We start from the raw sequence: 72,089 nt of genomic DNA, 5'->3' as shown, positions 1-72,089 counted from the left end.
TTTTTCCCTTGACTCCTGTCAGCTTTGTTTAATGTTTTTTCTTTGGTGCAACAGAGCCAGCTACACATTAGGAAAGACAGAGGTAGGTACAAAGGAAATCCACATACAGGTGCTTAGTTGCTTGATATTGCCATATAGCTACTAGGCAATAAGAAAGTCATCATCCCTTCTAAAGTAATTGCTGTACAACAAACATTAGTTCCATTAATATTAAGGATTACGCTGAGCCAAAACTACAGAAAATGCAGAACCATGTATTCATAATTATAGTATATCAGAGTCATTGAATATCATAGTATTCTAAATGATATGCTGTCTGATACTTTACTGAAAAAACACTAACGCTTATATAACAGCATATATTAAATTACAAGTCAGAATGTAAGTACAGCACCACAGATATTTGAGCTGTGTGATGGTTTGACCTTGGCTGGGTGCTAGGTACCCAGGAAAGCCACTCTATCATTCCCATCCTCACTTGGACACAGGAGAAAAGATATTGTGAAAGGCTTATGGGTTGGCATAAGGACAGGGAGAGCTCAATCACTGATTACTCTGATGGGCTAAACAGAACCAGTTTGGGGAAATCAATTGAATTTATTATCAAACAAATCAGAACAGAAGTAAAATTGTTGCATCCTGGGACTGGGTTTTAGGGGTTCTTATTTGTGTTAGCTAGTCAAGTCCTGTGTACCCCCGCGCTTCCCCTGTGTCGTTCCTCCCCCACAGTGTCTGGCCCCAGGCTGCCTGCCGCTGGGCTGTCCCCTGTGCCGCTCCTGTAACCACCCTGCCGTCCGGCCCCGGGAAACCCCATGCTGGCCACCCCAAGCCACACGATCCCGCTCAGCCCAAGGCTCAGTGCCCGCCCCTGCGGGGTTCTCTGGTTGGTCGCTGTTGCTGGCGTCACCGCCACGGCAGCCGCCCCTATTGGCCGGCAGGCCGTGGATCCTCTCGCCCCACCCCTCCATAAAATCCTACCCCGTCGGCACCCAGGCGCCATTTTCTCCCATGCAAGTGCCGGGAGCGGTCGCGTCTTTCCATCGATCCGCGCCATGTGACCAATAAACCGTTCCTGCCAAGCACGGAGTAAATGGACAAATTCCTTACCTCTTTACTGGATCCCTAGCACACGGTAACAGAGGCTGGCCAGCCCACGCGCCCGAGACACGGAGCCGTGTCTGGAAACCTGCGGCAGAAAACCCCGGCAGCATGTGGAAGCTACGCCACAGCCGGGCTCCCAAGAGCCACGTGCAGCTGGGGAGAGCGAAAACCCACGCCACATAAAATAATACTTAAAACATTTTTCCCCCATCCCTCCTTTCTTTCTGAGCTTAACCTTAATCCTGATTCTCTATGTTCTTCCCTTCAGTGGTGCAGAGAGATGGAGAATGGGGTCAGTTCATCACACATTGTTTCTGCCACTCCTTCATGCTCAGGGAAACCCCTACTTCAGAGTGGGATCTCTCCCACAGGAGAACTTTCCTCCTTATGCAATGCAAGTCCTTTCTACAGTTTGCAGTTTCTTATGAACTATTCCAATGTTGATCCCTTTCGCAAAGTGCAGTTCTACAGCAGCAGGTTCCTCTAGCGCGGGTCGCCTGGAGCAACCTGTTCCTGCAGAACTGCCCAGGGCAAGCCCTGTCAGCAGATCTACACTGGAATGGGCTCCTTTTTGTCCAGGGTCACAGCTCCTGCCAGGGGCCTATTCCAGCATATATTTCTCATGGTATCACAGCCTCTTTTGGGCACATTCACTTGCTTCCCCCTGATCCTCCAGGGGGACAGCCTAACTCATCATGGTCTTTGCATTGGGCTGCTTTGGCACCTGTAGCATCTCCTCCCCCTCCTTCTACTTGGTGTCTGCAGAGCTGTTTCTGTCATATATTCTCACTCATGTCATCTCTGACCTCAATTACTTTCTCATAACATTTTTTTCTCTCGTATAAATTATGCCAGAAATGCTACTACCACTGCTCGTCAGAGATGGGTCCCTTTTGGAGATGGCTAGCGTTGGCTTTTATGAGCATATGGAAAGTTTCTGGCAACTTTTTAACAGAAGCCATCTCTGTCATCCTTCCCCTCCACTATCAAAACCTTGCCATGCAAACCCAACACAGTTGTTATTATCTTCAGCAATTTATTAATAAAAATACAACTCCAGTTCTCTGACACTAAATTCATATATGACATTAACGTGTGTTATGTCATATAACACGTTATATATTGACATATATATATGTCAATAAAAATGTGTCATTTTATTTTCATATTCTGAAGTTAATATTGGTGTGACATGACAGTTAATGACAATTATAATCTTCCACACTTTTTTTAGTGTAGAGCCTTTAAATTCAGAAGATGGTATGATAACAGCAAATGGTGGGCATGGCTAGGAAAGGAAAAAAACCGATCACCTTGCTAACACAAGAAAATAATGCAGCAGGGAATAAAACAAAGTCTGTTTATAATAGTCAGCTCACATACTCAAGGTTTCTTCCTTGGTCTGCTGATAAACAAGTTTAAAGTCTAAAACCTGTCCCATAATTTATTACTAAATATCTACAAGCTTCCAAAAAAAAAAAGGCCATTTGTCCTAGACGTAAATGGAAAGGCAGGGTCAATTATATATCAGCATTTTATTTCCACATAAGCTGGAAACCTCCAGCAGTTGCTGCTGAAAGCTACTGCAATTTTTTACATGAAACCCAGCCTCTTGCCATAAAGGTTTTGTGAATATTTTACGGCCCATTTATGACTGATGCAAAAAATGCATAAGACCTAAAGGGTTATAATCCATTGTAATCTCTCTCCAAGCACCTCTCAAGCCCCTGAACCTCAAGACTGGGAGAAAGATGTCCCTTTTTTTAAAGAGAAAATCAGGTTTGAGACCATCTGAGGAAACTGAACATATATGAGTTCATGGGACCTGATAAGATACGTCCCAGAGTTCTGAGTGAACTCTGTGACGTAGTTATCAAGCCACTCTCCACAATGTTTGAAAAGTCATGCCACTACCCATGGTGACTAAAAAAGGGAAATGTTGCTCCCATTTTTAAAAAGGGTAAAAACAAAGACGATGGGGATTACTAACCGGTCACCCTCTCCTCTCTGACCAGTAAGATCATGATAAAGATCTTTCTGGAAGATATGTCAAGGCATATGGCTGGACAGGGAGATGATTAGAAACATCCAACATGATGCCCTTCAAATAATGGCAAATTATTCCTGACTAGGCTGGAGGCCTCCTGCAGTGGAGTGGCTGTATTGGTAGATAAGAAAAAAACAATTTATGCCATGTGTGTTGACTTCTGCAAGGCCTTTGACACAGTCCCACACAACATGCTTGTCATTAAATTATTGAGATAAGTGCTCAGTGGACAAACTATTTCATGCATAAGGAATAATGGCCATATGCAAAGAGCTGTAGTCAATGGCTGAATATCCAAATGAAGATCAGTGACATATGGTATTCCTCAGGGGTCAGGATAGGGTTATTCAATGTCTTTGTTGATGACACAGACAAAGGGATTGACTCAGCAATTTTTCAGGTGATACCAAGCTGACCAGTGCTGTTGATAGACATGAGGGAAGAGATGACATACAAAAGGATCTTGATAGTCTTGAGGACTGGTCCCATAAAACTTCATCCAGTGCAATAAGACAAAGGACTGGAACATTTCTCCTTATGAGGAAAATGGGAAAGATTTCAGGTTGCCCCACCTGAGCAAAAGAAGGCTCCAAGGAATCCTGATTATTGCCTTTCAATGTTATAAAAGAGACTTATAATAAGAAAGACAGAGAAAGATTTTTTAAGATGGCCTGTAGTGACACAAGGGCAAATGGTTTTAAACTGAAAGAGACTATATTTATATTGGTTATAGGGAAGAATTTTTTTACAGGTTTGTTAGACACTGGGTTGCCCAGTGAATCTGTGGATAAAATTCACTTTTAACTTTATTATGTTTTATAAAATGAAATCTTCACTTTAGCAATATTTCAAGGACAATTACCTATATAATAATGGCAGGGTTAGATTTTACTTACTTACTTGCTTCTTTTGGCCAAGATTTTCTGTGCTGATCCTCTTTAGCAGTAGATGTGAGCAGAGATACTGGAGCATTGTACAGGAAAACTGTACAACATCTACATTAGAATAAAAGCGAATAATGTAATCTAAAAATCAAACATTTCCTACCACGAGCTGTATTGAAATATTGGCTGAAATTCAAGACTAGTAAGTCTTCACCACTAGTCTATGAACTTTTATATGACACACTACCATTTCTGAGGCATCTGAAAGAAGATAGTTAAGTCTGTCAATGTTTTAAATGTTGTAACTAATACTTCATATGGCTTTAACGTAAACCTGGACTTCATTAGAGATGCTTTTGTTTACACCTAACTGCAGGCCACTTGTTTCACATGGGTTATAAAATAATCAACATCCATCTTGTTTTCTCAACCTCTAGATCTCCACAGGACATGTTGTCTAATGCAAGCCATGTTTTGCAGAATACTTTGATAAATCTTATTTAATGTGAAATATATTGTGTTCGTATTTTCCTGATCCTGCAGCATATTTTCCCCTGTATAATAATGGCTATATATTGTTGCTATGGAGTATGGCCATTTATTAAGGAGCATTTTTGTTGGCTGATCTCACTCTCTGTGTATATTACCTAGCCAGTACAATATAGCATTCACAGTACAAGTATCTAACTGTCAACTATTGTTCATGGAGGACATCTTTTTTTGGGCATGTTAAAGATAAATTGCCTAATCAAAAGACAGCCTGCCAAAGAGACACCTTAAACAGCCAGATTTATCACTGTAGGCTGATTTAGAGGAAAAATAACAAGAGAGACACAGCATGAGGAAAATTTTATATTCCAAATAGGCAACCCTACTTCTGTCCCTAGTGAGCTTCTGCATAATAGGTTATCACACAGGAGTATATGAAGTCATGGCTTTTGCATATATTTCTACTAGATTTTGGGAATTTTTTGGTGTAGGGATACAGAATATCTTGGTGACATCAAAGTTTTAAGTGTAAAACAAAGTTGACCTCATGATCCTTTAGTAAGATATGTCCTCAATCACCGGGGCATTTTTGAATGCTTTTGTCATCTTTATGAAGCAGACAGGTGTATTTTATTTTGTGTTTTGCTCTGCTGTAGTAAATTGCTGATGATTGATTGGAAAAAACAGCCATGGAAAACTTGAGCCACTAAAACTACTGATTGACAAGGAACAGAGCCTCCTTGACCATTGTTCCTACATGTCACCTTCCTTCCTTTTAAATAGCTGTATACTTAAATATTCTTTTCACCAGGCAAGGGTTATCTTATTTGGAAAAGGATACCTTGCCAGATACGGTAATTGTGATTTTGGAAGTCCTTAAAAAATATGGTACTTATTGATGACACTGCATTTTCTGTAAAATTCTGTACTATTGCAAGTTTAGATTTCTTCTTTCACAGTGTTCAAAAGCAATTTTTAAAATAGCTTTAGTACTCAGTACATCAAAGTTTGATAGACATGGGGGAAGAGATGACATGTAGAGGGACCTTGACAGTCTTGAGGAATGGTCCCATAAAAATTCATCAAGTGTAACAAGGCCAAGTGCAAGGTCCTGCACTTGATGAGTCAGAGCAAACCCCAATATCAATACAGGCTGGGGAATGAAGGAATTGAGAGCAGAGAAGGACTTGAGTGTACTGAGGAATGAAAAACAACTTCAGTGAAGAATTCAAGATCAGGCTCGAGCATCCTGATATGGTGAATGATGTCCATGTCTATAGCAACAGGGAGATGACTAGACAATCTTGTAAGGTCTCTTTTAATCCAACCTATTCTATGATTCTACAATCCCCTCAGTCTGTGATTATACCTACAAGTACAAAACAAGGTGTGTATAGCTGCGCAATGTCTTTTGAATACCCATGAGTTATGAGAATAGTGGAATTGCTTTTTCCTTGTTAGAAGATCAGAGGACAAGTGCAAACCTATCATTTGACTAGAAGTGGGGAAACAACATATTTCTTTCAATATTCAGAAATAACTCTATTTTTTGATGGAAAAGGTAGTTACACCTAAGTAAAAGCATTACCCACAAGAGAATTCCCAGTTCCTTTCATCTCCTGATTCAGATAGTTCCAAACTGATTTAACAGAATATACCAAAAACCAGTGCCAACAATATATGTTTTTTGTTCAGGAAAAAAACCATCTGAGTTCAAAGAAAGTAATCATGCAAAGTTAATATGCTGCAAGTGGTGATGGCAAAAGAATATGGATGCAATCCGACAAAAATTTAATACTGACCTGTGAAAATTATATTATCCTAAAATTGCCAGGACATTTAATGCAATATAAGCTATATATATATATATATATATATATATATATATACATATATAATATATATATATTTTTTTTTGTTTGTTTGTTTTTGTTTTTGTTTTTTTGTTTTTGTTTTTTTGTTTTCCAGCTGAGATTATTTGGAAGATTAGTTTTTGAGGATTCACTTTACATTCTTTAATAATCAGCCTATAATATACATACATAAAAGAATAAAATATTAATAAATTAATTTTGCAATACAGTCAGTCCAATGTTAATCTATGTCTTTGTAGGTCCTTGTTCTCTCATAGCCTGGGATATGCATATTGTCTGATGATGTTTTTCAGTTTTAATTTAGGAAATGTCCTGAAGTTTTCAGGTACAATTTGTCCTGATCAACATTTCCAAAAACAGGAGGGAAGTCAGGGCTTCCAGAAAGAAGCACAAATCAATATTTTGCAGAAATTCACATATGTCTTAACTGCACACAAAATTATTTTAACCAAACCATAGCTGTTCCTATTTCTTTATCTGCTCTCTATATTTTATATACTTCCATTCATTAAGATAAATGAATGCAGGAACACAAACCCAAGTGTTTATTTGGTTTCCTTTTCATGGAAGGGATTAATTAAAAAAAAAAAAAAACAACAGTAATTCTGTGGTTCAAGAAGGGGTGCTTTGTGTGCTTTGATCAACTCTGTGTCCTCTTCTATCACAACCAAAGACTATATAAATATTTTTCCAGCTATGCTTCTGAAGGTAGCCTGAACATCACACAGCACTTCTGCTAAGATTAAAAAAAAAAAAAAAAAAAAAATTGCAACCAGATAGATAATTCAATTTCCAGTTAAAGGGGAGTAAGCCTTTTGAAGATTTTATCACCAGAATAATAAAAACCAAGAGTGAGAAAAGAATATACCAAAGAAAAAAAAATCCATGACTTTGGAGCTTTGGATTTAGAACAGGACAGAGGTGGAGTCAGTCATGAAGGTGTTCAAGAAATGAACAGACATGACACTTAATGCCAAGGTCTAATTGACATGATGATGATTCATCAAAGGTTGAACTCCATGATCTCAGAACCTTTTTCTAACTCAAAAAATTTTATGATTCTGTGGTTCTATGTTTCTCTGATTCTAAATAGTAAAATGGGACAAGCTTCTCTGTGAAACTTATGAAGGACTGCAATCTAGTGACTTCTTGCTAGAATGAAAGAATTCATATTTCTGGCCAATTGAGCAAAATCACAGCAGCTAAATACTAATTTTATGTAAGCATAAATAAGTTAATGTGAATCTAATCCTAAAAGCTGTTGTATACACAGGAATCCTCTTTCATTAATACTTTCGTTGCTAGTGTCCTTCTCAAAATTCCAAGGAACACGTCTTATGCCTTTTTATGCTTATTTTCTAAAAGAACAAAATAAATTTCCAACCCTAATGATTCTGTGATTCTGATTCTGGTGATTTTGTCTTCTCCTTTGGTAGAATTTAGCAATATAAGAAATTCATGTGTTTTTTAGGAGGGAGAATAAGGTTTGAACTACATTATTGAGAATAGATCAAAATTAAAGTGGTCTACCAATGCCAAGAAAACATAAAGACAGCTTGAGCTAAGAATTTTTTTTTAAATTATAGCTTTCTTGGAAAATATTTTAGCCTTTTAAATCTCCTAAATTCAATTTTCTTTTGAAACTTCTGACCCTTTCCAACTATAAATTCAATATAACTGTATGTTCAAATTATTTTCTTCCCTTTTCAGCTACTTTTTCCACTTTCCAGCTCATAATTTGCATATTTTCAAGCTTCATATATATCAGAAATATTGAAAATTGCAAAAGGAAAAGAATTAAACACAAGTCAATACACTCTATTTTCTATTATAAGCAAAAAAACAGAATAGTACATATGAAATGAAATATGAAATTAAAAATTTATTTTATAATGCTTACAATAAAAATTATAATAATTGCTTATTATAATGAACATTATATATAATATTTATTTTATAAAGTAGTATCCATTCTCTATGAAAAATTATAGTTAAAAAGTTGCCTTGTCTAGAAATAGAAAATTATTAGGAGTTGCTGCTCCCAAGGTTTATGAAGATCCTCACTGCAGGTTTTTGAAAAATTCCAGATCTGAACATGACCATGAACAAAGGCTGCCAAGCTCATTTTCAGACAGCTGCCTACAGCTAATCCATATTCTTTGCAACATCCTTACTTCTTTTTTTTCTTTCCTTCTTTTTTTTTTTTTTTTTCCTTTTCCATTTTTCATTTTCTATAACTTAGAATAAGGCTGGTAGCATAGATCCTGGCAAAGAGCTTTGATGGGGTGGGGTTTTTGGTTTGCCTTTCTCTGTTACAGAAGTATTACAATTGACTGCTTACCCCACTGCAAGGTGTCTTTTATTTCAGAAGGCCAAAATGGTTTTGTGAACCCACAAACAAGAATTACCTTACACAACACAGAAGTGACTTTACCTTGACCTCTACATCACTGTTCTCAGCAGAAACATATCATGTTGTACTTAGAAAAAACAAGCAGCTTTGTAATCTACCAACATTTTTTTTGTTCACATTAATTGATCCTTCACATATACAAAATACAAGCAAAAGAAATAAACAAAAGCCCAAATAGGATAATTTTTCTTTGATTTTGGGCACTAGTTAATATTTAATCCTTACTGTTAATGAACAAATTAGATAGATATTCAATATTACAAAAACTAAGCCAATAGTTTATCATCACTAGTTAACTTTAAAAGTACAAAAAGGGATACCATTTTTCAATGTTGTTCATCAGCATTATTTTACTTTAGTCTCCAACTCTGTTTTCTGAAGATATTTTTAGTATAGTAACTGCTAATACACGTTCATGACTATTAGAGCTTGAGGAGACAAGATGCTTTCCCATCAGATGGAAATGGACAGAAGGTGCACAGAAATCTATGGCAGTTTCTTCCTTATAGATAACTTCTATTCCTCCTGGAGGGAAGTGTCTTGGAGAAATGATAGTGAGAAGTAAGGTGATGGCCCTGATGGGGAGAATGTTAACAGCAATTTCATTTCCACTCTGCTCTTCTATCACTGCCAATAGCAGAGCTCCTTGTCCCACCCAGGTTTCGTTCAGAAAAGTAGTTAAAATTGTCTATGTTGCCTATTGCACCTTTACTGGTGAGTACGCCTTGAATACAGAAGACCCTTCTTCTCCAAAATTCTGTTCCCAAATAAAGAGCACAAAGAGACAAACTGACAGGATTTCAAAGAGCTCAGATTACACTGCTTCTTAACTCCACTGGCTGGCATTCAGAGACCCTGACATAACACATATAGGTAAGAATAAGAGGATAATCTTCTCTGTTTCTATTTTATATTACTCAGCTTTGTACTTGTTGATAACACTCTGCCTTTATAGAAAATACAGCTTTTAGAGGAATATTGCTGGAAGTAAACCCTAATTTTTTAATATCGCCCAGATACTAAAGAAACAGACAATGCTGTTTAAAAGAACACTTGCTCCTTACCCTTAAACTTAAAGAATTTGGTTTAATACTGTAATTTGGATGTGTAGGAAATAAAACAAGTCATTTCATCCTATTTCACCATAACATAAAATTGGCAGACATGTTATGTGACTTCTCGGGAATTATACTTCCTGTAACTCTTTGGAAACCACAAAATACCTTACTACACGCATGAATAAGAATGGTATCTACATACTTTGAAACTTTGCCACTGATTTGTTATTTTCATATCATAATCAAACATATCTTCATGCAGAATCTAACACTGATAATTTTAATCTACACTTCTAATAATATTCTTTATGCAAATTTAATTGCTAAAAATCTAGTAAATAAAAATTATGATCTGTTATCTTGTTTTTTCCAGCCTGGAAATTCCTCTAGTTACCTGGAAATTTCTTCTTTTTTTTCTACCACCCAGGAAACAGATTTTGGAGCTGTTTTTCTGGGTTGTCTTACAAATGAATCTAAAATGTAACATGAGAAAAGTAATTATTGGACTATTTTCCACCTAAACAAAGGAGGTTTTTTTCATATTAGGATTCAAAGCAGAACTGGATATCAATAGTTCTATTCAGCATCATTATATGTTATGTAAAGGGCTTTCTTCATCAAGTATATGCACATATATATAACTATTAATACATATGTATGAGCAAAAAACAATTTACAATTCTATAGAAAAGTTTTGTAAACACTACTTAATACATCTGCTTTTCTTTATTTAAATGCTCCTCAAAAAAAACGGGTAATATTTTTCTAATCAATGACTGCTTGGACTGAAAATATAGCTCAAGATTACTAACGGATTTGCCCTGATTTGGGAAAGCAACTGAGGGAGAATTGTACTTCCATCTGATGGTTAAATGTCAGCTACTTAACTGAGCTGGTCATCAAATCTGTACCAGACATGCAGGTAATCCTATACCCACAAAAAATCTGATTTCTCGGCTCTTTTTTTTTTCCTAGGCATGCTTATTAAATTTAGGATATTGACAGTGTGGAAATACTATGTTGCAAATTTCAATTTTGTTAAACTCATTGAAATATTAACTTGCTGAAAATAAGTTAGATTGTTCACTGCAATTTAATTTCAAGGGCTGTGTCTTAAGGCAGGATAACAAAAACAAGGGCAAAAACTTAAAAGGAAACAAAGATACGGTACAAAATTGCAGAAGAAAACAGAGCTACAGCACATCATTCCAAAATCTGACAACACACAAATTGGCAAGTTTGTTCAGAAGAAGCGGCAGTGCATTATTCTTTTCAGCCCCGGTCAGCTCTCGATTAAAAGGTTGATCAAATTTCTCAAAAGCCCTCATGACAGCATCCAACTCAGCTACCTGTGGGGAACCTTCCACTACCTTAATGTCAGATTCCCACAATTGAGTCTCTGGGTCCTTCCAAGTCACCACTGACTTGTGGGACTTCCCTGACCCGTCTGTGAACACTGTCAGTGCTTTTAGTGGCTTTTTACTTTGGAATTCTTTTGGCAACAATTTGAACTCTGTGTTGAACAGATGATGGCCAGGATGTCCGATCTGAATTTGGCCTGAGAAGCTGTCTAGAGCAAACTGCAAATTTTCATTTTGTCTTAAAAGGTGTTCAAAAGTCTTCTTGGTCATTTTCCCTGTGGATGTTTTGATGGGGAGGTAGATACATGTGAAGTCACATCTTGCTAGTACCTGCAGATGAGCCCTGGCCCATATTATGAGCTGTGCCATCAGCTCTTGTGGCCTGGTGATACTCTTGGACTGTTTGTGGCCAAAGAATACCCACTCTATTATCAAGAGGGGGTCCCGTTGGCCCTTGTCCCACTGGAATATCACACCATATAAATGGGGTAACTCACACAGGAAGATGAAGCGGAAAGGCAGCCCTGGTTGGCAACAATGGGCTTGCCTGCTCGCGATGGTGGTCTGGACCTTCTCAAGTGCAGTTCTGGCCTCTCGGGTCAGGACTCATGGGGAACTTAAACCCTCATCCCCCTCCCTTTCTGCTAATAAGTCAAAAAAAGGGGATAGTTCCCCCGTGGGTGAGTCCCAGCCATGGTCTGATCCAATTGAACCATCCGCACAGGCACTGGAGGTAATTCAGCGTCTTGGGGTTGTTATTTATTTGAATTTGTTGAGGCCTAATTGTTCGGTTGTTAATTTCTATGCCCAAGTACTTCCAGGGTGGTAGCAACTGTACCTTCTCCTTTTGTAACCTAAATCCGGCCACCGACAAGGCCCTAACAGTGTCCTCCAGAGCTGCTTGTAGAACCTCGCTGTCAGGGGCACAAATCAGCACGTCATCCATGTAGTGATAGAAAATACAGGATGTCCACTTGGCACTTGTCACTGGGGACAGAACCCTGGCGACATACCACTGGCATATAGTAGGGAAACATTTGAAACCCTGTGGTAGTACCATCCAGTGGTAGCACTTCACTGGGGCTTCTCTCTTGATGGAGGGTACAGAGAAAGCAAAACGGGGAGCATCATCCGGATGGAGTGGGATTTGAAAGAAGCAATCCTTAATATCAATCACGGCCAAATTATAATTTTGGGGTAGCATAGATTGAGATGGCATACCTGGTTGGAGAGATCCCATATCTTCCACGGCTTCGTTAATTTTTCTTGAATTGTGGAAGAGTCGCCACCTGTCCTTTCCTGGTTTTTTAATTACAAACACCGGAGAGTTCCAGGGACTGTTAGTTTCTACTATGTGACCCTTTGCCAATTCTTCTTTCACTAAGTTTGTGAGCGCCTGCAGTTTCTGGTTACTTAGTGGCCACTGCTCCACCCAGACGGGCTTATCTGTAAGCCATGTTAATTTCTGTGTGGGGCGCTCCTCAGTGGCCACACCTAAAAATGCCAGCAGGCTGGAAATTCCAATTTGGCCCCCACTGGGACATGGTGTCTCTCCCCCATAATGTAAATTTACAATCGATCACTAATGGATGTACTGAGGCCAGCAGCCCATTTGGACCCTTAATTTGGATAATATTCTTGGATTGTCTTGTTGGCTGTGGCCTGCCTAGTCCTAAGACTGGCGTGGCCACGCTTTGCAGCTCTCAGTATGACAGCCACTTGTGTGGTGGGATGATCGTCACGTCTGCCCCTGTGTCCAACATCCCCTGAAGATATGCAGAACGCCCCTTGCACTTGAGTTTACAACATACGAGGGGTTTTTCCTCTCCCAACTTCCCAGCATAAAAGACTGAGAGTTCCAGGTCATTGCACAGAGCACAAGGAAAGGGAATTGCCTGTGCAATAACTTGCCCCTTAGGTAGGAAGAGGCAGGGGCGGACACAGTGTGCCGCGAAATAGAAGAGCCTCGGATTAAGGGTGGAAATTACCGGAGGAACCTCTATCTCTAGTGGGGTGCTTTTTGTGTCTCCAACAACGAGGTACCTGCAGTTCAGAAGGCCTTCCTCCTGGTTTCACAGCGGCAGATGTGTGATAGAAGTTCTGCATCTGCTATGAAGAACTGCCAGTCCTGGGAACAAAAGTGTACAGAATTAGTAAGTCGGAGCTGATAAGGCTCCCTGATGTCAGTAGTTGAGAGGCAGCTGCTTGCAGATGGAACTAGATGGTGAATCGCGGCTCCTCTTGCGGCACCGCAACTTGCCTCATTTTTATCAGCACACGAGGCAAGTGCGCGTTCTTTCCCTAGTTTTTTGAAATTGTGGGGTTCCCGTCCCCCCTCCCTCCTCCCACAGCCCCAGGCGGTGCAGTCTTTAGAAGTGGGCAGCAATCCTGAAAATGTCCCTCCTGATGGCAGTAGAAGCACTGGCGCATGGATGGAAATCGCCTCAGAGCTGAGTTCCTTGGAGGAGCAGCAGCCAATGCGACCAGCTTGTCTTTGGGTCTCCTTGGGGCCTCCTCCTCTATCAGGTGTGCTTTTAGGGTGCATTCCTCAATGATCTGGTCAAGGGTCAGTGGTGGTAAGGCCAGCAATGATAGGATGATTCTTTTGCACATTGAATTAAGTGCACCACTTCTAAGACCAGTCTGTCTTGGTGTTCGGGTCTCTCCACCCATCTCTCGACCACTGCCTGGACTCTGTCTAGGAAATCTACAAAAGGCTCTGCAACACCTTGTTTAATTGCAGTATAGGGTACCACCGGATCCTTGGTGGGCATGCCCAGGAATGCACCCCTGGACATGTCCAGCATGGCCGTTGGAATTCCCTGAGCCTGTAGTTGCCCCTCACTCCATTCTCCCTCACCCACTAGATGGTCTAAGGTGATTGGTTCTTCTGCAAAATCCAGGCTGTAAGGCCCCTCTCGGATTTCAGGAAGCAGATCTGCTGCCAGTTTTTTCCACCTCCTCTCCCACAGGCTGTATTCTGATGGGACAAGCAGGCAGCTAAACAGACGCTTAAGGTCTGCTGGCACTATGGTTCTAGATATTAAAGTTGCTTTTAGAACGCCCTTAAAGAATGGGCTTGCTCTGCTGATTTTGCGCAATGTTTTGCAGACCTCTTTCACTGATTCATAGGGAAGGGGTATCCATGTAGGGTTCTCCCCTCCCCTGGCATAGGAGGCTGGAGTGCGGAGCGACTGCTCAACTTTGTAGACTGGGCCCCAACCCCTCCCTCCTCCCTCCTCTCTCCTCCCCCCCGCCCCATCCCCAGGTATCCGAGGAGCAGGAGGACGTGGGGGCGGGGTGCGAGGGACAGGGAGGACAGGGCGGGGAGAATCTTCTCCCTGGGACAATTGGGCAGAGGTGACAGAGCCCTCCCTGTCGGGGGAGGGTGGGGCTGATGTTGGGCAGGCAGGACATGGAAGGAAAGAATGCCCACCCGAGGGGGAACAGTGGGAGGGGTGGCAACCTGATGCCTTATGTGGGCGATACCCACACCCACAGGGAAGCAGGAGGCGGTGGGGTCAAAGGCAGGGACAAAGGGAACAAAGGAAAGAAAGGCATTGTGGGAAGGAAGAGCCCCTCCACATGGCTGTCCTCCATCTTGAGAAGACAAAGACCCTGACCATGTGGCCGCGGCCTCCTCAGGGGAACAAAGAAAAGGGTTCAAGGAAACAGAACTGCGCGGGGTAGTGCCAGAACTGGGATTTCTGACTGGGAAAAATGGATTGGAAAAGGGGTTTGGGGTTCGGTTCCTCAGCGAAGTAGCTAATTTTGACAAGGCAGGGACGCCAGGGGGGCTCAGGGGAGCCAGGAGCATGGTCCACGTTTGTGGAGCTGTCCTGCACCTTAGAGCAGCGGAGTACTCCCCCCCTGCCTACCCTGGTTAGGGGAAGAAGGGGTAGGAAAGGAGGATGGGGAAACAGGTTCAGAGGAAGCAACAGTTTTTCTCGATGGCTCTTTCCCTTCCCGGCTCATGTTCCGTGCGGACTCTGTTTTTACCACTTCTGATATTAACAGATGGAGCTTGGGGAAGCAGTCTTTCATGGAGGGATCCCTGTCAATTCCCTCTGCTAACCTGGCTCCTACCCACTCCCAGAACTCTGCCTTGTGAGCATCCTCCGTGGTTAAGCGTGGGAAGGAAAAGCACGGCCACTGTACAAACTGTTTAACCAAACTCTTTTTGGGGTAGGGGCCCTTCACCAATAAAATTTCTTAATTTGGGCACAGAATTCCCTTTGTTGGGTAGATAGCATGGTCCCCATACTATTTCTACCCACAACCTCACCCCTGGTGCAGAAAAAGCAGAAAAAATCCAAAAAACGCGAAAGATCCCGGCGGCCGCCGCTCACACTGCACACTGTGTGTTCCGTACGCTCGGAAATGCGGCAAAGCCCACTCACATGAAGGAGACTATTAGCCGAGTAACCCCTGTGTCGTGGTTTGACACGGAAGTGAATTTTTCCCAGGAAGTTGGGTCAAACCAATCAGTGGTCAGGTTTGGATATTGGCACCTGGAGTGACCACTGAAAGTATGGACACGCCTCTGAGAACACAGGGGGTTAAAAGCAAGAACTCCCAGCAGAACTGTCTCTTTGGTTCCCATCGTCAGAGAGTGCAGACTCTCCCCTGCCCAGCCATGGGCTGGGTGGGGAGGGGAAGCCACGTGGCCTTGTCCAGGTAGGCCGAGGGGCTGAGGGTCTGGAACCGAGCCAGCTCCTGCTGACGGAAGGGTGGAGAGAAGTGGAGATGCCTTTGCCCCCCCCCCCAAGAGGGAAAGAGACAGAGAGCCTGGTGGCACCTGGAAATTTGCCGGCAGAGGAGAAGGAGAAGGGGGGGAATGTCCAGCATGGGAGACGGAACACCGGACTGAGATATCAGCCGTCCAGAGAGTCTGAACGTTTAACCCTTTCCAGGAAATGAGGGCTTTTTAAAAGTATTACTCCTCCTTGATTTGTAGTGGAAGAGAGATAGTCCGGGACCTGAGATGTTAGAAGAAGAAATATTTAGGTGGGAGGAGATGATGAAGTAGCTTTTGGCTGGACTTTTCTTGTTAGCCATAGACTGAACCAAAATCTCCTGCAATAGAGACTGCATTCTAGGGGGATGCAGTGGTGACCCAGGGAGACCTGTTGCAGCTTCGAACAGCACAAGAATGGCGAGAAACAAAGAAAGCTGAAGAGGGAATGGTGATGCCCTCTGTCTTCGGGAAGAAGATGAGTCCTGTTTTTGGACCCCTCGGCCCCAGGGGAAAATGGGGGGGACTGTAGTCCCAGGATGAGAAGCTGAACTGTTGTATCTTTGGGTCCGTGGCAAAGCATCCTTAAAGGAGCCCTATGAGCAGTCTGTCCATGCACGGTGGTGAGAGCACTGTGACATGGAATGGAGAGTGTCACACTGGCAGATTTTTTTTTCCGGGCAGTTGCCATGTGTGACAGGGAAACACAGGGTGGCAGCTGTGTTTCCTGGGGGGTCTGTGGTGCAAGAGAGACTTCTCTCTCCCTTGATAGTTTGAGTATGGATTACCTGAAGGGTGGTAATTTGATCAGGAATCCCAGGTGATGTTTCATGGCTGAGTGTTTTTGGAAATTGGGAGGAGGAGGGGTGTTTTAAAATGTCTTCATCCTAGATTTAGTTTATGTGTTTTCTGTATTAGTAGTAGTTTAATGAAGTTTTTTTTTCCTTTGTTATTAAGCTTGGGCCTGCTCTGCTCTGTTCCTGATAACATCTCACAGCATTTATTTAGGGAAGGTGCATTTTCATGCTGGCATTGCGCCAGTGTCCAACCATGACACCCTGTCACTAAATACTCACCAAACTGGAGTCTTCACAAATAAAAGCTGCTACCAGGGTTTTCTTTCCTGGGAAGCGTCTGTTCTTCGTCTTTCCATGGCCATGAATGCTTGTGCTTCCAGTCCCACGTGGGAAAACACATGTGTGTTTTCCTGTGGGTGGTGGAGACGTCACTGACTTACTTTGGGGGGACTCTGCTCCCATTTTCAGTCCGGCATGGAGCACTTTTCCCGTGGACCGCGACCCTGCAGTGGCAGCAGGTTTCTGCACGAACTGCAGCAGCATTTGCTGGTCCCTGGCGCAGCTTCACAGCGGCGGCGGCTCTCTCCGCGCGGCTCCCAGGTGCTCTGTGGTGACTCTCTGTTTGCTTCGCGGCTTTGCGCTGGCCGTGGCCCCTACGTTGGTCACTACTAGTGGCAGTGCGTTACTTTTCTCGGCCCCGGTCAGCTCTTGAATGCCCGGCTTGGGCGTCTTGGCTTCTCGTCGGGGCTGGGGCTTGCTGTGATTCCCGGGCACTTCTGTTGCCACGCTCTGGGGCAGGCTGCTGGCCGTGCTTTGCCGTCAGCATGAGGGAGGAAACAAAGAGGCATGAAATTCGTCCAAATCCATCCATGTGGCATCTGGATGCTTTATTGGCAGCGAGAGCTGCAATGTAGAAGCTGCAACCCACTCCCAACCTCGCGTGGATGAATGTGGCACCGGGGCTGGGGGGGGGAGTGGGATGATATAGGGGTGGGACAGGGAGGATGGTAGCCCTCCCGCCCAATAATACAGATGCTGTGGCGATGACGTGTACTACAGTAACCAATGGGAACATGGCAGGGGTGGACACGGGGTGAGTGGGACCGCGGGAATGGGGTGACAGGCATGGGATCCTCTGGAGTTGGCAGGGAGTGGTTACAAGAGTGACAGGGGGAAACTCCAATGGCAGGCAGCCTGGAGCTGGCCACAGTGCCGGGCGGGGGGGGGAAACACGGGGGATGCACGAGAGTACACAGAATCGGCAAACTAACAAAGATCAGAACCCCTAATCTGAACCCAAACCCAGGATGCAACAAGAAGAATTGCTATAGATAGATTTTCTAAAGAAATGAAAAAAATTATGTTCTTCTCAATGGCATGGCATAACAAGTCTAGCAGGGCTTCTTGTGTAAATAAGTGATGCATATAAGCAAGCTTTACTTTCCTAAAGCTAGATTTGCTAATTTTTTAATGCTCCACTTGAGCTGGTCCTTTAAGCACAACCTGCCATAACGTGATGATTTGAACTGTGTACAGCAGTTAATAACAGGAAGGAAATAGGTTTGAAGGGATATACAGTGAGCTACTGACCTCCATTAAATTTATTCAAAGTATATGTGAGAGACAGAATTCTCTAAAGGATATGGTTTCCTGCTGATGTGATCACAAGAACAGAAAGCTCAAATTTATTGGTTCAGATACCTACTTTCACAAAACATAGATATAAGCTCTTTACTACTGTATATCACCAATATTTCTGATGTGTATTAGCTTTCAGTACAATTAAAATAGTCTCTATGTTGCTTTATATATGAAACAAATCCTGAAAGTCAAATTGAAGTATAGAGCTTGAATCTTCATGAACTGATAAGGTTCCTTGTGCTTCCTCATGTTGAGTTTCAGATTGCACCCAGATGTAACAACTGCATAGTGAAGAACATATACAATAGATTACAATTCTCATTCATTGACCCCATCAGAAACCAGATTCTGTCCTCAGATCACCAGATCAGGACCATAAAGAAACTTCACCCTCCTCAACTAGTTGATATCCAGAATGACTTCATTCTGGGGATTTAAATAACAGAAAAAAGAATGGTATTGATTTTTGGGAGACAGGTTCTGGTGCTCTAGATTATGATAACTTGTTTCATTAAAAGAAATCACTCATTGGGCACTGCTATAATCCTATAATGTATGGGGTTATATCTATCACTGATAGGTTACGCTTAACAATTCTGAATTCCTTAGGGCCTGGAATAGGAAGATTACAGAAAGGATACAGAAGTATGTACCCAGGCCCCACCAAGGTAAAATTAAAAATGTAAAATTGATGGAATGGGATAGTCAAAAGAAAAAAGCAACACCTCTCCCTCCTCCAAAACAACACTTCTCCCTCTTCAAAATACTTTCCATTTGATAGTTAGCATGGAAATAAATGACTGCAAAAATTTTTCATCTGAAGTCTGATCAAATTTAAAAGGTGAACTTTTCACAGGATATGCTAAAACAGCAAAGGTAAACAAACTGTATGAAAAAAGTCAAAATAGACAAAATATGTAAAGAATGTAGATGGAAGAAGTGGCATTTGGTACACTGAAACCTTAAAGCTGGCCATGAGTACATCAATTTTTAAGTACAGAGCTGGTTAAAACTCTACATGAATCTGAAAAATAGAAATGGTTTGTGAAAAAAGATGGTATATTAGAAGGTATTGGATTTGAGAATAAAATTACTACATACATCTCCATCCTATGATTTAAAGAAGAATTTTCCCATACAGGGCTTTCTTTTTTAATTCAGAATAGAATGTGTTTAAAGAAATTGTCTTCTGTTTTATCTTCTGATAAAATAACTGTTATATTGAATAAGTCTTTCACATTGTTCTTTTCCTTTTGTTTAAACCCTTCTTTTTGAGAGTTCCTTTTTCTAGAAACTGTCAATTTTTTTTTACATACTTGCCCTATACATTTGTATACAGACATAATTATGCATTGAAATGACAATTTTCTTGAATTTTCTTTTTTAAATTTTATGCAATCAATTATTTAATGTAGTGCTAATGAAGGCTTCTTGTTTTCTTTCCTTTATTCTACAATACATATGTACACATGGGTCTTTCTACAGTATTTGACTACTGTTGTAGGTTGGGTTGATTTAGTCAGGGATTTTATTAATGTTAGTTAGGTTTGTTCCTTGTACCCCTATTGTCCCTCACAATGGTTTGCTCCAGGTTGTTTACCACGGGAGCTCCTGCCAGTCTTACCTGTCAATCTTCTCACTTCTCACAGTTTCCTCCTTACAAGGTTCTGTCAGTCATGGGTTGTCACTCCTTGTTGGGGTGTCATTCTTGTAACCACTCCCTGCTTCTTCATGAAAGTTCTGCATCAATCAGCCCACCTTAGCATTGCTATTTGTCCCAGAACACTGTACCCACCTCTGCTATGTCCCGTTCGTTGTTATAATCCATGTCACTCCCCTGTTGTTTGTCCCTATAGGGTGAGGTAGGTTTCCACCCCTGTCCGCCCACCCCCCACTCAATCTGTTGCAAGTTCTTTGTCCTTTGGCATTTGTGCTGCATTCAGTCCAGAGAGCATCCCTCCACGCATGGGGGAATAAAAGTTCTTTGGACCAGCAAACAAGTGTCCTTCACTTCCTCTGAGTGTGAAGCTACCAAAGCTGCGTTACCCACGCTGGGGCATTCCGCACCATCAGGGAGGCAGACGCATAACCCTGGAGTGCCTACTCACATGGTGGCTATGGCCTCTCAAAGGCAGCACTTTTCGACCGCTTGAGGTCGTAGCAGGTAACCGCCATGGACTACTAAGTACTTTTTTTAAACATTTAACTGGTAACAAATACATTATTGTTGTTGACTAGATTTACTTAATTTTTTTCTCATATGATTCCTAATTCCAAAAATTTCTAAAATATAAATAAGCAGAATAATGGCTTACCTGACAGAATTGCTAGTACATAATATTGTTGCCCAATAATGGCAAATATGTTTAAAAACCATCATAATTTTCTCTAGATTAGAAAGAATATTGCAAATCCATAGTGTGTCATACCAGACATTTTGTGTAGTTTAATGTCTTATAAGCAAATCAGTTAATACTTTGATCCTCAGTCATTAGGACTAACAAAATCATTAGTAAAGCAATTCAAAATCTGCATTCATGCATCTTCCACCTGTTATGAAACATTTTTTTTTTTTTGTCCAATTTCTTCAATTATTCAATTAGCAGCATGAATTTGAAAAAAATATCTGTCCATTACTTACAGGTCCCTCATGTCAGGCTGGAGGTCTTTTGTTGAGGTACTTGGTTAAGACAGTTTGTCTGCTGCACCCTCTGCAGAAGCAGAGGGTTTCCAGAAGCAGATGGGAGTAGATGGAAGTGTGACTCTCAAACTGTTCCAGTGGTAGCAACATCAGCTAGAGTTTGCTTAGATTCCTGCAAGAGCTGAGAGTGCTGAATCATGAGAAGTGCTTTAGCAATGTTCTTTACACAAGACTTGGTTTCTGCTTCTGTAGCTTACTGTAGTCTCTACATGGAAAACAAGAATAAAGCATGTCATTCTACTTCTCCTAGCTTTTTCTTTGCTCACCTATTGCAGAAAAGTCTGATCAAGTGCAGAGTAACTGTTAGGAGGTTTCCCTGCTATGAGGTAAGTCCAGAGTCTTTAATTATCTGTTTTCCATAACGCTGCATGAAACAAATGGCGGGTGTGTTGCCCAAAAGATGCTTAGACAGACTTACACACACAAGTCTTTACAGATGCATCACTGCTGATAACACACATAAATTCTAAGTGTGAAAGTAGCTTCTGGGGATAACGAAAAAATAGCAAACAAAACAACACAAGAGGAAAGTGTAAGGGGTAAGCTTCCCAATGACAAGTCAAGAAAAACACTGATGTAATTAACCTCTTTCCTGTGCATCCCCTCCAGCATAGCAGGTGGTAAAGTTGAAGGTTATGAGAATGTTGACTTTTACCACAGATTCCTCTACTCTCTGTACAATCTTCCAATGTGATCCTCTGACTGGATTGTCACTGCCTATGATAATGTTAGTGTGGATTACAGTATGCTTACTATGTCAGCCATCAGCATTATGTGCTGACTGACTGTTAAGTTCTCTTGCATATGTATTACTAGGTACTGCTTATTGCATATTTAAATTACTACTATGTTGTTACTTATTAAGTTTGGGGTTTCTCTAATATTAACTAAACTCCACAAAGAAGCATGTAGGAAAAGCAAAGCAACAAAGGGGTGAGCTTCACATTTACTTTGGTGAAGAAGCTGATAGTAAGAAAGTGGGGGTTTGCAGGTGCAAGAAAAACAGCACAAGAACAACATTTGAAAAAAAATGCACAGGAGCTCTGGAAAACAGTCACAACAGCTTGGTTAAAAAGTTATAGAGAGGCAGAAGAAAGGCAGACTAAAATTTGAAAATGGAGAGGCCCTTATTCTGCGAAGGTTTAATTACTTAAAGATCTATCTATGTATCTTTGAGAAAGTACATATGGGCCTGGGTGTGTGTACCAGCAGGTAGGTCTAGGTCTGAGGAAAAAATAGCCATTAGCAAGGCAAGCTCATGACAAAAGTCTATGGGTGGGAAATACCAACCAGCCAGTACAGAAAAAGAAATACTTAAAGCAATGAGAGTCTGAGCAGTGAATTAAGAGAATAATGGGTAGGAGCAGATCAAAATGGTATGAAAAAAATCTCTGACATTTTAATGATAGGAAACCTAAAAAAAAGTTCAACCTTTACATGTGATAGGACTGCACAGTTTGCTCCAATTATTTTCATAAGCATGAAAATGCCTTTTTTTCACGTAACTACCTTGTATATGTGTGCCAATAGTTGCAGATTACATTATTGTTCCTCAAAAAAGTCTTGTTATATTTATCCCTTTAACTTCTCGTCATTGTCTGAACACATGTTTCTTATGATTCTCTAAATGTTAAATTACTCTAATAATCCTTCTGGACTATTTTCTGAGTCTTTCTTCTGAATCTGAATTGGTTTAGTCTTTCTAATCTGTACAGACAAAAATACCCTTATTCCATATATTTAGGTCAGATCTATGTATAAATGAACCTTACCCAGTGAATATCACAGTGGCAACCTACAGTACATTAAATCACAATTTAGGACACTTAAAAGTTTTTCATTGCACAGCCACCATTAAAGCACCATATTGTTACTGGAGATTTATTATGCAAGCAAGTTCTGCTGAAATAAAATATTTTTCAATTCCTCAGGAAGCATAACTTTATAAATCCCTTTCCTGTGGAGATTTCCAATCTGCAGATCCAGCAGTGCTGCATGAAAATGGTCTGCTCTGCCTGCCTGAACCCCTACTGACTCAACTGAGTCTCCATTTCAGTGTACAGAAATTTTTGCATGTGTCTTTTTTGAAGAACAAGGATGATACAATGCAAAAATAGTACAGATAAAAACTGAGGGGATTTTTATGGCATATCATGGCAGGAAAGACATCAGGCAGCTCTGTAAAATACTCATCTGGCCCGTGGTGTTAGCTCGTTTCTCCTGAGAATGAAAACATTTTTATTCTTGATAATACTTTCTTCACTTTCACCTTCATCACACCCAAGCAAGCATGTGGGTAAGCACACAGAAACTGTATAGAACTGTATAGAACTTCTCCCACTGTTAGGTGAGGTTGCAAAACTATTTGTAGCTCACTGTTCACCTAACAAGGTACAGACAGAAGCAAAAAACAGAAAAACTGATCATACTTGATCATTATTGGCATAATTCCTGATATCACACCAGATTTCTGCAGGGTAGGAAAACTGGGAAAAGGAAATTAATCCCTTAGAGGTGACTTATAAACTGCTTCTGAGCAGCCACGGAGGAGCTCAGCTAAGAGTAGACTCCTCTTGTCAGGGGGAAGAAGCAAAAAGAGGACACAAAGTCCAATTTCAGCTGTGATTTTGTGCTGCTGCAGAGCCAAAACTATTTTACTGAGGTTTCTCTTATTCCTGAATGCTGCAAAACATTTTGTCCTTTATCTCATTGGTCTTGTCTTTAAATTTGCCCCAAACAGCTTGAAATGTTTCATACATAACCTGAGTATCTAAATCAACCACACTTATGATCTCTCTTATTAACTTGGTTTTGGTTTATTTTCCCACAAAAGATCTTCAGTTAACTTGATAACTTCAAATATTTTTTTCAGAACATTGGTCATGTTTGCAAATTATCAAATAGTAAAGGGAAAAATATTGTGATAGGAAAATACAAAAAACCTCTTTCCTTTTCAAGTCTCCCAACCTATGTATTGCAGGCCACATACCATCGCCAAGGATGAGATGCACATTTTTCTAATTAGGAACTACAAAGACTAATTCAAATAACCTAATTCCTATTTCAATACAAATCTAGAAAATAAAAAGGCCTTGTTTTTGCAGAACCTGTGGAAATAAAATATTCACGTTACAAAGTTAAGTCAATATAAATAGGAGCCTGCAAATTTAGACAAAAATAAAAAAATGAAAGGCATTAACTGCAAGAAAATGTGCTCTGAAGTTATGCAAAAGCTTACTAGTATTATTCACTTACAGTATCTTATTTATATGCAAAGGGACCAAGAGTATCTTCCCATATCCATAGCTCCACAGGATATTTCCACGGAGGTTCAATAATACCATTGCTTTTCAGACTACTATTGCTTTCAGACTACTATTCTTGAGAAAAATCATGTATGGGAAAAGAAGTATTTTCTGGACCCTGGCCAGATTTTCCTCTAAAATTTAAATCTGCAACAGGACATTCTCCTAATCAAGCAAACAAATACAACATTCAGCATACGTTTTCTCCATATGAGCTGATCAGTGATCACCACAGGGTCAGTCACAGGATAGCAAACATAAAGAAGGATTACTTTTATTGTAAGAATTTCTTTGAGGTATTAATCAGATTCAATCATGTATAGAACCTGCCTATAGGTGAATAGTGTTTGGTAAATTGGATAATGCAAGACAGAGTCTTCCCAGACTACTAGGTGAATGGCTCTGACCTTGCTTTTGCTGGTGATGGCTGAAAATGTTTTAATAAGCGTGCTGCACAGTAACTTATGCAAAACAAGCTGATACTGTCTCTCCTGCTCCTTGAAGACAGAAATCTGAGTTAAAGCAAAGTCACCATCACAATTTATTTTGTGGTGTCAGCAGTGAAACAGAAGCCTGCGTGGACAAGAAAACACAAGTTTCTCAGAACTATCTTTGGGTCCTTGTTGGTGCATATTGGTGAGGGAGGCCTGTGCTTGGGAGATTAATAGGTCTCATTGCTAGGGCAGTAGCTAGCGCAAAACATTAATGCTCCTTCACTAAAAGGTAAAAAGGGAAAATAACACTAATGTGAAAGCATGTTTTCATGTGTTACATTTTTAATTTTAGTAGGCATTAAATCTATGTATGAACATGGCACCTGGAAGCAGATTTGAGAAACCTTTGGTAGTTTTCCTCACAGAAGCCATCAATAAGGAATTGCACTCTAGTACAGAGGAGGTCATAGTTATTTCTGCACCTGATGATGACTATCTAAAGACAAATTGAGGTGCTGAAATTTAATATTAAATGGCCTTTGGGATATCTAAGAATCTCTTTTACAAGCCTGTGGGCACTGGAAAACAATATATATGTACTAATAATTTCCAATAACATATACAAATAATTTTCAATAGTAGCAGCATTTGGTAAACTGCTAAGATGTCTTTTGGCCTGCCAGTGCCTAAAAGGGGCTACAGAAGAATTTAAGACAGACTTTTGATAAGGCCATGTAGTGATAGGACAAATGGGAATGCCTTCAAATTGAAATATAGTAGGTTTAGGTTAGATATTAGGAAGAAATTCTTTATTTTGAGGGTAGTGAAGCATTTAAACAGACTGTCCACAAAAGCTGTGGGTGCCCCATCCCTGGAAGTGTTCAAGGCCAGATCGGATGGATGTTTGAACAACCAGTTCCACTGAAAAGTGTTCCTGACCATGGCACAGGGACTGGAACTGGGTGATTTCTAAGGTCCCTTTTGACCCAAACTATTCTATCACTGTATGATAATTGAGAAGAGATAATTACTTGTCTGAAAAAAAAAATATATAACTGAAGAAAAAAAAAACCAAACAAACCCAACACCAACAAAAAAGAAGAAACAAACAACAAAAACCCAAAACCAAACAGAACAAACAAAACAAACAACTGTCAACAGACCAAAAAACAAAACAAAACAAAACAAAACAAATCCCCCCAAAAAACCAAGTCAATTTTAAAATAGATTTTATGTACTTAGAAAGGTGACAATATAAAATCCTTTGTATTAAAACGCAATATAATTCTACAACAGACTCCTCACTCCATGGACTTGACACTCATGCAAGGACTGTTTTTTTCAACAGATAGAGACCTGAGAAGTACAGCAATGCTGAGAGAAGTTTAAGCAATAATAATAGTGTGATTCTCATTTTCATCACACGGAAGTTTCTTGATGTCAGTCCTTTAATCAGAAATTCCACAGAATTTTTTGTAATATTGCACCAGAAAGCTAGTCTTTCATTTAAGATGGGGGTGTCTTCCCTCTTAGACCTGTCTAATTATGTGATATAAATATATAAAAAAAGAATGCTGTTTTTTCAGATTTAAAATAAGGCCTTATACTGCATTTCAAGGTATCATTGGCCTTATTTGGTCAGTCTTAAAACACCTCATCTGTTAGATGAAGCAGCTTCTAAGCTAGTCACATGCATAATCAATTCTTCTGTTTTTCCAAAGATCATGATGTTCTTTTTAATATGGTGAGTGTAAAAAATAAATGCTTAAGAAGCATTTCTTTTTTCAAATTAGAGTACCTCAATACATGGACTAATGGTGATATAAAAAGTCCATATCCCTATTAATCCATTTTCAGCTTGGCATTGAAGACATCTGAACCTGGGGAGAGGTTTTGTTTATGTGTCACGAGAACTCCACAAAACATTTTAAAAAATAGACAACAAAAAAGATTATAAATCAAACTGAATTATCTTTCTATATTTTCTTCTCCTGACCATGTCTGTGTTTGTGATTTTTAAAATTTATTTTATAAAATGATCTCACCTTCTTAAGAGAAAATTCAAATCTTAAACCAGAAGCCTCCTTAACTCTTACTTCAGGGAAAGAATTATACTTCTTTGCCATTTCATAAACATCAAGCATTTTTAGATTAATCTAATTCACTAAAGACTTTAAAAAGCAATTTTCTTCTGAGGTATTTTTCTCCATTAAGTGATCCACTAAGCAGTACAATATGGTTTTCTAGGCAAATGTAGTGTGGCCTGATTTTACATTAGGTATAAAACATTTGGTTTTCATACTTACCAAATACACATGGAAAACAGAACAGTATCCAGACCTGTGAAAAACATTTTTTTAATCTATATAAATAAATACAATCAAACAGGTACTAAGATTCAAACAAATAATTTTGTATCTTTTTTTTCAAACAGAATCATAGGGATAGGCAATTCTTCATATTATATCAAATTCATCAGTAATTTTCTTAATTTTTAAAGTTTTTTTTTGTAGGGATTTTTGCTGTTGTTTTGCTGTTTTTCTGAGAGAGGACAAATAAAAATAAAAGTCAAAAAAAGGGAAGTCACAATTCACTCAGTGTGTCAGCATATGTATAATCCAGATATATTTATTACTGCTTTTTTTTATCCTGTTTCTATGTATTTCTACTGTGTTATTTTTTCTCGTAAAACTCTTTATATGTATATTTTTATTATTATGGTACAAATGATTAGTCAACAGAATTCTCTTAGAAGATCCATATTTACATTAATACCCATGTAGCAAACTTAATTGAGCAACAGAAGATTGGTATTTCATTATTGATGTCTTTGCTGCATCATGAAGGCAGCAATTTAGCACTAAACTATAAATAGAAAAAAACAGTGGATGAAACTGGCTAGTCTTGTGTTTTTAATATTCCCTTCAGGGTAAAGTATGACATAACCTAATTACACTGGTAGAGATTTCACTGCAGGGAAAACCGTTGTTATTCCATTTGACAATCAAGTAATTATCTTCTCTACTGGATGTTTTACTGGATACTACTAATTAAGTCATGCACAAGAATTTATTTTTAATTTAGGTGCTAGTCCTATAAAAAGTTGGCCTTCAAGAATGCCAATAATTTTTTAAAAACTCATTCTTTTTGATGGAGCTTTTTAAATGCTACCTGTCAGAGTACTTACTTAAGCAGAAAGCACGTGTTCTTTCTGACTACATTGCTGCTTCTTATTTCAGGGCATGGACTCAACTTGCAGTTGCTTCATTCTCCTTGGGGCTGTAGGGCTTCTGCTGAATGTGCTCAGAGCAAGTACTTAAAAACAGTAAAAAAAGTGATGACAGAGCAGAATAAGAGCGAGTAGATGATAACCAGCAGAGTTAGGGGGTAGACAACAGGACTCAAAATTCCCTTTAATTATCCAGATGTTCCAGGAGAGGCGAAGGCTGGATCACCCTATCTCACCTTATGAAAGGATCTGCAAGAAAATCTCTTGTAGGCTGGGTTGATTTAGTCAGGGGTTTTATTAATGTTAGTTAGGTTGGTTCCTTGTACTCCCTTATTTTTCCCCTCACAGTGGTCTGTTCCAAGTTGTTTACCCCAAAAGTTCCCACCACCCAGATCCACAGTTACTTGTCAATCTTTTCACCTCTCCCTGTTTTCTCCTTATTTAGTCCCATCAGTCGAGTGTCAATCTTGCAACCACCCAGCTTCCTCATGAAAGTTCTGTATCAACCACCCCACCTTTGCCTTTCTGTTCATCCCAGGACTCCATACCCACCTCTGTTATGTTACCATTGGTTGTTACAATTGATGTTATTTCTCTATTGTTTGTCCCTATTGGGTGAGCCAGGTTTCCACCCCTGTCTGCCCACCCCCTACTTAATCTGCTGCAACCCTTTGTTCTCCAGCATTTTGCAATGCATCGCTCTGAGAGCATTTTGGTTCGACCATGCATGGGGGAATAAAACTCTTTGGGCCCGCAAACAAGTGTCCTTCTCTCGTCTCTTCGTCTCCTCTCAGAGCGTGAAGCTGCCAAAGCTGCATTACCCACGCCGCAGCGCTCAGCACTACCAGGTTGGCAGACACCATAACCCTGGAGTGCCCGCACTCATGTGGCGGCCACCCGGCCTCACACAGGCAGTGCTAGCCGGCGCTTCTCAGCTGCTTGAGGTCATGGCAGGTAGCCGCCACAAAAATCTATCCTGCATCACTACTTATAGAAGAATCTGCAGGAAACTGTACCCTAAACTTAAATTTGTGGTTAAAATTGGGTAATTTCATATTCCAGCCTCATCCTCATCCTCAGTTTATTTCTAATTTCCTCTTCAGTTTTTCCTTATCTGTATAAAAGGTTTGCTTATTCTTTCCAGATTATACAATCTCAAGAAAAGCCAATCCTCTGATTGTATGACAAAGCATACTAGGTCAAATCTCTCAATCTATTTCAGAAATAAGGAACTTACCACTCATTAATTTATTTGGGCTGCTCATTATCAGTTAATAAACAAAACCAGTAGATTATAGTTTTCTTTTAAATTATCAGTACTGTCCTCATCCATAATATCTTATTGTTCTCAGGAAGATACCTTTTTTTTACCTTGCAAAGAATACATTTTAAAAGATTGCATCAAGTCAAATATTAACAATACGATTTGCCTTTTAATTTCCTGTACTGGTATCCTGAAAATCTAGTGATAAAAAATTAGGAAAAACTTTATAAAAACATCACCTGTATCTTATTAAGATGTATCTCATACATAACCATATTTCAACACACATTTCTTAATTTTATTTTTTTGAAATATATTTTCTTATCTTTAAACTACTTTATCTGCAATCACATTACTGGAAATAAAAATCATCACACTCTTCATTGTATAGACTGAAAGAAAACATGAAGTTATTACAGACAAATATTTGAAAATAAAGTTGCCTAAAACTTTTTTGCACCTATTTTCTCATTGTCAGAAACCCAAAGACAGGAAACATGTTTCCATGAAAGTACACACTGGAAAGGGCCTTGTTAAAACCCTGACATATGTACACAAAACTTATACAAAAGTTATTTCTCATCTATATGTGCTACATAAGCACATGCCATCTAAATGTATTTCACTATACAAATATAAAACAGTTCAAGCAACATGAACAAAAGGTTATCATATATGCATAATTTATGCATTTCCCTAATGCAGCAAAATTGACATTGCAGCTCCTAGTTAAGTTAATGTTAGGAGTATTTAGAGTTGTAGGTAAAAATCTTTTCTGGTTTTAGCTCTGTTGTGTTTAAATCTAGTTGACATAAAATATACTTAGATTGAATTTGCAGTATTGAGTGTAGCATTCCTTTGACAGATAGATTATAATCGTCTTGCTACTTCAGTGTAAATTTAAGTTAAGGGTCCTATTATTTATAGTAAGTTCTGTGACTTAAAGATTAAAATATGTCATTCTAACTTGGTCCTACTTGAAAAGGCCATGGAACCATCACTGACAAAAAGGAATAAAATGTTTCATCACCTCCACTAAACTCTAACAGATTATGATATTTGTGTTTCTAAGTTTCTAGTACTTCTTGTTCAGCAACTACATAAGACTTCAAAGCGAGGATAATACTGGAAGCCATTTAAAAAATAAAGAATAAAGCATCATAGAGTGTTGGTCTCAAACCACAAAAAAATTTCCAAAGACGAAATAGAATATTTTTCAATCTCATATTGTCAAGAAAAAGCTAAATATACCATGTATAGTGAGTGAGAAGAAATGTATTAAGACTCAAATTCTTTTTCCTAAAACAACCAACTTGTACTTTCCTCAGCTTTAAAAAAGACAGCTTTCTTTGTACACAGGAGAGAATCTAGGCAGGTACTAGAAAGAAAACCTTCACTCAAAGGTCTGTCAAGTTAAACCAGAGATGCTCATGTCAGACTGCTGCTCCTACTGATTCTGTAGCTGATGTATCTATTTCTTTTATGTATGTGTTATGTCCTTTCATCAGAAATAATGTATGTCCCATTTGCAGAGAGGAGGGGTGGAGCATGCCTAGGGTGCTAGTGCTTACCATGCATTTCCTTCCAGGGATGCATGGTTTCAGGAGGAAGAAATGGATGAATGTACACCACAAGTGTGCCATTTTGTACTGTTTCTTCTTCAAGGAAGTTTCTAGAACCAGCATTGTGGATTCTATTCCTTTTCCCCAGTGCTGCTCATCCCCTCCTGTCCTTCAAGAGGATGTGGCTCTGGGCACATCACATGCAGCTGAGCCTAGCAGAGTGCATGCACCACAGGCAGTAGTGCCAGAAGCTTTTGCATCCTGGGTTTGGGTTCAGATTAGGGGTTCTGATCTTTGTTAGTTTGCTGGTTCTGTGTACCCTCATGCATCCCCTGTGTATTCCTGCTCCCCCCATGGTTGCTAGCTCCAGCCTGCCTGCCATTGGAGCTTCCCCCGTCACTCTTTCAACCACTCCCTGCCAACACCTGAGGATTCCGTGCCCGTCACCCCATTCCCATGGTCCCACTCGTTCTGAAACCCCATGTTCCCATTGGTCGCTGTAGTACACGTCACCACCACAGCATCTGTATTCATTGGGCAGGAGGACTCCCTGTCCTCCCTGTCCCACCCCTATATAATCCCGCTCCCCCCCCAGCCCCAGCGCCATATTCATCCACGCGAGGTTGGGAGAGGGCTGCGGCTTCTACATCGCGGGTCTCGTGGCCAATAAAGCATCCAGCCGCCACGGAGACAGATTTGGACATTTTCCCTGCCTCTTTGTTTCCTCCCTCATGCCGATGGCAAAGCGCGGCCAGCAGCCCACCCCGGAGCACGGCAGCAGAAGTGCCCAGAAATTGTGGCAAGTGCCAGCCCTGATGAAAAGCTGAGGTGCCCAAGCCAGGCACTCGGGAGCTGACCGGGGCTGAGAAAAATAACACACTGCCACTAGAAGCAGCCACAGGGAATGAAGCAGCGGCAAAACAAGCCATACTAAGCCCAGCCAAATACTGCCGAACGCTGCCAAATAGCAGGCACTGCGCCAAGGTGCAAACACTGACAAACAGAGGAGCAGCGCAGCACGGAGTCAAACCCCAGGGGAGTGCGCAGTGCAACACAGACAATCCAGCTTTTGGGGGTTTGTCTGTCATTGCTCTCTGCTGTCTCAGGCTCAGGGAGGGAGAATACTGGCTTCAGACAGCATCCGCCATTTTTACCTCAGGAGGACACATGGTGCATTCACCATCTTGTCTTTGTCTTAGGAAAAACTGCATCACTGCCAAGCTGTAGGAACAACCACCATGTTGTCTGAATCCCAGTGGCCACAGGGAATTGTCATTATGGTTGAACACCTCTTTGTGTGTAAATCACGTTATATTTTTGTACACCTACATTATCAATATTGTTGCTCTTACTGGTCATTTCTCATCCCATTGTGTGGCAAGCACATTTCTCTCTCTCTCATGATTTTTTCATAGAGCAGCACAGAGGACAGAAAGAGAAAAAAATTTCTATTTCTGCTCCTTGTTTTCTCATGTGGAATGTGTTTGGAGAATTGTTTACCTGGGGTGATTGCTTGATTAGATTCTGGTGAGGATTGTTTGGGCCTGATGGCCAATCAGATCCACCTGCGTCCTGGACTCTCAAGAAGAGGGTCATGAGTTGTGAGTTAGTTAGATTTGGTAGTTAGAAAAAGTAGGTATGTAGTTTTAGTATCTTCCTTTATATAGTATATTAATGTATTGTAGCATAGTTATAATAAAGAAATCATTCAGCCTTCTGAACTGGAGTTGGACATCATCATTTCTTCCCACTGGGTTTGCCTGCATTTTACAATACCACTGCTGTTTGTTTTCAGTAAATGAACCTATAGTCTCTGCCTTTGTTTCTTTCTCACCAGAATGGTGTGAAGTGTTTCTTTCTCACCAGAATGGTGTGAAGTGGAAAGGGGGAGGCTTATTTAATTTCCCACCTGGTTTTAAACCAGCACAAAATAGAAGCAAAACAAAAATATCTGGGCTTCTACATTCTGTATTGCCTAATTCACTAGTGAGTTTCACTGCAGTTCCTATAGTATCACTTGATTTAAGGTCTGTCCTATTTCTCTTCAAAATAACAAATATGGCTCTATGTGGAGTAGTTTAGTTGAATTTCATTTTCATTCACCTATTAACAGGTTTGTAGATACAGAAATGACAGCAGTTAACTAGAGGTAAGTTGGAATACAAATCTACACACCTGGTAGATCAAAGTTAGCAGACCCTTGAAAAAAACCACTTAAATCTGTGGTAAAATTGATGTTGTTTTAACATTTGCACTGAGATCCAAAATTTTCTTTGCTCCTACTGGAAGTCTAAACAAGTACCGGATAATAGCTAGAATGTGTCTGTATTGGAATGGTTCGAGGCACCTTCAACACGGGTATCAGGATGGATGCGGTGTTGCGTTCTTCTTGCCCTGGTCCAGATGGCTCGGGAGCCTGGCTAAAGGCGCTGCCTCTTGGCCAGACCAGGCTTCCCATATGTCCCAGTGCTCTAGTGCTGAGTGCACTGGTGTGAGCTAGCCGCACTCTGTAACCGACGCTGAGAGGACATAAAGGGGTGAAGGAATGGCGCACCTTGCCCTGCGTGGCTGGAGAAGGTTTATTCCCATGTGGTGGCAGCGGTGGAGGGCAGCATCCGTCCCCCAGTGCCCGTGTGGACAAGATGGCGACAAGACAAAGGAACCATGCGGTTATATAGAGGGTGGGCAGACAGGGGTGGAAGCCCCCCTCGCCCAATGGGGACAAGCAACGGGGGCATGATGCGGACCATGGCAGCCAACGGGAACGCAACAGGGGTGGGTACAGGGTTCTGGGATGAATAGGGATACGGGGATGGGGTAACTGACACAGAACTCTCAGGAATGAACAGGGAGTGGCCACAAGACTGACATGGGGATGCTCCTATGGCAGACAACTTGGAGCAAACCACTGTGAGGGGAAATGGGGGTACATAGAACCATCTAACTAACATTTATCGGAACCCCTAACTGACCCAACCCGGGATGCAACAGATGGAAAAGCTATATAATCCTTAATCCCTTAAGGAAATACTTTTCATGTGATACACGTCATGATAATTCAGGGTGATAACTTAGTATAGCAGTGGTAACCATCCCAAGTGCAACAAATCCCATTCTGTAAAGAACCATGTACGCATTTCTCTAAGGTAGCTGCCATTTCAGACAGTGCTTAAGACTGAACCTCCACCTCAAAAGCTGAAAGCAGAAAACTCCTGTTGAGCTGGAACAGATAGTTGAAAGCAGTTTAAAAAAATGCCCATTAATATACTGTTTTATGGAGAAGATGTGTCATTTACAAACCACATCTTTTGTAATCACATGTTCAGAAGAAGTGAAAATTTGGGGTGGTGATAGGGGAGCAGAAACAAAAGATAACAAGTCCTAACTGTTTCTGTACTCTACAAGGACGCTGTCAGGGACTACTGACAATACTATCATGTGTTTATCTCTAGTTCTTTCTTGAAATTTATAGCAGTTAAAGTATTTTTTATGCAATCAAATTCTACTAAAATGAGCTGCAACATATGAAAGTCATATGTATTTAAATAATATAACAAAATAATGTAAAATTCAGTGAAATTCTCTATTTACTTAGGTATTTATCTTCTAATATATAAAATGGACAGCAATGAATTTGGTAGCAACTATGCTCAGGCAAACACATCTTTAAGGAGAAGCATAACATTCATTACTTCTGCTTCCAGCTCATTCATTTATAGCTCATGTAATATTTTTGTAGTGTAACCTATTGTGTTAAACATGTATGATGAAGCACGCTATCAAATATAAGATGTGTATTACATGCTAGAACTGTTCTGCTTTATTTTGCAGCAGTAGGGAGTTTTTAGATTAAAAAAAGATTGTTTCCTACAGCTTCAATTGCATAAGTTCATATGGTCAAAGTCACTCTTTCTCAGTCATATGGCATTTACACACATTTTCTGTGGTTTCTGAAGGTTATTCTCTAAATGTGGAACATGGATAAATGACAGTGTCCAAGTAATTTCACTGCAGCCACTGAATGGCTTTGAAATACAAAACAACAGGTTCTGTTTATTTTATCTTTATTTTCACATTTTGAAAAATTAAGTTAAATCTTGTTTAAGGTATCTCTCAACATTCAAGCTTCACAAGATCAGAAAGTTCTACTGATGGCATCAGAATACATGGAGTAGCAATTACAACAAATATATTGTGGTTTATTTACAAATACAGTGACTCAAGTTTTTTTGGAGTTGTTGTTTTTGAGGTTTTGTTTTTTTTTTTTTTTCATTTTTAAAGGGACTGTAGCTGTAAGCAGGTACCTCTAAAAGTTATATTGAAACATAAAAAAAGGAATTGGTAAGAATTCACAGCAACCTTTTTTGCTCCCCTCTCAGGTTTTTTCAAACATTTTGTTCCATCAGTAGCTCGCAACACTTGCACACAAGCCCTTATTAGATTTTAGGTACTCATCATTCCTTCATTCTTTGTACTAAGAGTCTGATGAAACTAGAGAAAAACTTCTCAAATAATCTAGATAAATGCCATATTACCTGAGGACTTGTTTTGCTAATTCTCATTGAGGTTGTCATTCTGTTGTTGGTACTGCTGAACATGAATGGTATGGGATGTTTTAAATGATCTGATATGAAAAGAAAACTGTATAAAATATATATGTGATATCTACTTCTAAGATGAAAAATGTTGTAAAAAATAACTCATATGCAAACAGATCTCCTTAGCTAAAATGAATGATAATTACAGTGTACTTTGTTTTAGGAAAACATGATCACAAATAATTCATTGACACTGTGTAGGAGCAACTTCAGAGCAAACAAGAACATTTGCCTTCCCACAAATAGTGAAAATACACAGTTAAATACACTGCCAAAGAAACATACAAAGGCTAAAAGTATATTGACCAAAAAAATTAACAATACAGTAATATTCATCCTGTTGAGTAACACAAGCACAGAAAGTCCTAGAATTTTTAGTTGCTGCAACCCATACTGTGAGTTTGCTGGCCCCAAGTTGGAAAACTCCTTGGGGGCTCCCCTGGCAGGGGAGACCCTCTTGGAGCAGTTTTGTATTAGGAACAAGAGACGCATTGGACTTTTTCCATCTCCAGCTTCTGTTTATTGTTATCTTATCAAAACTTCAGCACACTGTCTGTGCCCAGACTTCACATGTGTGAAAACAGCACAAAAATGTCTAATAACTTTGCGCTGCAAGGTCTTTTTAAGTCTAATCAAAAACTAAACTACTTAATTAAGGAGTGACACTTAGATTATTTCCCTTTCTAACCCAATAACTGACCCTTAAAAACCCGCAATGTAGATTTTTCTACTTAATTACAAGATACTACCTAAACCCAAGAAGAGGAAGAAGAAGAGAGAAGAAAGGAACTTGAGACAACACCCTATACTTTCTATCTTGAACCTATCTATAACATACTAAAAATCTTAAAACTTAAATTTCTCACCTATGTGGCATACTATACTACTATCTACAATCTCTACAATCTATTTCACACTTTTGTGGTTTCTAGTTTACTTTGAGGCTTAGGAGGCCTTCTCTATGAATGAAGGTCAAAGTCAGTGTTTTCCTGGGAGTCAGAGCACCCCAGGGCAGACAGGGGGATATTCCCCTTGCTCTGAGTTCCCACACCATACCATGGAAAGATCTGTACTTTCCTTCAATATCTGCTTTCTGATTGCCATCAGTGACAATATACCAAGGTGCTCAGCATTACAAGTACTAATTTTCTTTCCTTAACCTGCTGTTATTGAGGAGCAAGTTCTGGCTGCTCCCCAAGGGAAGGAAGCCAGGAGCTAAGGTCGAATTCAAGGATGCCCTCCACTGAAATGGATCCAAAGCACTGAGGCTGCAAGTCAATGTCAGGGTCAGAGAATGTGACTAGGGAGAACCTCAATTCAGTGACAGCCTGGTAAGGCTACTGGGGCAAAGTAGGTCTGAGACCAGGAGACAAAGCCATGTCCATGACTGGGTTGGGATTGGGGTGATACAAAAACAGGCAACCAAGTCAATCATTGTTTTAATGACCTAAGAGTGTTGTCTACACATTTCATCAAACAGGTGGCCTTTTTTTCCTCAAGGGTACCTGTACAGCTAAACACATTTGAGTTCAGGGATTTTACTGAAATATCCATTGTGGTGCATAATAAAACTCTCACTGATAATTAAAAGCAGTGCATAATATGCAATTATAAAAAAAAAAAAAAAACAAAACCCTGTCAAATCTGACATTAAAAAAAAAAGACAGTTGATAGAATTCATTATTTTCATTAATATCCAGACAGAGAGACTTCTTATGCCCAGATTAGACAATATTTAGTGAAAGTTTGCAATTTAGAACACAAGCCTTCCTGAACTAAACATATTTTTATGTAAACTACATGATAGTTTTCCCCCTAACTTTTATGGACTTATGCACTAAGAAAGACCATACATATCCATCAGGAAGTACCATACATTTTGTGTAAGTATAAATTAAGCTGTAACAGAAAGAGTAGAATTAAAATATTTCAAACTCCCCCAAGGGTTCTGTTTTATCCATACCCTGTGTCCATCTGTACCTGAACATCAAGCCATTATCGGAAATAGATAAAAATTTCAAATAATTGCGCTTTTTCACACTGAAGATGCAAATTCATCATTTTCTATGAAATCTAGGCAATAGTATAAATTATGTATATGATGTGACTACATAGACTTAAGAAAAGAATGAGATGTATATATCACAACCTTGTAACTAAAGGGCTGTACTAGTGAGCTAGAAAAAATTCCCAAACAACATTCACAGAAACATGTTAGACAAGTTAAGTAGAACTGGCTATCCCAGGAAAATCCCAATTGTGAGTGAGCTCTTCTAGAACAAGTGCAATGTGATTCAATGGTTAAACTCTTTTTACCTGTTTTACAACCTCTGCTTTAATGATCTATTATGCATATGATACATAATGTTGTGCAAGCAATTACATTCGGGCAAAAAACAATTAACTAGTTATTTCACTTTTAAAAGAAGAAATTGAAATTGCATTAATTTATTTTAAGAAATACTAATAATATCAATACCTCCATTCTTGTTTCACCATTTACAGTGAATGAAAGCATTTTTTTTTTTTTTTCTGGTAAAAGAAATACAAAAATTGTTGTTTTCTCTACCCCGAAATGCATTCAAAGCTCAAACATACTATCTCTATCAGCTAAATTATGCTGGACACTGCCTGTAGTGTAATAATTTGAGCTGAACTATCTGTTCAGCAAATTATATACTACCTACTTGGTAACATGGTAGAGAAAAAATAAAATTATATTTAATCAACACAGTCCTTGTGATTGATGAAGTAATCGCTTCACAAGTGTAGACCTGGTCTCAGAGTTGGGTTATACCACAAGTGATCATGTGAAGGTTTTTGAGTTTTGCTTCTATGTTACATGAAATCATTATCAAGTAGAGTCTCTAGAATGCAAATATCAAAACTCTGAGTTAAAGCAGATGTCCAGAGTGAGTTTTAGAACAACAATTTTCAGACAGAAGAATAGATGAGTGGAAGCTAAGATTCTCACTGACTTTAAGAATAAACAGATTTATATGGCTTGTATTCTATATTACAAAGAAGAAATATGCTGACTGGGAAGAACAAAGGTGGTGTCACTGGGAAGAAAGCATAAAACAAAGAACTTCCATGAAATTAATAACATTTTTTAGCTAGAAAGTATTTCAGTTACAAAAATACTTTCAGTTCCAAAGTAATTTCAGCTACAAAGCAAGAGGGAGTTTTAAATTATTTCAATTATTATTTTTAAGCATATTAGCATGACAATTAACTGGACATATTGAAGAGACTTTAAAGTTTCCTGATTCTCCTGGCAATGGAAACATTCTTTTCCTATGTCTTTTACTTCCAGTTCAGTATGTTCCAAATTTTGCTTCTACTTTCAAATTCTATTATTTTGTTAAGCTTTTTGTTGGTATTGTGTATTTGTAATAAATTATACTCACTAAAAGTGATGTATCATTTAAGTGCTGTTAGCTTGGATTTGCTTTGTTTAAAAGGGCAGAGATTTTTCTGCTCTGCTATAGTATTATGCCCATGCATGACCCACAATGACATTTTCCCATCAGGTTTTCCACCAATACACCTGATCAGTGTACTCTTGGGATGTGTTTGATATTGTTTTAAAGTTTCCCAGGCATGTTGACTTTTGTGTGTGTCTTTGGGTTGAAGACTTAATTTTGTGTATTCTTCCTGCAAGATACATTGATAATTTTAATATCTAGCAAATCACCAACTGAATTTGCTGTAACAATATTATTGTTTCTTTCTTTTAGTTCTTGCTTTTTGTTATCCTCCATCTAGTTCAGCTAGAGGTCTCTTGGAAACCTCCTGAATAAAGGTCAAAAGCTTAGCTCTAACCAGTGTATCTTGTGACCTTTAAAACTAAAATGTCTCTTGCCTATTGTTAATTATAGTATTTGATGACACCAAGCTGAGCAGTGCATCTGACATGCCTGAAGGATGGGGATACCACTTAGAGGGATCTAAACAAACTTGAGAAGTAGGTCCATGGGAATATCATGAGGTTTAAAAAGACTAAATGCAAGGTGCTGTACCTCGGTAAGGGGAACCCCCAGTCTCAGCACAGGTGGGGATGAACAGATCAGAGCAGACCTGCTGAGAAGGACTTGAGATGCAGGTGATTGATAGGGCGGACATGACCCAGCCATGGGCACTCACAGCCCAGGAAGCCAAACATGTCCTGTGCTGCATCCAAAGCAGTGTGGGTAGCAGGGCCAGGGAGGGGATTCTGCCTCTCTGCTCTGCTCTGGTGAATGGTCCTGCTCCAGTTTTGTAATCCTCAAGACAGGAAAAAATGTCAAAGCGGGTCTAGAGGAGATACACAAAAATTATCAAAGGGATAGTACACCTATCCTAGGGCTAAGTGAATTGCTCAACCTGGAGTAAAGACATGCCCTGTCACTACATAAAGGGGGCTTAAAACAAAGAAGGGGCAGACTTTTTACTAGGACTTGTATGAACAGAACAAAAGGTAACAATTTTAAACTAAACTGGTGTAGATTCAGACTAGATACAAAGAATAATTTTTTTTTTAATATATGTGATTAAACACTGGGACAAGTTACACAGAGATGGTGAATGCACCACCCCTGGAAACACTCAACATCAGGCTGGACAGGGCTCTGAGCAACCTGATCTAGTTGAAGATGTCCCTTCCAATTGCAGGGGGTTTGGACTAGATGACCTTTAAAGGTTCCTTCCAATAAAAACCATTTAATTCTCTGATTCCACGATTCAATAAGTTGATTCTACGATTCTTGATTTTTGATTCTATGAGCCTTAGGGTTCTCCAAGGTTCAGTACTAGGACCAGTCCTGTTCAATAACTTTATAGATGACCTGGGCAAGGGGATTGAGTGCACACTCATTAAATATGCATATGACACTAAATTGCAGAGGGATCTGAAGAGGCTGTATGAATGGCCCAGGGCCAATGGGATGATGTTCAACAAGGTGAAGTGCTGGGTCCTACACCTTGGGTACAACAACCCTAGGGAGAGGGGGTTTCAGACTTGAGGCAGAAGGGCTGGAAAATGGTCGAGCTGAAAACGGCCTGGAGGTGCTTGTTGTTGGTGGCTGAACATGAGCCAGGGTGTGCCTGGCAATGGCATCCTGGCCTGTATAAAAATAGTGTGGCCAGCAGGACCAGGACAGGGATTGTAGCCAAGTATTCAGCACTGGTGAGGCCACATCCCAAACCCTGTGCTTAGTTCTGGGCCACTCATTCCAAGAAGGACATTGAGGTGCTGGAGCATGTCCAGAGAAGGGAAATGGAGTTGATGAAAGGTCTGGAGCACAAGTCCTGTGAGGAGTGGCTGAGGGAGCTTGGGGTGTTTAGTCTGGAGAAAAGTAGGCTCAGGGGTGGCATTATTACTCGCTACAACTGCCTGAAAGGAGGGTGTAACCATGTGGATGCTGGCTCACAAAGAGCCAGGGGAGGTTCAGACTGGATATCAGAAAGAATTTTTTCACTGAAGAGGTTTTCAGGCATTGGAACAGACTGCCCAGGAAGGTCTGGAAGTGTTCAAGAAATGACAGGATGTGGCACTTCAGTGCTATAGATAAGCTGGCATGGTTGTGTTGGGTCAAAATTAGACTTGAGAACCATGGAGGTCTTTTCCAATTTTAATGACTCTATGATTATTTGGTTCTGCAGTTCTCTGGTTTCATTACAGTAAAGTAGAACAAACATCTCTGTGAAACTTATGCAGGGTTGCAATCTCGGGTTTACCTGCAACAATTAGCAAATCCATATTTTTGGGCTGAACAAAATCTTTGTGGCTAAGTATTAGTTTTGTGTAAGTATGAGTTAATAAGAAGCCAAGCCTTCAAACATATTACCTGCACAATGTGTGCATGTGTGATTCAGTAATATTTTTATTGCTAGTGCTTTACTCACCATTCCAAGGAAGGCACAACTCATGCTTTTTTTCTGAAAATTTTTTAAAATAATAAAGTAAGTTAAGTGAATAACAAACTCTCTTAAAAGAGTTAACTGCCTTCTTTGATGCTCATTTCATCAGGTGTGGCCAAACAACCTTTCAATTATCATTGTTGGATAATATATTAGTTGTTGGAAAAATTTAGATTAACAAGTCTTCTTCTCTATCTTTTTCAAATAAATGTCATGCGTATATAATGAACCAAATCTCTAACCTGACTTTTTGGAAGCTACATGAGTTGAAAGGCGTTAATGTAAGTACAAGACACATTCAATTTCAAAATTCACCACCATGCTTCCTCAGTGATTTTAACTCCATGTTACTGCAGTTTTCTTACAGTGTAATATTTCAACATGATGGATCTATTTCACTTTCCAATCTTTTAAATTATTTTAGTATTTGTCTTCAATATTAAGAAAAATAAGCTGTTTCATTAAAAAAAGTAAAGATATATTAGTCAAGTACCCTCTATAGGGGTTGAAAATTAATTTTGATAAATCCCAGAACATTTTTCATACAATAATAGAAAGGTAATAATATTTTGCTGTAATGTATTCAGTTAGGAGTGTAATTGATACCTATTGTGATTCATAGTTTATATAATTTATATAGTTTATATAATTGTGTCACTTTTATTTACCTTTTTGCTTCCAAACTTTATTTGCACTTGAAGAAGATAGTGCTCTAGATCGTGAAAAATTAGTGAAGCAATCACAAAGGCATGAAATATTTCTGACTGTTATTGAGCAATAATATAGTACTTCAAGGTTAGACATTACAAAAGTCAGTGGCACTGTATTATTATCTTTATTGATGTGCTAATAAAAAGAAACCCTCATCTCAGATCTCTCTCTGGAACTCAAGAGAATCTTTTTTTTCCGAAGATGCATTGAAGTTTGATGATTTTGCTCTAATGTGAGATTAATTATACCTGTATGGCTTAGGTATACTGAAAACTTGCTAAAAGAAACAGGATTTAAGATGCCAGTGATGTCAAAGTAGCAGGTGGTTCTCTAGATTATTAGGGAAGAATTACCTCTGATGAAAGGGGGAACTGGTTATTCCTATTTTAAAATTATCCAGGATATGATTTTAATAGCAATTCCTGGAGTTGCTACTGAATACTTCCCCTAATACTTAATACTGCAGACAGATGATCTTCACAAATTACTTCTATTGTTCACTCTATTTCTTCATGAAGAAAAAAAAATCATTACTGTTTATTCATGTTGATATTGTAATATTTTCAAGTAGTGCTAAAGAAGCACATCTGTAAATGAGTATAATCTGTGGAATGCGTGCACTATGGGGAAAAAAAGTCTAAAAAGAAAGGAAAAAAAACCAGACTCTATCTAAAGAACAAGGTACACCAGATACTGCATACAAAATATTTACCCCCTCCTCTGCTCTGAAAATCCATCAAAAATTCATGGAATCTACCTTGACTCTGATTTAAAAAATACAACATTTTCAATGGCTCTGAATAGAATTGAATTGAATTAAATTATCCAGTAAAATCTTACTGTGTCTTTGCTTTGCAGAGAGAGGCAACTTTCAATCCTGTGAGAAAACCCTCTAGGTTCAACATGGCACTGTTTCTGCTGCGCCTAGTGGTATGTGCAGGCAACATGGGTTCAGTGGTCTTCTCTGCTACAAACACCACATCATCTTATGAAAACAAACAGAGAACTCACTGTCTCTTGATGTCAAAGACTCCAGACACTGGCTGAAGTCTGGGGAGCCATTTACAGGTTATAAGGGTTGTCCCACACCAGTCCAGGTCCTGGTGATTTCTAGAGAAGCTAAGGACTAGCACTGATACAGACTCCCAGTCTTATCTATATGAGGCCTTTAATCTTTCTGTGTTTAAAATGTGTGCATTTTAAAACTGAACAGCAGTGCCTTCTCATTTATCTGTCATATTCAATATTCCTTTGTATTTTGACAAGGCTGTATTGGTTGTTCCTTCACATAACAGGATTCCTAATTGGTTTCAGTGGGGATAGAGAGACACAGGGCAGTAGAGAGGCACTGAAATGCACAAGCTTTCAAGGAAAATCTGCCTACTGATAGCCACAAATACATGGTCCTGTCTATAGGAGCAAGTCAGGGAATGCAGTGGCTTTCTGGGCCTACTACCAAAATAACAAGACCTAAATAAAGTCAAAGCCTATCAACACGAGCCAGATTTTTAGTTTGAATAAAGGCAGAACTATGTACTCCAATATTTGGTGGTCAAGGACTTCACAAAATTCTCCACTACATGAAGTGTATTCTGAACTTTTCCATAACAATAGTGCTAAAAGCACTAGATACTCATGTAATCTTGGAAATATACTTTTGACTGACAACCCCACGATAACATGGTACCTTTGAAATGTTGTCAAATAGGCTAGTTGTTCTTTTTTTTTTAAGGTTAATCTGTCTGCTGATGTGAGAAGCATAACTTTTCTGATACAATTTGGAGAAACCCGAGTATTGTATCAAATCCTCTATCAACATTTATGCTATATTTTAAAATGTGTGTTTCTTCCCACCTAAAAGTTTCCTTATGAGAAAATATTCTTCTCAGAAGTTAAAGCCATTTGAAATTCAATATTTATTTCAGTGTTCTTCTTACATTTACTGTGGGATCTTCTATTATCAGAGAACCTGTTAGCCATATGCAAGAATTAATGGAAGCTGAAATTATTTTAGTTTTTTTTATTTTTATTTTTATTTTTTTTTATTTTAACAGGAGACTTATTCCCTTTAAGCCTCAAATGAATTTTCATATGGTTTGATCCTTTCTCCCACTTTTATGTAAAAGGCCATATAATCCCCTAATTATTTTACTCTATTGTAAATGAAATGAAACAGAAAAAAATGGTATTTTGAACAGAAAAAAAAATTTAGAATGACCAGATGACTTTTTTTTCTTTTAAACATTTTCATTATTTGATTTAATTTTTCCCTTTTTTTGTACATATGGAAGTTCTCTTCCCTACATCTTTTTTCCCCCACTTGAGTCTTGATTGTGTGGAGAAGTTATAAGAAACAGAGACACTGTTACAACCCAAAATGTTACAAATATAATAGAAGACTTTCAGTAGTTTTCTAGAACAGACTTGTTTGGTTTGGGTTTTTTTACTGACTGTGAAAGTATGTAAAACAATGGGGAAACATGAATAGTAAATTTAAGTAGAATGACTTTTATTGCATCAATGCAAATTCCTTTTTAGACATTAAATTTTCTCTATGTATTTACCAGCCTGAGTATATGAATTTGTTCTAATTTTTGTGTTTCATTACATAAGGCAAACTTTGCATCTTCTAAAGATTTGTAGTAAAAAGAATTGTCTGATTCAGCATACTGGGAATAAAATAAATTGATATTGCTAGTAGAATTGTTTGGTCTTTTTAAAAGTATGTTTCCAACAAAAATTAGTGACTGGCTTAATTGAAATGCATGTATTCATTTTTACTCTAATTCTTTTATGTAAATGAAGCTAGTATGAAAAATGATGGATTACTTTGAATGTCACAGGCCTCAAGGATTAAGTCAAATGTTTCCGTAAGTTTGCCAAGTAAAGCACCCTTCAAAGTTTAAAAATATTTCTGAAAACATAATTACAGTTTTCCAGACACCAATAATTTTTAGTTTCTCTGCAGAAGACAATAGCTGAAGCAAAGTGATGTAATTCCCTCCTTTTCAGTAGTTAGGAGACAACTTCCAGTTCATGACATGAACATCCTATGTTATTGAAAGTATTGAAACTGAAATTGAAAGTATTTTGCTTCCTAAGTCCCAAGCCTGTGCAAGATCTTTCTTAGGAATAGATGTTTATGAAGTTTTTCTATAGCCTTCCACTATGGAAGAATCCCAGTCTTCCTCCCACAGTCTTTTCCCATGGTATTTTTAAGTATTATCATGATCAGTAAGTACACACAAATGATGCTCAGTGTTTGGAGATCACAATATAGAATACTGACTTTTTTTCCCTCCAGCTACCCCCAGACATGGGCCTGACATTTCTAATGAAGCAGCTGATGGAAAAAAATGTTTTATACCATCAAATTTAATTGGCAAGTCTGAATAGAACAACAATTTTATCAAATTTTGCACCAACAAGTTTTGTTATGTAAGAGCCGTATTTCTGTTTCCAAATAGTTGAAATCAGTTTTATAAAGCTTAAAATACTTCAATATGCTTTTTTTTTAAATTAAGCCCCTTAACTGACTAAAGTAAAAGTTCACAAATTGGTTAATAAATAAGAATTACATAATACTCAGAATTTTAAAAAATTCTGTAAGTTAAGGGTAAAAGCTATACCTTATTTTTAAGGATCCAGGTGGATTACCAGCAGAAAGGCTGGTGAGGCTGTACAGATTCTCAGCGAATAAGAAGTACCACAAACTTCAAGTTGATAGCAATTTAATCTGATCTCTTCCCCTCAAGACCATAATGTTAAGAGTGAAAATACAGTAGTGATGTGTAAGTAGTTCCAAGCAATAAAACTTATGCTTTTAGGCTGTTTAGTAATAAAAAAATGTTAAAAGCAAATAAAAATGTACTAAATTCAGTTTCCAACAAATGGCTTCAATTTTATAAGGAATCTTCCCAATTCGTAACATTACAGAAAAAATGTTCACAATAATTAGTCGACAACAAAGGATATGATGGTTACAAAGAAGTTTTAGAAATCAAAGAAGGAATACATCATGGAATCACAGAATATGCTGAGTTGGAAGGGATCCATCAGGATCATTGGCTCCCCAAGAGTCACACCATCTGCCTGGACAATTGCCCAAGCACTTTTTGAACTCAGCCAGGTTTGGTGCTCTGAGCACTTCCTCAGGGAGCTGTTCCAGTGCCTGACCACCCTCTGGATGAAGAACCTTTGCCTGGTATCCACTGATAATGTAGCTGCCCTGACCCAGCTTCATCCTTTTTCCTTGAGTAATGAGAGTGACAAGTTTGGTATTGCCCCTCTGCTTCCTCTCATGAGGATGTTGATATTTATTTCTGTTAGATGAAAGTGCAGCATAAAATCTAACCAAGGTTCTGGGTATATTCTTCTGCCTTACAATTCACATTTAATGTCAATGAGTATTTGTTTTTTCTGTTATTCTATCCTGGTAGATTTTCTATCAATCTGTGTAAAGGTTTAAGAAGAATCTGAGCTTCCTGGTAAGGTAAGATTTAATTACTTTCATATCACTGGAAGAATTTCTTCACATAGTAATAGAAAGGTGCAAAAAATTTACAGAAATATCTGTATCCTCTTACTCTCTTTTGCATCAACTTCTGCAGAAATCCTATAAATTGACATAATTTAAAATGCACACTGAGAAGAATGTATATTCTAACAAATGAATTCCATAGAGTTATGTAAATACTGTGACATTTCATAAGATCTATTTGCATAGGTCAGCAGCCATTTCAGGTCATATACAGATAAGATAGGAGACTAGCTGAAGTAATTTTGTTCTTGTTTCATTTAAAAGACATTACACATATATGTATGCATACACTGTTGCAATAGATTCTTTTTGGCCTTTATATACATAGCACTTACCAGATGGTTTTACCTAATGTGTATGAAGAAAGAAATAGTACTCATTTATCTTAGGCTCTTTAAAAATAGTGAAAAATATTACATTAAATAGGACCAATGCTATGTTTTAATTTCAAGTACTAGGGACAGGCCTTAGATTTTTTTCACACTACACAGAGTGATAGGATGATTATAACATGGACTGTGACTGCCATCACTGTATCAATTCTTCAATGAAATCTTTAACAGTAATTTCACATATGGCACTGTAAAACCCAGAAGCCCACGTAAACCAAGTGAGAAACGTTAACTCTCTACATGTAGCTAAGCCTCTCATGAAAAAAGTTGCTTCATACTGTGTGTGACAGCCCAGTCCTGAGGGGTACAGATGCTCTGCATATTTCAGGCCCTATAAGTTATGCCATGCCATAATAATGTATCTGAAAATGCATGGAGCAAACATTATCCATTTGGGTTTTACAGTAGATCAGGCTCTACACCATCTCAGGGTGAGTCAATAAATGGAAGACAACCTTCTTGTTTGGCAAGGCCAAATTTTCACTGTGCTTTTGAGACCATAACAAGAGTATTTTTATATATATATATATACATAAAAGATCCTGTGAAAGGATATGAAAGCTACTCTAAAGGATTGGAAAGGAAAATTAAGAGGATTGCAACATTTCTTTCAAATATCATAATCAAAGAAATTTTTCCTAGTTTCTTGATTTTCTAAGTTCTTCTCCCAAGAATATTAAAGAGGAATCCAAAAGGCATAGTCCAGTTACCTGCTCATGATCTTGATCACTGATCATCCTCAAAATCTTCCAAATGAATTTGTGCGCACATATGCATATTCACCCAAATACACGAAATTGACTACTCAAATGTTCATAGGCTTGACCTTTTCTAAAAACCCCCACAAACTATAGAAGTGAAAGATAGAATTAAAGATTAAAATTATGTATCCTAACTGTGTGTCGTAGTAAAGGTAATTACAATGTTACAGTTGAGTTTCATTTTCAGAGCCTTATGATAACCAAAAATTATTATAATTCTTGATTATAGCCTCTGCTGAATCACCTGACAAGTGTAATACATTACAAAAGTGCAGATTTTATGCCTTCTCTGAAGAAAGAGGAAACAGCAAAAGAAGCGGAAAAAAAATTTAAAACCCCAGAGAGATGCTTTTAAATGAATTGACCACCCTCTCACTAATTAACTCTCCTTAAGCCCCTCTTTTATTTCTAGCCAATATGTCAGTGCTAGTCTTTTAATTATCAAATGGTATGTAAGCATTTTGTACAGTATTTTTAAGCTTTCAGAGAGCTCTGCCAAGCTGCATTATGCACCTTTTCCTTAAGCAAAGGTAAAGAGGCCTTATAACAGACCTGTTAGTCCTGCTAATTAGTTGATGCTTTTGACATTCTCTCCCCAAATGCTTAAACATTTGTAAAAGATGTTGTCAGATCTTCCTTCTGTATTCTAATGTCCTTTTCATCTGCATGACCACTGGCCCAAACCAAAGTAAATCACCTATATAATCCTTTGAACATTTTCAAAGCACTGAGGGAGCAAGATTAAATGTGAGCACATCTACAAGCAGACTGCCATACTCCAAGCATATGACTACCATAATGACAAAAATATACCAGACAGGTTGGTGAAATTTATTACTGGCTCCTAGGATCAGAAATTACACAGGGACTGTCAGATAATATATCTTCCAGGAAGAGTCATCATTCAGGAATGCTTGAGAAATTATTCTTTCCATTATAATGGATCATTTTATCAGATTTGTACGTTTCAGTATATTCAACATACTATGACAATTGAAAGCACATCTTAGAGAAACACATTTTTCTGCAAAAATATTCAGAAGTCTGTACTTTTTACAAATTTCTTTTTATCCAAGATTTAATCAGTGGAATGCTCTGATTTAAGATTAAATACGAATACTTGCTGGTATGTAGGTTCACAATGCTCACATACAAGATAAGGACATACAAGGACATAAAAACCCTGTAATAAGTTTTTGAAGGTTGTCCTTGTAGCAAAAGGACCAAAACACAGACTTTGAAAACTGCAACTCCGACTGAAACCCAGTGTTTTCAGCAGACTTGAAAGGCCCTGAAAGAACAGAAGATAGGAATTACAGGACTGTTAAGGATTTTTTTTCCAAGGATGCATTATTCAGATAATCTTCCAGGTTACAGTACCAAACTGCACTAACCAAAATGAACACTTGTGCTCATACACAGATTAATACAAATAATTTTCAGACACAAGGTCTTAATAAATGCAACTAAGAGATTTACAATAGCAGTTTAGAGTTATGAGGGATAAAATATGCTCCAATTGTATAAATAGTAAATAATGTTAGCACTACTCTTTGTAATATTTTTGATCTCAAGAGGCTTAAAGCAGAATCTTCCACTCATCAAGGGTTAAAATATAAAGGAAAGAAAAACAAAAATACAGTCCTCTCGTTCAGTCATCAACTGTTTTCATACAAAATGTGCCATCTCTTCCGGCACTACATTTAATGCTATTTTTACTTGATTCCGGTTACTCAGTAGTTCCCCTGATTGTTTTCTTTTTACTTCTTCTGTTGCCTATACTTCTCAAATATATTTTAGTCATATATTTATATTTACACACATATATTTTAGTAATTTTTCTGTCCTCAGTGAAATGCTAATCTCATCAATAAGAAGAACAAACTATCTTCCCTGCATCATCTCCTCAATGCAGCTAAAAATTTGATACATTATTGTCATACCAAAATTGTGTAATTACTTCTTTCCCAGGATCAAAAAAGAAAAATTCTACCTTACTTTGTCATTCTGTCTCAAAACAACTTTTCCTGTTCTATTACGCCATTTTTAGGACAAGGAGGATTAGACTGGCATGTGATATGCAAGATTTGGACAAAATACGGAGGTGTACAATGACATTTTTGTACAAATGTTCATTTTTCTGCACAAATCCTGAATAATACTCCTTGAATTATTCTAAAGTTTGCCTTAATACTGAGTTACATCTCCATTCTGAGGTATTCAAGGTACATGCATTCAAATGTGAGTATACTGGTGTTATTTGTGATGTTAATAAGACAATAAATCATTGGAGAACCCTTCTGATGTCTGCTCATATTTTCTACTGTACTCACTGGCAAACAGCTGCGGCGTCACACTCTTTCTCCCAGGTCCGGAGCAGCTCTGGCGCCCTTCGGCGCTGCCTCCCCCTGGACACCCGGGTCTGCTTGCCGCTGGTGCGCCGGTCAGGGTCTGCCAGGTTCTGTCACCCGTGCAAGGGTCCGAGGCAAAGAGGGAAGGAATTGTCCAGATCACCCATGAGGAAGGCAGGAAGGCTTTATTGTCGCGGAGAGCTGAGGTAGGGAGATAGTGACCCGTGCTTCCCATGCCACGTGGGGGAAATGGTGCCAGGACCCGGGAGGGAGCGGGATGATATAGGGGATGTGATAGGGAGGGCAGACGTCCCTCCGCCCAATCTTTGTGGGTGCCGCGGTGATGACATAAGACGGTGACCAACCAGTGAACTGCAGGGATGGACACCGAGCCTCAGGCTGACTGGGATCGTGGGGATGGGGCAGCGGACACAGGGGTTCCCGGGGCCGGACGGACGAGTGGTTACAGAAGCGGCAGAGGGGACAGCCCAACGGCAGGCAGCTTGGGGCCAGAAACCGCAGGGGGGGGAACGACACAGGGGTACACAGGACTCGGCTATCTACCACAGATAAGAACCCCTTAAACCCAATCCCAGGATGCAACAAACAGCATGTGCTTCTGTTATTAGATCCACTTCCCTGATCACATAAGGTTTGCTTTTGACATACATAACTTTTTAAGTGTTTTTGCACCTCTTTGTTCTTCCTTCCATTGGTAGGACTTCTACCTTCCCTTTCATTTCTACTTAAGCCCTTGGGTTTTGGTTATACTTATTTCTTCCTCTTCTGCTAGACTTCCATTCTTTTATATTCTCTCATACCTTCTAATGGTTTTCAGTGTATTTGATTCTCTTCCCTAGTCCAGAGAGTTAGAAGACCTTCATTTTGTTGCTGGCCTTTGTCCACTGGTCAGGGGACTACTTACTTACACTACTACTTCCCTGTACACATCAGCTTCCAAGCACTTAATTTAATATTCTCTAGGTCCCACAGTCCCTGCATTTAGTTAAATAAAGCATGTTCTTTCACCAGCTCTTTAAATCTTCATACCTAGTGTCTCCATCATAACTTACCAGAGGTAGGCAGTCAAGCTTAATATTTCAGTCACATCTTCAGTGTCCAGAGACATTTATTGCCCCTTGTCATTCAGTGTTTTCTCAAAATTTCTCTGGCTTTTACCAAATATTTCAAAAAGAAAGGGGAAAAAAAGTAAATTTAATGCTACATTTATAATATCCTACCATCATTTGTTGTCCACCTTAAGATGCCTAGTGGATTTTCTGCTTAAATTACAATTACCACTAAAAAGAGAGTTGACTGGGAAGCTGTGTGCCAAAGATGAGCAAAGGCAAATAGTCTCTGATAATTTCACTTAGTGGGTCTCCTTTCTCATCATGTGATATGATCCCCAGTGAGTGACTAGAAATCAGAGTTAAAAAAATAAAGACATCTCCATCAAAAAAAAAAAAAAAAATTCACCTGTTTATCCTTGAAGAAAAATAATCCCGTTTACTGACAGATTCATTCTTATCTATGTTTTATGTCTCGGTTAAACTAAGAGTTGCAAAATGCAAGATTCTGCCATCCTGCTGTATTATATTTTCCAATAACATTGTACTAAAGTAAAAATAAGGAGATTCATGCAAGATTACTTCTTCTCTATGTATTGAAAATGCTCACAAAAATATTATGCAATTTGCTATGGTACAGGCTATTTACCAAGTTCTTTCAAGTTGCTAATTGTTCCTTACCTTTTTTTATGGACCAAAATGTGGTCAGTCTTTGCTGAACTCATATAAACTATGTTACCATACAGAGAATATGAAATTGCCATTTTAATTCATCAAGTTAAATGTTATGAAGTGAAAGTATCCTTTCAGTTTTCCCTGGTAAACATAATTCCTGGGTAGATTTCTAAATTACAAGTGACTTCAAGAAGCATTTTTACAAAGAGGGACTTTATGATCCTTGAGTTAATTTAACATGTTAATATTTTCAAGTGCTGGTTGCTTGCAAGACTGATTTTTGGATGTAAAAATAAACTTGACTGAGTTCAAGTATTTAAGTAATTCAGTTGCAATTGCAATCAAATAGACATTTGAACATACAATTTTGGGGGAAACACAGCAGCATTTCTCAACAGGTTGAATATCAGATGACATATAAAACGAAGAGTATATCCAAGTGGGATTTTTTACTATTTGAATTATTATTAGTATTCACTGAATTATTCTCCTGCTATAGATAAAATAGTAAAAATACCATTAGAATTTGTGGAAGCCAAATATTCAAAATGAATGTACACATCATGTAGATGTATAAAAATATTGTACATTAATCTTACAGTGTTCAGTGTCTCATTTTTAAATTCAAGGCTCTAAAGAATAGATTTATCATGAATGCTATGTGACTTTGGAAAAACAGTTGACTTAATATTTTCAGATCCTAATTTGGAAACAAAACAAAGCTTCTTTTATTTTCACAAGAAACTCTAAGTTCATTATACGTTATGTTACATTATAAGAAATTTTACAGGCTGTTACATGATATGAAATTTTACACAGTGTAACAGTGCTTTCAGTTGCCTCACTGCCCAAGCTTGCTGTGGTTATTTGTTAAAGGAAACACACTTTTAGGAAAAAAAATTATTTATAATCAAAATGCTTTTTCATTTCACAGTAGAGGATTGCTCTTTTGTTTAGATAAGTCTTATAGAACCATTATTAAAGCACCATGCATAGGCTACCTTGTCTTTATGGTGTAGAATTCTGTTCAAAACACATGCAGACAACTAATCCAATATTTAGGATTAAAATATATGTTTTCACAAGAAGTAGAACAGTTATTTTCACATGGCTTATAGTAAATGTGCCATAAAGTACAAAATCTAAGTTAACTAAGTAAGAGTTACAATAACATCCCTGAAAACATTAAAATATAAATTCATAAGCAATATAGACTTAATCTCATGTTCAATTAATTAACCACAGCAAAGCAGTCAAAATTTTGTCTTTTTCTAATGCATTTACATGATTTTGGAATTAACTCACAAAATGTCTCTTCATCTTATGAAATGGGGCATTTACTAGGCCATGCATCTCATATAACAAGTCTGAGTTTAATTTAGACAAAGAATTAAAGAACCATGTGCCAGTTTTTTGATTATTGTATTTGAACACAAATAGCATCTTCATTTATGGCATTTTGAATTGCATTTTGAAATTAGTTTAATGTAACAGATCTTTTGCTGAAACATTTAAGTGGTTTCATCTTTGTCACAACATTAATTTGACAAAAACCATTTTTTTTTACAAAAAAAATCTGCATTGCTGTGGTATTTATCTAATACTGGAAAACCTCTAGCCAATGACAATACTCTACGCTATTGAAATTTATCAAAGAATAAAAATATTCTTCTAAATTTTATGATAGATTTTCTGTCATGGATCCAGGATTTTTTGTATGGATCTTGTTACTTAAGAACTCTACTTTTCCCTATAGCACAATTTCATTGTTATGTGCTGGCTATACCTTTCATTTACCCATCAGCTACTGATGGGATAGGATGTTCATTATGCTTTGGTCAAATTCTCTGATCACTGACAAATTGAAAAAAAAAGAAATAGTCTTTAGAGGCAAGTGATAAAGAGAAAAGATTACTTCAAATGTTGGTGATGAGGAAAAGGAAGGAAACAAGGGAAGAAGTTTCTGCTGATTTACTCTTAGTGTCACTGCCCTAGTACATGATTTCACTAGAGAAAAAATTATGAAAATAATTACTCCGTTTTAATCAGGTTATTCAAAGAAAACAGCTGCAACTATAAATTGCCATTTAGCCTGAAAATGAGATATTGAATTTCTTATGTAATTCACTAGTAGAGAAGCCTTTCCCCATTTTTCAGCCCCTTGAAATAAAGAATCAAGATATGCTCATGTCTTTAACCAGTTAAAATACTTAAAATGCATAATACTTTATGTACTGCTCTGCACAGAAAACTTGAGCAAGAAGGCTTTGATAAGAGTGGAAAAAGCTTAGCAGCATCTGCACTTTTAATATAATCACAGCCCCTGGTAGTCTTCAAGCCTCTTTAAAAGTCTGAATAATTTAACCAGTATCACAGTGAGTTCATGCACATGCAAAACACACTTCTAAAACTGGTGTGCTAATGGTTACATTATTCAAATTTCTGATTTCTGCCTTTCTAGACAGAAGTAGAGGGTAATAAGCACATGCTTACTTTGGGCTTGAATGGCTATAATTTGGAAGAAGGACACGACTACCCATGTTCATCTCAGGTTGTTTAGCTTCCCTTCACCATGAGGCAGCAACTACCAACTCACAAGTTTTCTCTTCTTCCCATCACTTCTTTCACTCTCCCATTTGACATTAGAGAGAAATTATGTATCTGATTATAGCAACTAAATTAATGACAATTCTTATCACCTGAAGTGGTAGCACATAGCTTATATAGGTCATTAGTAACCACTGAAACTGTTAAGAAAAGACATTATTAATTCTCTAATACCATGTCAGGCAGTGAAAGTGCTGCAAGATATAAATAATCAGATCTTCACAAATTAAATCCTATTCGTACATTTTTGAATCTGCTTTACGTGTTCAATGAATACATGGCATATATTCATTTTATGGGGTCTGACATTTGAATTTATTATTTTTCAATTTATTAAAGATAGCATAATGTCTACAAAAAAAAAAGCATGGGAGATAAAAGTATAGTGATGTTAAAATTAATGTTAGGCTAACCTTGGAAAAAGTAAGAAACATCAGTTTTCTCTGTGCAACACAAAGAGACTGAGTTTAATCTCCAGATACAAAGGCAAGCAGTTATGATTTGTTTCTTATGAGCAGGGAAATTTATAAAAAAAACAGACCTTCTTCCATCAGCATTTGTGAAACAGGGGCTAATACTCACTTTCACTGACTGTCATAGCAATAAAACTCCTGATCCTAAATCCATAAAAATCAATAGTGTAATTGATTCAGGCACTACCTCTGAGCTTACATCATTGCTAAAGTTGTATCAGTGGCCATTTTCTCACCTAAGTTGTTGTTCTAAATTGTTAGACAAAAAACATTGACTAAGTAACCATGTGATATGCTACCAATAAAATTGCTTTAGGATAGCTGGAATTGACACACATTTAACCTCACTCTTTTGCTTGTATACATAATTTTAGTGTGGTAATGTTATTTTCTTTTGGTACATGCAGAGAACCTTTGACGGGATGGGGCTATTGAGTCTTCATGAGAATGCTGTTATTTAGCTAATGTAGTAGCAATATTCATTCTCTGTACATTGCATTGCAGTGGCATCAGGCCACTCCTGTTTTACATGATGTAAACTAAAGGGATGTTAGTACGTAGTAGGGGAAAATTACAGTAGAACTGGTGACTTTGTTGGTCAAAAATTGGTCCACTACTAGGCAGTACCATATTCTTTCATCTCACTGCTGTTTAGTTATATTCATCCCAGGGTTCAGTTCCATGCTGCTAGAGTGATAAATAGTTGTTATTCAAGAGACATTTTGAACTCATGTATCATGGCACTTTTTGGTGTTTGTTCTTTAGACCCATTCACATTCCTTGAGTCTATTGCTGCATATGAGATCTTACAAGTACAGCTGCAGAATCACCATCTGTAACTGAGGAACTACTCTCAGTTTATTATTTCTTTGGATTTTTTAACTGTTTCTTACCCAACTTTGCTATAAATAATTTCTAAGACATTGAATAGAATGGTAAAAGCTAAGTTCCCTTTTAATCTGCAATAAAACTGCTGCTAGTCACTAGCAATATTAATTTATGATATCCTAATACACTATATATAATTAGAGTTGATCTTCAAGCATTTAAACCATTAAAAACTACTCAGTCTGTCTATCCAAAACCAGCTATTAATTTAGAAAGACTTTTGCCAGCAGGAAAATGGTTGTAATCCCAACAGGAATCCTCCACGCAGGGAAATTGAAACAATTAGCAGACTACCTCATCGTTACAGAAAAGCCTCTTATTTCTGGAAAAAAAGGAGAGAATATGAAAGCTTAAATGAGATTTTATTGTCATCATGCCCTGGAAAGAGTTTGAGCAAAGTTAGCTTGATCTGGAAAACAGAGTATAACCATGACTATCAAATCCTTATACACAGAGGAAGATTCAAAATTAATTGGCTAAACTAGATGTTAAATTTACTTTACTTTCTGGACTTTCTTAGAAGCGTTATTTTTTAGATAAGGCCAGGTATTGCATAGGGGAATGGCACTGGGCCTTTTGTGCTGTATAAGACAAGGAACTCGGAGACTTCTAAGGTTGAAAATATTCTATACGGACTGTGCAAAATCTAAAGAAAAGTAGAGAAGTATGGTAGATCTTAATGAAGCAAGACATTTCTACTCCAGCTTTATGAAGAGGTATCAAATTATTATGAACACAAAAGAGGAAGGAGGAAGCAGATTAATTAATATTTCTCTATGCAGAAAACAAAGCTCCAGAAAAAATATTTTTCCATGAGAACAACATTTTGTTATTAGGAATAAATTACTTCAAGCACTAAAACAACACAGCTATAGCCACAATAAGGAGCAAGGAATAGATATATATATTTTTTTTTACATATCTGTTTCTTTTGACCTATTTTAGCAATAAAACACAACTACTTTCTGTTCCTGTCATTGCAACTGACTTAGTGTGGCAAGACTAAGAACCCCAGCCCATGGTAGTTCATCTAAACCCCCAAAATGGTTAACTTAAATAACAGCTGCAGTACCCTTTCCTGAAAATAAAACATAAGATTCATAATAAATTTCAAAATTCTAAATATTAAACTGAGTACAAAACTTGATTTTGTTTGTAAATTCATCACATAATAGAAAGAAATGAAGATACAATGACTACAGTATATTGCCTTCATTAATCTCTTCTGAATATCAATCAGCCTTACCTTAATAACTACCAAGTGGGACTTGGTCAGCATGACTTTTTTGCAAGCTCAACTCCCTCATTAACATCAGAAATAACAGATGGATGGTCTACCAATGGTAAAGAATGTGTTTTGGGCTATTTTGTGAGAAAAGTTGTATGATTTCACAAAAATACAGTTATCAGTTTGTGGAAATATTCTCACCTCTGCAATGTCTGACTTCAAGAAATGCAAATACTTTTCCAAATACTTTTCTAAATAACAAGTAGAAGTTTCTAGCACAGCCTATATAGGCTCCTCTTGCTAGCTGGTCCAGTTTGCAAATTAACAAGGTCAGTATTTTAAGAAGGCTACTCAGTAAGAATTTTAAAAAATCAGCTGGTGTTTCATTTCAATTTCTGTGGACAGAAGATTTCTGTTTACTCCTGTTTATCATACACTAATATCCAGAATGTACAACTTGAAAATATGAATAAAGAGTAGGTAAGCCATGAATTTAATGGCACATGAGGAAAGCACATTATTCTGGATTTGTCCAAATCAGCAGAGTCATAACTCCAGGCCAATGCTGACACAATATCAGACTTCAAAACGTCTATTCATAATCATTAGTTAGGGGAATGTGTTAAAGGTAATTTCAAGTATCTAAATTAGGAATGAAAGCTCCTTTGGAAACCACTGTAGAAGTACACAGCAGTACCATTAGTTATGCTTTAGTGATCTGCTTCTAGTATATAATGTGAATAATTTGGTTTGTTAATTTTTTTTGCTTTAAGAAGTTATTAAAAAGCGCCCCTCAGAAAAAAGCCTAAAACTATAACTATTATGTGCCATTGACCTCCAGGGCATAAAATATGCAAAACTGTTTATAAATAAGTCATATATTTATATTTAGTGTATATATACAAGTATACATATATAATGAATTAGCTACATGCACATACAAGACATAATATATTTAATATTTGATAAAATATTTTCAAACCTAGAAAATATTCTGGCAATGTGTAATTTAGAAACACAAGCACTGACTGTTTTCCTACTACAGTCTTTTTTTCACAAATGAAAAAATGTAAATGAATAGCATTGACCCTGAACCCCAGATATTATAGAACACTTTAATTCAGAGGACTTTTTTTTTTAATTTATTTTAGAACTTTTTAGTATTATTTTAGTGATACCTGCTCCCTGATTTTGTTAGTGTGATGCAGCTTAGAATCAGTTAAAAAATACCCTACAGAAGAAGCTGTCATCATCCTTCTCTTTTATAACCCGAAATATCTGCCCTGTTGTATATCTGCTGCTTTTCAGGTATCATATCAGAAATTTATTTCACGTCATGCTTTATCTTTACACCCCAACAACACCTACTTTGTCTGAATGAGACTTTGAAGATAGTGTACTAAGAATTTAAGTTCTGCAAAGATACACATATTTAATAAATCTGAGAATTATTAATCACTGTGAATTCATAGCCCCATTGTAAAGCAAGTTTATAAGTAGCTTTAGCTTTGCAGCACTTAGCCCAGTCATGCACAGTCTTTGTAAAGAAGTTTAAGCAGAAAGATGTGTTAATTTGCAACATTAAATATAATTTTCATTTTGTTATTCGTGTTGTAAGATCTTCAGTGTAGTAGGACGGAGATACCTAAAGTAAGATGCTTATACAACCAATTTTCTTTTGATTTCATAGTTTGGCTAGTTTTCAACAATAATATAATACAATACAGATATTCACTGCATAATTCACAGATATTACACTGTGTTCCATCATGCATGGTAAATTAAAATATTCCATTAACTAAACAAATTTCTGGTGCCATAAATCAAAGCACACCAAGTAAATCACAGTAAGTGAAAACAGAATTGCAATTACATCACATTGATTAAGCAGAGATGAGAAATAGTAAGATTTATCATATTTAATGTGCAGAGATGATTATGAAACACACAGTTTTGAGGTTTGGACTTTTTTGATGTTTATATTCTTTTTCTGAATTGCATGAATAGTGTTTTTAACTTCAAGGCATTATCAACACAAAGGAAGACATTTTTAAATTTAAATTTTGCAAACTTTTTATGAAACAAGCTATAGTGCAGTGTTGAAAACAGATACCAGGGTAATAGAATCATATTCATGTCATGGTAGTGAAAAATGTCTGTTAAAAGAAGTGATAGTTACATAGAGTATGTTCTCTGTATACTCCAGTCAGGACCTACTTTGTGTTCAATAAAACAAACACAGCAAAGTAAGAAGTTTTCACTCAGCTGAGCGGCATGATGATATGACTTTCAGAACCATTTTAGGCTGTTGTATGGGTGAATCTCCTGAGGGTATGTTAACAATGGAGAGTGCACCCAAATCAACCAATCAATTTTAGTTGGACCACACAACCGTATTTGTATTCAACAAAGTATTTTTAATGTAATTTAAATGTGCAAATGGGCTAAACAAATGTGCAAAAGGGTTTTACTCTCAGTTATCACTTTCTTCTGGGTACATGTTTTCTCTCACACAGGACTGACAAGTACTGGAGGATTGTAGTACATCTGTTGTAATGCAAAAATCTGACTTATGACATGTTGATATATTAAATTATGACATCCATTACTTTTGTTCCCAAAATTATTGCTAAAATGAACAGACAGGAAATATGTTTGTTTGGCAGGCTGGTTTCAGTAAGTCTCAGGAGTCACGTTTTAAAATTTTGGTTTGAAGTGCTCTGAAACATTACTTGTAAGGTTTCTGAGCTGTTCAGTTGAAATCTACTTCAGGTAAGGAGTTTGTCATAACCTTTTTTGTTAGATATTTATAAGCTGCTGCAAGCTTTTATGACATTAGCCTTAGCCATGTGTTTTATATAGTTAGATGTGTGCTTCAAGATCTTCCTGAAAGTTTTAGGCCTGAATTTCCTCATTACTTTCTGTATTCCCCTCATATTGTCTTTGTCTTTCATAGGCACCTGGCTAGCACAGCTGGAAAATATCCAGTATTTCTTTGTTTAAAAGCTATTTCCACTGGTTTAGAATTGTCCTACACTTTATTATTAAAATTAAACTATTAATTTCAAGGTGCCAACCTTATTGAAAATTATATTTAGTCAACACAATTTTGCCATACTTTAGAGCAGGATTAAGGGAAGCAACCTTGCTTTCTCTACACAATTGCTAACATTTATTTATTAAATTTAAATATAATTAGGATTAAATTTGACATACAGAGGAATGTGCTTTTCAGTAGCTCCTCTCTGTGAAAAATCTGTTGACATCTGTAAATTATAATACTCTGGATATTCTGTTTGTAAATACCATTGGAAGTTTTTCACAACTGCACAGCAGAAGTCTTAAAAAAATCTACCATGGGTACACCTTGCTAACCTCAAGATTCAGTGTATAACCACCACATCTGCTAGATGACTGAGCATTTTTTCCCGTTAAGTCAGTAATTAAGTGAACTTCTCTTCCAAGTAGTAATTTTGCCAGCCAGGAGCAACTGACACATCAGGCGCAGGAATGCAGACATGAAAATCACTCTCCCAATAAATTCCCAAAGGCTTTTGTCTGGCTTATACCCATGGGAGGAAACAAAGAAAGCTACCTGGCTGGAATACAGCAGAGTAATGAGCTGGACTTGTCATAGTAATACCAAGAGGAGCGGGGACACTATGACTTAGGCAATAAGAGGGCATTATTTTATGAAGAAAAGCTGGTGAACATGAGAACAAATACCTATCTTACTACACAAATTCATAGAAGCACAGAATTACTGAAGCTAGAATGCACATCTAGAAATCATCCAATTACTTCGGAGCAGCATGTGATGGCTGCAATCCTCCTGTCTGAGATAACTGAACTTTGGTCAAGGCAGACGCTCAGCAGGAGAGCCTAACTGAAGTTAACCTTGTGACTGTGGCTATCTATAAGGCAGCACCAAGCCCCCCAAATGGTTTGGCTGAATACCAGACTTATAAGTATTCAAAACTGCATGTACGCAGAAAAAAAAATCTGACAGAAAACCAACCATTTTATGCTATAATTATCTGCAGGAACCAGGGTCCATTGAGCTCTCCCTTCGTAGCAGCTGTCTGAGCAATAGTGATCCAGTTGCTGGGAGATCTCTTATCTGACACAGGATATCAGTGAGTTGGCAATTGGCATGTTATGCATACATGTAACATTTAAGATATGCATTGTAAGCTTACATGATAATATTTGTATCCCATATTAATTTTAATTTTATCAAATGCTATCATGTAATAAATAGTATTGATTGCCAATCTGTAATTATTAAATGCTTTACATATATAAATTTACTGATTAGAAATCAATAAACTTCCTTTTCTCTTCCCTTCCCTCCCCTCCTCTTCCTCATTTTCACACAGACATTTATCCTGAAAGTACCCATCTCCTATCCTGCCATTTTGAAAAGAATTTATGTGTATCCTAATTTTAAGCATGTGTTTTCTGTTTTACTGTAACAGAGCCAATGTGTTTATCTCCCAAAGGACTGAGCTCCAAACATATTTTCTGGACAGTGTTGATGAAAGTTAACACCTGCGTCAAAAATAGCTATTTGGAAAGCTATGCTGAAGCTTATAAATCCTTCTAACCCTCCATTGATACTAAATAGAATCACAGAACAATAGATTTACAGAATTGCCTGGGTTGGAAGAGACCCTAAAGGTCCAATCCCTCTAACAGGAGCCAGGACAGTTTCCACTAGACCAGGTTGGTCACAGCCCCATTCAGCCAGGCCTTTAACACTTCCAGGGATGAGACACCCGTAATTTCGCTGAACAACTTGTTTCAGTACTTCGCCATCATCTGAGTAAAGAATTTCTTCCTAACATCTAATCTAAACTTTGCTTCCATCAATTTAAAACCATTGTCCCCTGTCCTGTCATTATCTGCCTGTGTAAAAAGTCCTTCTCCCTCTTTTCTCTAAGTCCCCTGAAGGTAATGAAGGGCTAAAATTAAGTCCTCCTAAAGCCTTCTCTTCTCCACACTGAAAAAAACCCATCTCTCTTATCCTGTCTTCATATGACAGAAGTGCTCTTGGTGGCCCTCTTCTGCACTTACTCTAACAGGCCTCCATCCTTCTTGAGCCATTGACCTCAAACCTGGACACAGTAATCCAGGTAGTATCTCACAAAACAAGAACAAAGTGGGAGAATCACCTCGACGTGCTGGTCTGTTGCATCCCGGGCTTGGTTCAGATTAGGGATTTTAATAACTGTTAGTTAGCTAGTTCTATGTACCCCCATATCCCCCGCAATGGTTCACTCCAGGTCACTTACCATTGGAGCATTCCCATGCCAGTCTTGTAACCACCCCCTGTTCGTTCTTGAGACTTCTGTGTCTGTTACCCCATCCCCGTATCCCTACTCGTCCCGGAACCCTGTACACACCCCTGTTGTATTCCTGGTAGTTGCTGCAGTCTACGTCACTCCCCCGTTGCCTGTCCCCATTGGGTGAGGGGGCTTCCGCCCCTGTCGGCCTGCCCCCTATAAAACTCCATGCGCCCCTTTGTTCTGCCGTCATCTCGTCCATGTGGGCACTTGGAGCAGTTGCTGCTCTCCACCGCAGCACCACGCAGCAATAAACCTTCTCCAGCCAAATGCAGGACAGGGTGTGCCTCCTTCGCCTCTTTACCTCATCCCAGCATCAGTTACAAAACGTGTCAACCCACGCGGAGGCTCAGCACAGAGCCTCTGAACCAGCGGCAGTCCCAGACTCCCGGGTGATATGCTGAGCCTAGACGGGCTCCCCGAGCCGCCCGGGACCGGGAAAAAGAACGCAACGCTGCACTGGTCACTTCTCGTTTGATGCTGCCCAGGATAGGTTTGGCTTTCTGTGCTTTAAGCCCACACTACTGGCTCATGCTATGCTTTTCATCTATGAAGGTCCCCAAGTCATCCCTTCCTTCTGTTGTGTCAACTGCACCACTCAGCTTCACATCCCCTGGTTTTGCACAGCCTTGTTTTTTGTAGCTGGGGGGCCATGGCGGTGGCTTCTGTGAGAAGCTGCTGAAGCTTCCACCATGTCTATCACAGCCAATCTCTGATGGCTCTGAAGATGGACATGCTGCTGGCCAAAACTGCGCCAATGAGAGAGGTTGGTAACGCCACTGTAATGACTTATTTAGGAAGAAAATAAAAACAAAGTGGGCACGTGCAGTTTTTTCTTGCCAGAGAAGTAGGTGAGAACATGTGGGGGAAATAACATGGCACCACCTAGGTCAGTGCAGAAGGAGGGGAGGAGATGCTCTTGGCACCAGAGCTGAGATTCCTCTACAGGCTGTGATGAGACCATGGTGAAGTAGCTCTGCCCCTGCAGCCCATGGGGATTCACGGCAGACGCAGAGTTCCACCTGTAGCCCATAGGGGAGGTGCCCACGCTGGAGCGGGTGAATGCCTGGAGGAGGCTGTGATCCAGTGGGAGACCTGGTGGAGAGAGGGGGCTCTCCTTCTAGGGTGGAGCAGCCTGTCCTTGGAGGACAGCACCCCATGGAAGAGTGACCCATGTCACAGCAGTTTTGGGATGACTGTGTGCTCGTGGGAGGGACTCACATTGCAGCAGCTTCAGGAGTGCTGCTGCTCCTGAGATTGGAGACATGCTGGAGAAGTTCACAGAGAACTGTCTCCTGTGGGAGGAACCCCAGAGCCTCACAGGGGAATGATTCCTCTCCCTGCGCAGTGGAAGAAAACATTGGGTGATGAACTGACCAAAACCCCAGTCCCTGTCTCCCTGCGCTGTTGGTGGGAAGAAGAAAAGGGCTGGGGGAAGAAAATTTGGTTTTAAGGGCTTATTTTACTTCTCATTATCCTCCTCTGACTCTGTTAGCAATAAATTTACTTTGTACATTTAAGTTGAGCCTATTTTGGAGTGTTTTTCCCCTGGTCCTTATCTCAACTCACAAGCTTTTTGTTAATTTTTTTTTCCTCTCCTCTACCCAGCTGTGGGTAGAGGGAAGAGTGAACAAGCAGCTTTCATGGGTGCCTGGCATTTGGCCAGTTGTCAAACCACGACAGTGGCTATTCAGCTTCATCAAGTGGTCTCAAACCCGTTTTTTGATTGTAGTGAAAGGAAATTCACTCACCCAACCCCCAACCAGAGGATCAGAAACTTGAGACAAGTAGAGATCCTGACTGCCCGAGGAGGTGAAGAGCTCACTGAATAACTCAGATTGTTCCATATCAGGATTACCCTTCTTACCTTTCATTTACAGAGAAGGCATTTAAACTTGGAAAGAAAAATTAAAGAACTATATGACACTTTGACAACTTGAAGATTCAAATGGTACTCTACAAAAATTACAAGTATCTATTTTTGTCTTGAGTAATTGTCATGAAAATATGCCAAAGGGTCACCTTCCTTTGCATTAAATCCAGAAACAGTAACTTCCTGAAATAGCTCATTAATGTTCTAGCTATCTGCTGATCATAAGTAAAATTAGGAGCAATACATTCCACAGATTAACAACAGGATCTGGAGGCAAACAATAAAGTCTAGTCAATCTTGAAGAAAGATTTGTCTACTTAGTAGCTCAATATTTTTACCTGTTGTGTGTAAGTAATACACATTTTTATATATAATTATATTTATGTATGCATATCTTCTGTATTGGTATAATCAGATTAGGACTTCATTTAATCTCCACAACATGGAGGAGACTCAGATAGGCTCTTTTCAGAATGCCAGTGGTTCCCCAGTAAGGTGATCAGAGAAATGTCCTCCAGCTTCATTTATCCATGTTGTTAAACTGCAGATGGAAAAAATGTATATTATAACAACTACAACAAATTAAAAAAAAATCCACTGGTAACTCAGTGATTCTGAGCTGTCTGTATGTACCACTTACAAGGAGAAATATGGAGTCAACTTAATTTGCTCTTTTGCTCATATATGCCCTTATAATTGCTGATGGAGGTTTTGTGATCTGGTGGATGATTTGAAGGGTGCAATTATGTATTTAGCAAATAGAAAATGCATGTTTAGTGTGCAGGAAAGTGACACAGAGTACCTCAAAGCTCAGACCCATGGTGAATAACTGTCTTTTATCAAGAGGGCACTGTACACAGATCAACAAATCTTGCTAAATTAAGCCCAGGTAGAGATTTTCTGAAGAAAGAGTAGAATGTGAAGATGGGGTAATTTATAAATACAATATTTTACATTTAAGTCCAAGAAAAGTATTTTGTTTCGAAGTTGTTTTTACTTTAGCATATATAACCAGAAAAAACTCTTTTCCCAAGGAAGCCAAAGTGGATGAATCCTATCCATTCAGTAGCTTTTTTTCATATAAAATTATCCAAAATCCTGTATAAAATACTATATTTTTTTGTTGTTATAATACCAGCATAAATAGCAGTGATTAAATTTTGTGCACTGCTGCTGTTAAAGTAAACTTATAGAGTTTGGTTAAGTGGAGGAACTAAAAAAAGAAAAGGATTTATGAGAGATCTTTTGAGGGAAGGTGAAAGAAAAGTACTACGAACAAAGAAAGAAACACAAAAAACACACAGTTAAAATGATAGTAATAAAATAATGTATAGGGCAAAATTAAAAGAAAGCAAAATTATTTCCTAAAGGATGTGATGAAAGCCACATCATAAATGATCCCAATGTGGGTGATTAAAGTAATGCCAAACAATATGCAGCAAAGGTGTCTCTTTTGGAGGAGTTTAAAGCAGTGTTTTCCATCCTTAACTGTTGTATGCCGGGTTGGTTCAGTTAGGGATTTTAATAAATGTTATTTAGTTCGGTCCTCTGTACCCCCATTTTCCCCTCACAATGGTTCGCTCCAAGTTGTCTACCATAGGAGCTTTTACATGTCCATCTTGTAGCCATTCCTGAATTCTTCCTGAAAGTTCTGTTTCAATCACCCCACCTTTGCAATCCTATTTGTCCCAGAACATTGTACCCACCTCTGTTATGCTCCCGTAGGTTGCCATGATCCACATCACTCCCCTATTGTTTGTCCCCCTTGGGCAAGGGGGATTTCCATCCCTATTAAACCAAATGCTTCCTTTGTCCAATCGCCATTTTGTCCTCGCGCTGCCTGGGAACAGCCGCTCCAGCCACCGCAGCGGCCACGCGGGAAATAAAAGTTCTCAGCCACACATGCAAGGTGTGCCTTCTCTCATCCCTTTGCTTCCTCTCAGCGTAAGGCCACGAAAGCTGTGTACCCATGCCAGAGCACTTAGCCCTAGAGCCTCCATGCACGTGGCAGCTTCGGTCTCACCAAAAGGCAGTGTCTAGCTGGGCGCTCCCGCTGCCCGAGACTGGAGCAAAGAACAAAAGCCGCACTTAACCTCTCTGATGGTGACATAATATAAGGGGAACTTAAGGTTATGTGATGACAAAACTCATTTCCACACAAGGAGCACCAAGGAGCAGAGAGAAACAATGACATAAATACAGCCACCCCCTTGAAGGATATCAGAGACACCACTGTGCTACCTTGTTACTCCCTTCACCCCAGGTAGCACCCCAGCACCCACCTGGCTCATCCCCAGGGTGCCCCAGTCACTCTCCAGCCCCCTGGACTGGGGTGCATCCAGCACTATGAGGCTCTGGGATCTCTCCAGGTCTCTCCACAAACTGAGGGGTCACTACTTGGGGGTGTGGGCACTTCATGACGTGCAGGGAATAGCACAAGAGTCATTGTGGGATATGAAGGGGATGGACCAGAAGCAGGAGAGGTGGGAATCAGGGTAGTCTGAGGAGGAGCAAGCATGGGAAAACTGAGGGGAATGAGGATACAGAGGGCCAGAGATGTGTAAGCAGGCCAGTGTACTCAAGGCTGTGCCCACCATCTTATTCATATGATACACCCTATCTTCTCTCTCCTGTTTTCTGGACAAGGAACCCTATTCCATATTTTTGTGGGAGGGGATTGTGGGTCAGAGTCCATGTGTCAGACCTGTTGCCAGTATAGCTGTCTGTGCCTGTATGTGATCACTAGCAAATGTGCAGCTCAGGGCCAAGCGGCAGATGCCTCTGAAGGTGATGCACACAGGTGGTTTGGCTCCTGAAAGGACCAAGGGTCCAAGCCTAGGACTGAAGGGACTGTGATGCACCTCAGCTGAGGGACCTAGTAGCTGGTGCACAGGTGTATGAGTGTACATGTATGTGAGTATGCATGGGTCTGAGAGAGACACAGAAAGATCCAGGGAAGTGTTGCATCCTGGGATTGGGTTTTAGGGGTTCTTATTTGTGGCAGCTAGCCAAGTCCTGTGTACCCCTGTGTCGTTCTCCCCCCCACGGTTTCTGGCCCCATGCTGCCTGCCGTTGGGCTATCCCCTCTGCCGCTCCTGTAACCACTCCCCCGTCTGGCCCTGGGAGGACCCGTGTCCGCCGCCCCATCCCCACGATCCCACTCAGCCTGAGGCTCGGTATCTGCCAGGGGGTATGCTGGTTGGTCACTGTCCTATGTCATCATCGCAGCACCCGTCCGGATTGCGGGGGCGGCGTCTGCCCTCCCTATCACATCCCCTATATCATCCCGCTCCCTCCCGGGTCCCGGCGCCATTTCCCCCACATGGAGTGGGAAGCGCGGGTCGCTACCCACCACTGCGGCTCTCAGCGATGATAAAGCCTTTCTGCTTTCCTTGTGGGTGATCTGGACATTCCTTCACTCTTTACCTCGGACCCGTAGCATGGGCAACTGAACCTGGCAGACCCCGACCAATGGCACGCAGGAGAGAAGCAGTGGACCTGGAAGTCTGGGGGGAGGTAGCACCGGAGGGCATCGGAGCTGCCCCAGATCTGGGAGAAAGAGACAACGCTGCAGGAAGTCAGTGGAGACTCTGTGATTAAGCTGAGCTGCCAGAAGATTCAGACTTATGCATGTGTGTGCATGTATATCCTCTGTACCAGTGGGACAAGTCTCTGTACCAGTGACAAGGACGAGGCTGCAAGTCCTGTCTGTGTCTCTGAGAGTGCTGTGGTTTCTACGTGTGTGGATCTGTACAGTTTGCCCTATTTATGTGTTTGCCATATGTAGATATGCACAGTGTGTATGCATTGCTGGTACTACATGTTCAGCCTCATCAGCTTTTTCCTTCAGCCAGGTGGGCATGGAGCTGTGGAAGGTTTGGCACTGTCACCATGACAGATTCGACACTCACTATCTGAAACATAGGTGTCAAAACTCTTCAAAAGTTGTGAGCTAAGGGTAATGATTTTGAAACATTGTTAGACCCCACTTTAAGATGAATAATGTTCAATCATTAACAGAAAAATAATTGCTAAAGCTGGTGAAGCAGCAAAATAAAGCCATTATCTTGCTCTACTGTCTTGAAAACATTAAATATCAGGAGTAGTAATGTGTGAAAAGAAAACAAGTAGATCCCTGATAACATCTTCCCAGGAACTCAAAGGGAAAAGGAATTAGGCACACCCTTTCTACCTCCCTTCTGTTCTTTCTTGTTCTCATTGACAGTTTCTTTCCAACAGCTCTAGTCTTCTTTAGTTTAGCTTACATAAAATACAGCTTTGACCTTCCCAAGCATACAGTGACAATTTGAAAAATGGATCCATTTTCCTCAAATGAAGTATCTGATCACAGAATCCTTAGTGAAGCAAAACTCCAATTGAAGTCAATGAGCTGGAGTGGTGGGACCACGGAAATCAATGCAACCTTGTTTTGGCATGTCCTATGAAGCTACAGTACATTTTCCCAACTGATCCCAATAACAATGCACTTTTCTCAATTTTCAAAATGATTGACTCCTGCCCACAATAATGCTTCTGCATTATTCAGGAGGGACCAGCACTATAGCAAAAATCAAAGTAAGAAAGGAAGACTGGCTTCCAGCTTGAAATAATTCTGAAAATTTTATAGGTAAGTAAATTGCTAATATCACTTGTACCTGTTACAATAAATGAATTCTTGAGTATTTTTCAAAGTAATGTAAATTATGTACACTGACCATTCCTTTTCCTGTTTATAAAATTGATGTCTATAACCAGACAGAAAAACAAATGTAAAGATATGTACCCTTTTCCTTCTCCACATTATACCAGTACTTGTCTCAGTTGATTTACTCCTACAGAATAGTTTAGAAATATAGCAGCAATCTCTGAGATTCTCTGAGATGCTTTCTCTTTCATATAGGATTTAATCTGTTAGTGCCGGACAGGAACGTTTCCATTTGAAAGGTGTTTATCTAAAAAACCAAACAAAATCACTGATTTGTGAAGAAGAAAGTCCAGTTTTCTCATTTTAAGAGTGGCAGACACAAGAGCAATCTAAGGAAACAGCTGAAGATTTGTTTGTCTTTGCAGAACATGATTTTAATTTCTGGAAGAATTTGCTCTGTGATTGAGTGGCAATTTAATTCAGTGAGATCTGTTGGGCTTGAGTTTAAAAAAAAACAACAAAAGGCTTAATTAATTATACAAACAACTGATGGTCCTGCCAAACTGGAAAGTAAGCTCAGTGATCTTTAATTTAAGCTGTAAACAAATGAAGAAGCTACAAAATAATACTCATACTACAATAGGAATACAATTAGAGATACATAATATTTGTGAAAGGATGGCAGATACTGTAAAGAAATGAAAGGTATCAATGTAGTCACAGTCAGAAGAATCTTGTACTAAAAGAAAATAAAAACTTTCAGACACCAGCATGTTACTCCAGTCAGAAGTCACCCTTACCTCTGAGTCTGCTATATGTTACAGAGCAGATCCTTCTGGAAGCTCTACCAGGTCATATGGATGACAAGGAGGTAATGAGACACATTTACATGGTGTGACATCCCACACTGGGATGGCTTAGTCAGGCACAATATGCCTCTTGTGAAGGCTGATGGCCTTCTACAATTGAGTGACAGCACTGGTGGGTAAGGGCAACTGGTCTAATCTGTTTTTACTCCTGCAAGGCTTTGACATGGTCCCCTCACTCATAATATTTGCAAATTTGCAAGATATGCATCTCTCTAAATTTGCAAGATGTGCATTTAGCAGATAGATTGTTACATGGGTAAGAAGTTGGATGAGTGGTTGCTTCCAAAGAGCTGCAGTAAATGGCGTAATATCCAGGTGGATGCTTTTCGATGAGTGGCCTTCCTGAGGAGGACACTGTATGGGGACAAGTACCACTTAGTGCCTTTGTTAGTAACACAGACAGTGGGATCAAGTGCATCCTCAGCAACTTTGCTGATGACACTGCAAAACTGGCACTGAGTGGTGGTGCTGAACACACCCGGGGGAGACAATGGCATCCACAGGGACCCTGAGAGGCCAGAGATGTGGTCCCGTGCAAACCTCATGAAGTTCAACACAGTCAAGTACAAGGTCTCATGCCTGTGTTGGCACAGCATCCCAATATCAGTACAGACTGGGAAGTTAATGGGGTCAGAGCAGCCTTGAGGAGAAGGGCTTGGGGATATGGGTGGATATAAAATCTGGAACAAGTTGGCAATGTGTTCTTGCACCCCAGAATAATTATTCTATCTCAGAAAAATTGTAGCTAACAGACATGGGGAAGTGATTCTGCCCCTCTTTTCTATTCTACTGAGCCCTCATGTGGAGTGTTGTGTCCAGTGCTGGAATTCTCAGCACAAGAGAGATGTGGACCTGTCAGAGTGGGTCCAAAGAAGGCTGTTAAACTGATCAGAGTGTTGGAACACCTCTTCTGTGAAAAAGATTGAGTGCACTGAGGTTGTTCAGGCTGCATAAGAGAAGCCTTCTTGGACAGCCTTTCAATATGTAAAGGGAGATTTTAAGGAAGATGGAGAGAGACCAGGGCCTGTACTGACAGGACAAGGGGCAACATTTTAAGACTGAAAAATAGTAGCTTCAGACTGGACCTAAAGAGATTTTTTTATTATTACTATAAGGATGGCAAAACACTGCATCAGATTGCTCAGAGATGTTGATGCTGCATCATTGAAAGTGTTCAAGATGAGGCTGATTGGGTGTTTGAGAAACCTCATCTATTGAATGATCTATGACAGAGGGATTGGGACCACATGATCTTAATAGATCCTTTCCAACTCAAACAATTCAGTGATTCCATGATTCTATGATTCTACGTTACACAAAAAACAATGAAATTATTTTCATAACTGTTCCATGAACAACGCCAATAGATGTGAAAAAGATGCAGAAAAACAAAACAAAACAAAACAAACACGGAAATCACTATATTTATATTTCACCCTGTTCATTGTACTTACTTGGTAGCTGATTTTATTCAAGTGAAGCAAGAACACTGCCTTCTCATTAAACTTCTGAATTCCATCTTGGAAGAAGCCTTCCACCACCAAAGATGAATGTTGTACAGAAGTAGACTTGGTTTTGACCATATTTCCCCCCATGGCTCTTTGTAGAATCACAGCCAGTTTATCCAACTCCTTGAGTTTATGAAACACACTGTTGACTGTGATGTGCTGAAAGTAAAACTTAGAAAGAATTAAAAAGTGAATTTTTCATCTACTAGTGCACAGATTACTCAAATCTTAAATCCATTAGACTAAATGATATATGATTTATACTCACAAATTCAGCAAGTAATGCAACTACCACAGGATCACATGACAATTCAGGCTGGCAGGGACCTAGAAAGGTCTCCAGCCCCAGGTTGTGCCCAGAGCAGGCTCAAATACGAGTTTAGGTAGAACTGCTCAGACTTAACACAGTCAAGATGTGAAAGTTGTCAGGTTAAACATGGACTAATGTCCCTGGGCTCTGGCTTCACCTCTGGACTGTCTGCTCTGGGGAAAGTCTTCTTGTTATCCCCACTCTAAGAATTCCATGTTTCAACATCTTTCCCTCTCATCATGCATTGCTGTGAAGAGCTTTGCCTTTGTCTACTCCATCCCCTCCCATTCCTTCTGGTTAGTGCCAGGGATGCTACCAAAGACATCCCTTCTCCTGTTTGAGCCAGCCCTGGTGCCTTTGCCTCTTCATAAAGAATAAGGGCTTCAATCTTACCTTCTCAGTGCCCACCCCCCCCCCCCCCGAACTTAGCCCAGATTGTCAATGCTTGT

Source organism: Vidua chalybeata, chromosome Z (assembly GCF_026979565.1).
Source record: "Vidua chalybeata isolate OUT-0048 chromosome Z, bVidCha1 merged haplotype, whole genome shotgun sequence".
Classification (NCBI taxonomy): Eukaryota; Metazoa; Chordata; class Aves; order Passeriformes; family Viduidae; genus Vidua; species Vidua chalybeata.
The sequence above is the reverse complement of the archived record's forward strand: the minus strand, read 5'-3'. Positions refer to the sequence as shown.